Raw genomic sequence first — 72089 nt, forward strand, 5'->3', positions numbered from 1 at the left:
TTGGCTTAGGATCTTGAAATTTTAATTTCTTTGTGGCAGGCAGCCATTATTAACCCTAATGCAATTTGTTCATAAAAGTGTCTAATTCTGTGAGTCTTCCATTATTCCCGTATCCATCCCACATAGATCACTAATGTATTTCTAATTGTGTGGAAAGTATAACAGTAAATGGTTTTAATTGTACAGAAATTCATTTTACATCATTTTGTTAAGACACTTATTCCATAAAACCATGTACTGAAAGTTTAGATATTTTTTTCAGATTCCCATAAATAATTCTGAGTAATGGTACAAGGAATATATTTATAAGGCAACCCAAATATTCTAAAAATAGATTGTGATGATGGTTGCACAACTCCATAAATTTACTAAGAATAAATTAAATATGTATTTAACACAAGTTAATGTTATGATACTCAAAATATAAATGTAAAGGATTTTTTTAAAGTCATCCAGGCAGGAGCCAGTGTTGAGGTGCAGCGGGTTAAGCTGCCACTTAAGATGCTGACACCCTATAGGAGCGCTAGTTTCAATACAGTCAGCTTCACTTGCAATACAGCTCACTTTCAGTGTGCTTGGCAAAGAAGTTACAGCCCAAGGGCTGGAGTCCCTCTTACCCATGTGGGACACCCAGGAGTTTCTGGCCCTGGCTTAAGCCTGGTTTAGAGAATGAGCCAGCACATGGAAGATATTCTCAGATTCTCTCTCTCTCTCTCTCTCTCTCTCTCTCTCTCTCCCCTTTTGACTCTTTCTCTCTCTTCTTTGTCTTTTTTCCTTCCCTTCTCCACTCCCAAACATCACTCTTAACCTTAAATGAATGTCTTTTTTTAAAAAAATCAACAATTTTTACAGACTTTGGTTCATTTACTTCAAGGAGTCTTACACTCATATCCATAAAGCAAAATATGAACTAAATAATACAGCCTTCCTTTAGTTAAGCTAAGGATAAGATTCCTTGGCCTAGGAAGAAATCTTGCCATAGTACCTATATAGTGAACTTGGGCATACTTTCTGTTCATGAGTCCCCAGAAGTGGGGAAGATAACAGTAAGTAAAATAGCTAAATAAAGTCCATAGAATATAGAATACAGGCCTGGCACAGCAGCCTGGTAACTAAAGTCCTTGCGTTGCAAGCGCCAGGATCCCACATGGATGCTGGTTCATGTCTCAGTGATTCCACTTCCCATCCAGCTCCCTGCTTGTGACCTGGGAAAGCAGTCAAGGACGGCCCAAAGCCTTGGGACCCTGTACCCACATGGAAGACCCGGAGGAAGCTCCCGGCTTTGGATTACTTCAGCTCCAGCCATTGTGGCCACTTGAGGAGTGGTAGGTCTTCCTCTCTGTCTCTCCTTCCCATCCCTCGCCAAAAAAACCCTCCACAATGAGGAAATTAGAAATGGAAGTGACACATTATAGTGGAAGGTTTATTTCCATAAATCAGCTGCCTTTCAAATACTTTTGAATTTTATGCCACACAGGCAATGATCAATTTTGTAGTAGTAGCACTAGTCATAACAATTGACTAACATTACTGAATGTTTAGTATGTGTCAGTGCTTCATGCCCTTACATAATTTAATACTTTCAGCCAAACCATGAAATGGATATTATTGTCCTCAGTCTGTGGAACCAGAAACTGGGAGAGGTTAAATGATTTGTTCAAGTTTTCCCAGCTAAGAAGCAATGGGATTTATACCTTAAGTGCTCTATACATTATTGAAATAATTCAAAACAGAATCCACATATACAGAGTAGAAAAAGAAAGAAAAGGAAACTATCAGCCACACTTTTAGCATTGTAACAAACATCTGGAAGAAACTACTTCTAAAGGAAGTTTTATTGAAGCTTATACTTTTGGAGGTTCGTAGTCCAAGACTGGTTGGATCCATTGACTTGGCATCTGATGAGGGTGGTACTGAGCAGAATGAGAGCAGAGGAAGGATCACATGGGGTCCAAACAACAGGAGACTGGGAGCATGCTCACCTACATTGTCTCTTAGAAAGCCAGAATGCTTTATCCATAAGATTCTACTCCAGGAATCTAGTTATATCCAATTACATCACAAAGTTCCTACCTTCAGACAGCATAATTAGATTAGGTTCCCATCTGTTCAACACAGTTAACATAAAACTTTAGGGTTTAAAGAGGAGTTAAAGAGCCAAATTATGCTCATAATGTAGCACTGACTGATGTAATTGAGTATCTAGGTAGCAGGTCCAACACCATACGTGCTCATAAGTAGGTTTCTGTTTAACCCTCAGTATAACCCTTTAAGACCATTAGTATTACCTTATTTACAAATTAGTAAAAGTCACATCCTTTCAACAGGTGTTTACTGAATTCACGGGTTCCAGGTAGTTTACTTGGTGCTTGGGCCACAAGAGTTAACAAATAAGGCATGTTGCCTGTTTTTGTAGAATTCATATTTTAGGGAGAGGGGGAAGAAAGCGAACACATTCTATGAAGAAAAGTAAAATGAAAAGGGAGGAGTCTTGCTCCTTCCCTCAAAAAAAAAATAGCCATTCTCCTGAATTTACTTTCACTATTCATATTTTATTGAATTTACACACATACACACATGCTATATCCTTTGGCTTTTGCTGTGTTTTAAATATAAGCATATATACAACAGTTATCTTCATGCTTACAACAGGAGCAGCATTTTTCTTCAAATATTTCCAATCTGAGACTGAGAATAAAGGGTAGTTTCAAGGGACATGGGCTTCTGATTTTGAAAATTAAAAATTCCCAGAGGAACAAACTGAAAATATAAAATCTCTTAAGGCATTAGCTCAGAAATTTCATATCATTAGTTTGGCCTGTATATTCTATTGGACAAAGAAAAATCACATAGCCAAGACATCAATGAACTGAGAAATTATTCCTCAAAAAGAAGTGGTTGGAAGAAGCGTGAAAACTTTTTGAACGAAAACCTAATCTGTAAAGTTATGTAGTATGGTTTACATAGGTGTTCAGACGTATATTGGAGGGACATTCCTTGAAGTCATTTTTGAAACTTATCATTCACTCAAGATAATTTTAGATGTGTTTACATATGAAAGTCCAAGTCATTAATGTTAACTTCCATTGACTAAATGTATTAAATTTCTTTTTCTATTCCCCCAGTGATAGATAGTTGACATTTTCTATTCCAGACATCAAGGACATTGAAAATCATTATTGTGTATGTCTTGTACACCTATTGTACTAGTTTCTCCCCACAGCATTTTCATGGAGATGAAATTACTGAAACTTCATGTGTAACTAGGCCTTCGACTTTATTAAATATTGAGAAATTCTTCCACAAAGAATTGGATCAATTTATATTCTCACCAACGGAAATGATAGTTTCTATTTTTCACCAACAGTTGTTGTAATAAAACTTGGATTTCTTTTTACTAATTTAATGCAGATGAAAACATGTGTTATTTGGTTTGTATTTCCCTGAGCTCTAGGCAGTTAACATCTGCTGTTTCTCTTCAGTAAATTATTCTGTTGTGTCATTTACCTATGTCAATTTTATGAGTCAATTATGTATTCCTTATTTACTTGAAGTGATTTAAATATTTTGTATATTAATCGCCAGTTGAGTCATAATGTACACATATATGCTCCCTGAATGAGGCTTGCTCTTGTGCTTAGGATAATGTTCATTGATGATATTAAAATTGGCATATGAATGCTTTTTGACCACAACAAATGCATCACTGGTTTGCTAGGAATATTGTTTGTTATAAGCTGTACTCAAGGATCCAGTTTATCTTCCACTAGAATATTACCTGTATCCACTCAGATGGGAAACCTAAGCTCTGGAAGGTATCGCACTGGTAAATACTAATACTCGAGTTGGGAAGTGGCATTCATCACTGCTGCTCACAATCCAGTGGCCAGAATTAATCATATGACCACTTCCAACACAATGAAACAGTAAAAGCCAATCAAATATTTTCAGATGTTACATTTTTATGTGGTCCAGCAAATCATCCTTTTGATTGCTACTTTTCCTTAATGTCTTTTCTGAGAAACTGTTTTCCACCCTAAAGTCATAAAACTAGTTTCCTATTTTCAGGACAAGTGTTTGGCATCATGATTAAACTGCACCTTGGGAATACCACATCCCATGTCAAAGTGCCAATCTCAGGCCCTGTTGCTGCACATCTGCTCCTCCTTCCTGTTTATGCACACCTTGTGAGGCAGCAAGTGATGGTTCAAGTACTTGGGTCCCTGCCACTTACACACAAGTCCCAGACTGGGTTCCTTTCTCCTGGCCTCAACCTCGCTTAGCCCAGGCAGCTGCGGACAGTGGCTGGTGAACCAATGGATAGTAACCCAATGTACTAAAAATCTCTCTCTCTTCCTTTCCCTATCTCTATCTTTATATATTTCTATCTCTATCCCTTGTCTTTCTTTGCCTCTCAAATATTAACAGGAAATAGCACCTAAAACATTTTCTTGTATTGTCTTTCAAAGACAATGTATAAGAATGAAGCTAACATTAAATGATTTTATTTGATTATTATTTTAAGTCATTCTCTATACTCCTGTGGAACAATAATCTTTCTATTTTTTACTTGTTGTGCATTATGATTAGTGGTGCATTAAGCCTGTAGTCATAGGTAAATTGAAATTACGCTATTGCAAACACTGAAAAAAAAAACAAAGGAAGAAGGGGATATTGAAGGAAAGAGTAGAGTAAGTATGGTTATCATCTTAGAATTGTATGTATGTATGAAATACATGAAACCCTGTCTTTATATTAATAAAAATATTTTGAAATTGTAAAGTTTAGTTTTTCACGTTTACATCTTAAATTCATCCAAAATTGGGATTTTTCAAGTGAAATATAATTGTATTTCCAAAACAGATAATATATTCCAAATACTATCTGTAAATCCCTCACTTTATAATTTATAATGATGTTGCTAGCAGGTATCTAATTTCCTTATAATTATGGGTCTGTTTCTCAACTGTCAGTTCTGTTCTGGTCATATATTTGTTTATCTCTGTATCCATATCACAGCTGTTCATCATAATAGCTTCGATTCTGAACACAAATATGGAGTCTTGATTCTGAATACAAATATGAAGATCAGCATGTAAAGTTATACTAAAAAGCATATTGTAACTGCATTGAATTTTCAAATTAATTTGCAGAAAGCTAACACATTTTAAGATATCAAATCTTTTTATGAAACCCGTTTATCTCCCTTTTGTATTTTCCCATGCCCTTCAATAATGTTTTGTAAGTTTCCCTACATCTTTTGTCAGATTTAATCTTTGGTATCTTGTGATTTGAGTTGTCATTTTGGATTGGGACATTTTTCTCTGACTTTTTTTCTGACTCAATTTAGAATGTTTCTAAAGTTGTATTATTTAGTATGATGTTTGCTGAAAGTTTGATAAATATCCATTATTAGGATAGAGTGCTTTTTTTTATTCCAAGTACTATTTTTTTACCATTATTGTCTTAAGTTTGTAGTAATAAAGAGTTAATAGAAGCTGTCTGATCAGAAAATATTTTGAAAGTAAACTTGATAGGGCTTGCACATGGATTGGAAGTAGAAGCCCATGGAATGAAAGACATCAGAGATTACTCCCAGCTTTTTGGCAGGAGCAGCTAGCTAAAGGAATGAGCGAGAAACAAGTAATTTCCTTTGGCACAGGTTACATTTAAGCAACCTCCTCATGCTTAAATCAGAGTATCAACAACATGTAGATGAGATCACCTGGAGACAGTCTGTATATCAAAAAGCAACAATGTGCCCTGGAACATTTCAACATTAGGAGCTTGGATAGAGGCAGAGCAGCCAGAATAGGAAGAGAGAGGCAATCCAATGAGGTAGGAGGAAAATCCAGTGATTCAGTGTCATTTACGTTGTAAAATCACTAAGATGATCACAAGGAGCTGGTTTAGGGAAGATTTGGATCTTGGTTGTGCATACGCACATTGTTTCAAGGCTGCTAGACATCCAAGGAAAGATGTGGACTAAATAGTTGGACATATGATCCTGGAGTTCAAAATAATTTGGCCTAGAGATAATAATTTGGGACTCAGTGGTTTTAAGTTAGTGGCTGGGTGCCCATTAAAACTACATGGGGACATTAAATTGAAGTATGTCCATGCCGTAAACTAGCCCATTTCAGTTAGAACTTCTGAAAGTGAACATTGACATTATCAATGTTTTTGCTCTCTAGCTGAGCCCTGTTTGTGATCAGTGCTGAAAACCACTGGCATTTATCAATTCTTTTTGAAACGTTCATGCAAATGTATTTCCTCACGGTCTTGCTGCAAGGTAAGTTCTGATTCAATAGGTTTAGGTGGGGCCCAAGATTCAAAATGTCTATTGCACTAATGTGATACTTTTAGACCATAGTCCATACTGAATAACATGGGTATAGATAATATTCAAGGCATGAGATAAGGTGAACTCACTGAGAGAGTGGGAATACACAGAAAAAAGGTGCAAAGATAGTAATTGTTTTTCTCTGTCAATGGTTGAGAACTTTTAAATCATGCAGCAAGACCATTACTAAATTTAGTAAGGATTAAGACTCCATTGGACACATAAGGGACAGTTCAGTAAGATAGGAAAAATGGGGCCCGGTGCGATGGTGTAGTGGTTAAAGTCCTCACCTTGCATAAGCCAGGATCCCATATGGGCACCGGTTCTAATCCTGGCAGCCCCGCTTCCCATCCAGCTCCCTGCTTGTAGCCTGGCCTGGGAAAGCAGTAAAGGATGGCCCAAAGCCTTGGGACCCTGCACCCACATGGGAGACTTGGAAGAGCTCTTGGCTCCTGGCTTCGGATTGGCCAGCTCCAGCCATTGCACTCACTTTGGGAGTGAACCATCGGACAGAAGATTTTCCTGTCTCTCTGTCCTCCTCTCTGTATACCTATTTTCCAATAAAAATAAATAAATCTTTTTAAAAAGATAGGAAAATGGACTATTTCTGCAAGGGGCAATTACATTGATAAGCTGTGAACTCTAGACTGGGTAAGCAGGAAGGAATCACAAAGATGATAAAGTGGGGTTATCAGAAAACATGAACTGAATGGGTAAGATAACACATTTTATTTAAGCAATGAGAGACTTTAAATCCAGGATTTTGGTGATGGTGTTTATTGGTGATATCAAGAATGAGAGCAGCAGAGCTTACGTGGAGGCAAATTGCCATTGGAGTCAAGACAGTTAAAACAAAACTAAAAACGAAATAATAATAATAAAAAAACACAGGAGTCAAAAAATTGCAATAGTGGTTTATATTCTGTTGAAGTTTGAAGGACGATAGAAATCAGAATATGGAAGCAGAAGAAGTTCTGCTGAAGTCTTCAATGAATGAGTGACATTTAGGAGCTTAGCAGATGAGACCAACAATGAAGATAGGATTGGTATAGTCCAGTGGCTGCCAGGGATGTCAACTCAGTTAAACTGGGATGGGACAAAGCATTGGTATTTAAAACAAATGAGTAGATTTTAATGTGGCCTAGACTAAAAATCACTGTGTTAGAGTAAGTTTGGTAATCAATCAAACTGAAATGAATGGTGCAATGGCACGACTAATTTATTCATAGCTGTTTGGGGTTGTGCAGGCCAACAGTAAATGCTATCTTACAAAGTTCATAAAGCCAGAGGAGTTAATTAGCTTGCCAGGGAACACACAACTGAGAACTGTTTGACCTGGGATTCAATCTGAATCTGTCTGACTGCAAAGCCTGAGGTATCTTCACTTTGCACAAAAGATATTGATAGCTTGGAAAGAACATCAAAGTACATCCAGTGAGATCTTTATATGCTGCAGTGAGAGGAGTCACTATTTCTTTGCAGTGATTTTGATGTTTACCTCTGTTTACCCTTTTCTCTGTTCCTTGAATTTTCTTCTGCTTTTGTTTCCCGTCTATAATTGCTACTACCTCTTCAAGAGAGCAGAGGTACTACATGAAAGGATGCTGCCCTTGGGGATGCTGGCTGGCCTCAGTACCCCTCTCTCCCATGCAGTATTTTCTAGGGTCCTGCTGTCTACACAGAGAGGAAGGAGCAAGACTCAGCACTGCAGTCAAAACCATGTCATCTCTCCCTACTTCTGACTCCTCACATATCAGCAGCTCGGTCTAATGAAACTCTAAATCATTTGTGTGCACACACTGCAACTGTTTATTTGCTATTAGCTTTGAGGACTCAGTGGGGGGTTTGATGCATCCAGAGATGAGATCAGTCCTGGGAGAGCCTAATCTCATAAGTAGAAGAAAAGAAAATTGAAGCTAAAATATATATATACCTTCTCTGCATCTGAGGGATAGGCCAGCGATAAATATCCTTCAACTGCAGCCCCCCACCAGCTCTGGAAATGTTCTTAAACCAAGGACACAGAGCAGTAGCAATGACTCCTCAAAAGATGCCATGCCTCCTGTCTATTGAGATTGATTGTGAGTTCTAGAAATAGCACACCTTGCCCCTCAAGCCACGAAGCAGAGTGCCTTCCATCTTTTACAAAATACCTTCACTATTAGTTTTTCTTGAAACCTTCATTTTCCCAATCACCAGGCTGCCTTGGGACCAAATGCAATCCTAAAACCTCTCATATTTGTATTTCTGCCGAGAGGGACTAGCAGACTCTGAAGAACGCATCCCCATCGCATCCTGCAGGGGCTGGCCCTTTTCCCTGTACTGCTTGTGTGATGGTTCATAAAGAGCCTACTGACCAGAAGTTTCCCTACCAGAGTCTGGCCTCATCCAGCCAATACCTGAACTTCTCCCCTAACCTTGTAGAAGCCAGGACTCCCTTTCTGAGAGTCCAGAACCTTAAAAGAGCATACTACCTGGGAATCAGCAGCAGCTGTGAGTGGAGGCAGCTATTCCACCAGAACAGGGATAACAAGGAGTGATGTTAGAAACAGACCCAAAGAACCTAACACTTTCCATTCCAAATGTACAAATTTCAGTCTTCCAGACACAAAGACCTACCTGTTGGGAAGACATTGCCCATCTGACATTGTTTTCAGAAAGTAATATCCTGCTAAATGGACTTCCAAGAAATAATGTACTCAACTGTGGGCCCAGATGAATAGCTTCCCCCCTCCTCAAGATCGGAGTGATTCCAGGGTCAGGCAGCACCCAAGGGTAGCCACTTGGTCTGCATGCAGGGGTGCAGAGCATGCCCGGCTCCCACGCCCACACAGGACAAACTTCAGAGATTCTGATGTCCTCAACCTAACTCATCGGGTCTCCCAGCTGACTGGGCTCTCTTTGCCTTCTGCACAACAGACAGGAGAGGCAGACTTCACTTCCAAAGTCTGCTCCAGACCACAAGGAAAAAACTAGCCTAGTCTGTTATCTATGCAAGCACAGGCTTGGCAGTTAAATAAATCAGACAGAGGCAGGTAGGAATTTAAATTCAAATTTAATTTGACTACAGGCCCCTGAAGGCCTGTCCCTCCAGCTGGGAGGGAGGGAGGGAAAAAAAAAGCACCTCTTAAATCTGGTCCTCCTTTCCCTTTTCCATGCATTAAAGGAAGAAACATTACAACCCTCACCTACAACTAACTGCTAGAATCAGACAGCCATTTTACATGGTTCTTTCAGATTAATCTCCTCCTCCACAATCGCCTCTGAAGGGTACAACTACTTTATAGCATGCTCCCAAATATGGACCATGGAAAACAGCAAAGCAGTACTTCCTAGGAAACAGTGTAGAAGGTGATGGGAAAATCAGAAGCTAAGATCACTTGTAGAGCTGCTACTTTTGTCTTGCCCACCCAATCCCCAAGGCCCATTCTCTGCCTTGCTCTGCATGTTCTGTACCAATGGAGGGTGAGCTCAATGGGCTTTAGCGTCAGGCTTCCTTGCCAGCTGGAGTCTGGCTTGTTCTCACTCATGGCAGGCACTGCTAGGAAATCAGAGAACAGGAAGATTCCCCCGTCTCCTCCTTACTGTGTGGTATTTGGGCAGAGTCTACATTGTGCTACCTACCACCAAGGCTAGTACCAGGAAGCCCCTCTTTCCAAAGTGGTGGTTCTTGCTGGCTTCTAATAACACTTTTCCTTGCCTCTGTCCCTCCAGTATTATGGGATATAATTGCTCCCTGTGATTCATAGTCTTTGTGTGTTACCATTGTTTATGTAGTTTCCCTTAATTCTTCAAACACCACCACCAAATCTTCCCTTCATGATGCTCCTCTGCACTAAATTTAACTATATCATTTACCATGGTTTGGAGATGGTTTGAATGGGTCCCCTAAGAGTTCATGTTTTTGAAGCTTGGTCCCCAGTGTGGTGAGATGCAAGGTAATGAAACCCTTAAGTAGAGCCTATGATGGCTCAAGCATTTGATTCCCTGCCACACATGTAAGGGACCCAGACTGAGTTCCAGGCTCTTGACTTCAGCTTGTTCTCACCCTGGTTATTATGAACATTCTCTCTCTCTCTCTCTCTCTCTCTCCTTTAAATTAAGTAAAAATGTACAAAAAAGAAGATATGGAGCCTAATTAGAAGTTAGAAAACTGGCCCCTCTGTTGCTCTAATTGTGTCACCATATGGTCTCTCCTCTCACACCTGTCCACAGTGGTCCTTGCCACAGCCAAGCTGATGCTAATGCGATGTTCTCAAACCTTCAAAATGGTGACTTAAGTAAACTGCTTTTGCTTATAAGTACCAGCCTCAGATATTGCATTCTATAACAGGACTTCAAAAAGTTCATGGAAGTTGACTGAAAAAAAATGTGTTTACTTTGGTATTAAAAAATTTTGAAATCCATACAGTTTTTCCATAACATGAACTTTCTGAAGACCCCTTGCAGTAACATAATACAGACTAATTATCCGTCTGTTTCCTGCCAAGACACTGACTTTACACTTCTGACTTCTACAAATTATATCCCATACAGTTCCAAAAGGTTTCAAAGTCTGAAAAGGAAGATAATCTAGCCAATTTCCTTCTCTGAAGACAGTAATCCTCCTTTCCTGAGATACTTGACTTGTTATCCATGCACTTGGCTCTCCTAAATTAAAGATGCATCATTGTGTTTATGTAATGCTACAAAAATGAAGTTTGAACTGCTTCCATCTTGTTTTAGCTGTTCCTAGTGAGCTTTTTTAAGGAAAAAGCATTACTGCAAACCCAATTATAAAGCCGCCTTCCCATGATATGTATTCAATTTACCCTAACTTTAAATGTTTTATCCAGTTCCACGAGTGAGCTGATACTTGGCATGATTCCAAGCACCAGTTTCCTGTTATCTGTTTTTTTTTTAAATATTTACTTTCCTTATGAAAGACAAAGTTAGAAAGAAGTGGAAAAGGAGCAGGAGAGGGAGAAAGGCAGAGAGAGAGAGAAAAAAATCTTTCATCTTCTGGTTCACTACCCAAATACCCATAACAACCAATGCCAGGAGCTGGGAACTCTATCCTGGTCTCCCATTTGGGTAGCAGGAACCCAAGTATTTGGGCTGTCTTCTACTGATTTCCCAGGTGCATTAGCAGGGAGCTGAATCAGAGGTGGAACAACCAGGACTTGAACTGGCACTCATATAGGATGTCTCAGGTAGTGACTTAACCTATTGTGTCACAATGCTGGCTCACTCCAGTTTCTGTTCTGTATTCCAAATCTTGGTGATAGGAACCACTCATAGACCAGTATGATCATCCCACAGTGTTGGCGTATACATGCCCATTAAACCTTCCTGTGGAATCCACTTCTAATACAAATCTCTCAAATTTGCCCGTGTACTTCAGCCACAGTCACTACCTGACTTTAGGACTTGATCCTTTTCAACTCAGTTATTAAAATGTCTGTAGTCTCTCCTTATTCTCTTTCATTTTTCTTATTTTATCAAAGTTGGCTTTGAAAAAAAAATGTATTCATGTAACGTCAGTGGCCATCCCTTAAGGTAATATTCAAGCTCCTTATACAGGCATGGAAAGTCCTGCAAAACCTGGTTACTGCTTCCTATTTTCTACCTACTTATTTTTCTTTCTTGGGTTGACTGCATGCATTCACTTGCACCCCTTCCCTGCTGCACCCTTTACCTTCCCTGACCTAATTCCCCTGGTAACCTCTCAGACCCATGTCAGATATAATATTTCCTAGGAAGCTCTTCCATGAACCCTTTCACCCACAAGATGGTTTAGTGGCCTCTCTGTGATTCTTTGTCCCACCTCCTTCACTTTCCTAGCACTTAATATGCTGGCAATTGTTTGTTGATGTATCGATGTATTGATACATTAACAAATGCCTCAACACTATCCCTATTCTCACCTTAAAGTGAGAAACTTCCTTCATCCTTTTATCCCCAGTTATTAGCACAGAACGTGGCATATAGTTAGCTGCTCAGGAGCTATCTCCAGGAAGCTGTAGTACACTTGATCCACTTTTGGTGCAGCTTCCTGCTAATGCACCTGGGAAAGCAACAGAAGACGGGGTAAATGCTTGAGTTACTACCACTTTTATGGAAGATCTGGATCTCATGTGGAAGTTCCAACCCCAGCTATTGTGGGCATTTATTGAGTGAACCAGGAGATGAATGATCTCTCTTGATTCCCCTCACCCCCCGTAACTTCCTTTCAAATAAGTAAGTAATTTTTAAGTAAAGCCATATTTCCAGAATGGTGTTACTAAATGACTGAATGAACTTTGAATGAATTGGGCGTTTGTATTTACTTCCCTGTGTAAGATCAATATAATAACCTGCCCCTTTGAGCATGACGTATGATACATGAAAGCTTTTTTTCCAGTCCTTTCCCTCTAGGTAGGGCTGTACCAAAACTACACTGGCATAATTAAGAATAGAAACATATCAGCTGGCCTTTCGAGTCATAGGCCTGCCCCAGTCCCTAAAGCTGTACTTATGGACCAATGTAATTGGCCTAAATTAAGAAAGAGAGAAGACTATTTCTGCCCTAGAAGACACCAATTTCTTATACACTATCCATCAGCTTTGAGCACTGACGAGATGGAGGCCAGCCCTAGAAATACATCAGCCTTAGGTGACATCAGGGCTGTGTTCTCTACTGTCTAACCCATCCCAGATGGAAGAGGGAACATTTGATGAGTGGTTTTGAAACAGAGACACTTGTATCATGCTAGGGATGACTATGGGGACAAAAAGGTCACTGCAGACTTCCTACTTTACAAAATGAGCTATGATAGAACATCCAATAAGAATCTGGCAAAAATAGCCTTGTCATCATCACTGTGAATTTATACTTACTGAGTTCCCACAAAATGTTAATCTTCACATAACTCTCATTGAACACCTTTTTATATCTATAAGGAACTAGAGAATAATCACCATTACATTTTTATGTCATTTCTCCAAGCCAAAAATCACAAAGAGCTTCTATGGATATTCTAAAGCATGCTGAGGCAAAGACCTCATACTGTATGAAAGCATCCTTGACTAATGTTTTCCCCACTGCGAGTCAGCCTCCCAGCCAAACTTCTCCCCAAATGGGAAGGAAAAATAACAGGTGAAAAAGGAAAGAGTCAAGATATAGACATGAGAAAGTTACAAACATTTGCACAGTGGAACTCCAGGAATCCCAGGAATATTTGGGCAGGCCAACACACATCTACAAGAAGTTCAGGTGAATGGAGAGGTAGGAACCAGTCTTGTCTGTCTCCTGCTCCCTCCATGCAGAACTGCTCTAATCCAGACTTTAACCTTTGGCCTAAGTAATGGAGAAGAGCCATAGAACTCTATAAGGTACTTGCTTTTACAGTCACTTTCCAGGAAGAGGATCTTTTCCTCATATTTTATGGCAGATGGGGGAGGGGCTTTGGAACTATGGGTTTAGTGGATATTCACAAGTTGGGTAAACATTAAAGATATCCATTGTTCTAGATGAATTTTGTAAATGGTCCCACTTGCTTAAAGGAAAGTGAAAATAAATAATAGATTAAAAAGCATAAAAACACTAGGCTACCCTATTGGCAGGTGGGTGACAACTGGTCTAAGCATCTCTTTTCAGGGCCTCCTTCCCTCCCCACTCCCTACCCTTTTCAATCTTCTTTCAAAGCTCAAGGTTTGAGGCAGTGGTCAAGCTCCAGGGCATAAGAATTGGTGTTCCGCATGATGCTTTGCACTAACACAACAGGCTTGGGGTTTCTTCCTGCAAAGCAGGACAGCCAGGTGCAAATTAACATGGCTGCAGCGGCTCCACCTCCAGCACAGTAATAGGCCCAGCCCAGCCGACAGGTACCTGTGGAAGCAGGGAGAGACATGAGCGTTAGATTGTCTTCTCATACCATCTCTTGGATAATGACTATGGAAATGATCCCTTAAAATGTAGTTTTCATACATCCTCTTTGGGTAGCATGCTTAGAGTGAGATTAAGAAAGACTGAATGCCATTGGGCTTCTTGATTTCTTCCCTGACTGCTAAGCCTTGCTTTAGCAAGAAGGCATTAGAGTTTATTTTTCCTGACAAAGGTGGCAGCATGGCAATGCCAATGACAATATGATAACAATTTGATCAGGAGTCAAGCATTATGCTAAGCTCTTTACATGTATAGTTTATTGATCATCACAGTAATTCTATGAAGTAAAGAGTATTAAATCTCTGTTTTACAAAAGATGAGACAACAACAGCACGGGTTAATTATGAAAAATCACGAAACTAGAAAGTGGTAGGATAATGTTGTAAGGCTTAGTTCACAGTGACTATACAGCTCCACAATTTTAATGACACTAATAAGCTAGTATAAATGTAGCTGATTTAAAGAACCATGTTGTGCATCAACATTAGATTCGAATGTTAAAACTCAGCTTCTTTCTCCCTTCTTATTTGTCTCCACCCTAACCTACCGTTTAACACCCATGAAGAAAAATACACACTGGAATCAAATCCAAAGCTTCTAAGTTTCACTGCAAAGGGTAATGGAAAGCTTCTATCAGAGTCCTGAATAGAATCTAACAGAAGCAGATTCCTTTGTTTGAAGGAAATGTGTTTTTTCAGCAATCCCTCAGAATATGCCAATTCCCAGAGAAAGAGGAGCTATTATTTTAGAAACTCTTAAGAGTATCTAAGTGCTCAAATAACATGCTTGCCACAACTCTAGAAATTGTAGCAGATGTTCCAGTGCAGAAAATTTCAAAGATGTCCTGAGAAGAGAGGTAGGGAGCGATCGTCACCTACCTCTTGGTCCTGAAGAAGCTAATCCTGGTTACAGCCAGGAAATTTGTTTTTTCTTAAGACTAGATCCAGCCAACTATTCAATTATTTCTGTTCACATTGTGTCCAGTGAATTTTAATTTTTTTTCTCTTCCATCTCAGCAGCTGTTGTGTCACAGAAAGAGTACACAATGATCCTAAGTGAGGTCACTTTGCTTTTTCATCCAGGCCAGTCTAATTGTTTTCCCTGTTTTCTGCCTCAGAAATTTTTATCCTGTGACCAAGTCTTCACTCATGCTGTCTCCCTTGCCAGAAGCATCTTTTCACTCTTATTTACTAATTCATATCTTCTGAATAGCAGTATTCAGAACTCGGCACTTGCCAGGAGCCTTCCTTGATGTACTCTAGTAGGCCAAAGACACCTCACCTAAATAGCCCTTCAAGGATTCATCTGTGCACCCCATCCATAGCAGAATGTATCTGACACAGCATTCCCAGGGAGGTATTTACTTTGCATTTGCTTTATCCATGCTTTCACTCTTTCAATATTTCTGGCTCAACAATACAGATATTTATTTCTTTGTTTGATAATCCCTTCACATTCTGTGTTCACAATAAATACAAGTTCAGAACTTGAAGGTGCAGACACTTCCATTTTCAACCTTCAATCCCCAAAACTATGGCTTAAATTTTGATTAGATTTGGAGCAGAGGTCAACTTTTTTTCTCTTTTTAAAGAAGATTTATTGAAAGTCATAGTTATGGGGGGGGGAGAGGCAGAGAGAGAGGAAGAGAGAAAGAAAAACAGAAAGTGAGAGAGACCCTTCCTATTCATCGGGTCACTCCCTAGATAGCCACAGAAACCAGGTCTGTGCCAGACTAAAGCCGAGAGACAGGGGCTTTTATCGAGATCATCCATGTGGGTTGCAGGGTACCAAACACTTGGTATATATTCTGTTGCTTTTCCAAGACCATTACCATGGAGCTGAATTGGAAGGACATGGCCAGGCACCTATGTGGGACACTGGCATTGCAGGAGGTGGCTTTACCTGGGAATACCATACACCAGCTCCCAGAACAATAATTTATAACAATAATTGTGACACTAAGTTTGATTTCCTCTGATGTTTTCTCAGGATTAGATGAAGGTTGCATTATGCATTCAAGGCAGAATTGTTGCATAAGTGAGGCTATGTCCTCACAGTACATCTCATTAGGAGGCACATGATAACTGTTTTTATTATAGGTGATGTTAATTTTGTTCACTTAGTGCATGTATGTCTACTAAATTTCTTTACTGCCAAGTTATTATTGGCATAAAGTTAATAATTGCTCTCTGGAAAAAATGCTTTAAGATTATATAAATATTCTAGTCCTCATTAATTTTAATTCACTAAAAATGGAATTAAATTGCAATCCCAGCTAACATAATATTCAGTGTTTCTGAAATATGCCACCGTCCTTTCCACAATAAAGTCTATGACATGTTCTATCCCCCCCGCCTAAATGCTTCATTTGACACATATATTGCCGACCATTCTCTTCAATTAGTCAATGTTCAGTTATTCTTCAGCCCTCAGCTCAGTCATTAATTGCTCAGCTAAGTCTTCCCTTACCTCTTTAGAGCAAATTCCCTCCTCAGAGGCTTCCATGGTACCAATGTATGCTTCTTTCCCTATTTGAATGGATGGATGGATCTTAGTCCCTCCTCTGACAAGTGTTATTTGTTCAGTAACATTAATACTTTACTAACAGACCAAGGCAATGATTTGGCTTTATGAAGCCCTGTGTCTCCATTCAAAATTATAGCAGAAGCCAGGCTATAGCAGCTATAAAAACAAAACAAATGACAAAGAGGGAAGCAGGGAGGGAGGGAAGGAGAGAGAGATTGCTGTAAAGGGGAAGTTTCTTTACATGGCAATGATATAATCATCTCCAAAGTTGTATCAAAGCAAAATAATGGTGGACTTTTAGAAGAGTAAAGAAAGCCATAGAACTGCATAGATCTGTATCTTCTTGCTGCACCTCCGCCTAGACACACACGTTCACACACACTCACTCAAAATAGATTTTTGTGAAAAGCATTGGAATTCACAAAGTGAAAATTTTGGAGATAGGCAAATCTTCAATATCTGCCATTGTAGGAATGCTGCAAAGTTTATTACACTCACTTTGTAGACTGAACTACATGGCTCAGCTAACAGCCCTAGTAATTATCAGAAGCAAAGAATCAGGAAAGCATCCAAGCTGAATCTTTTTGCTCCCAACCCAATGTTCTGCCCTCTATTGTTTTTCTTCTCTTCTTCCTAAATTCCATTTTCCTGTTACAGGGTCCCTTGATCTGTTAGCCCTGAGAGGAGGTCTCTAGATCAATCTGGAATTGTCTCATCAGTACTTATCTTTCAATACCTCCAACCAAAATCCCCTGTGCTCTGCTAAGTACACAAGAGCCACTTCTGAAGTGGTCCACTGTGAAACAACTCCCTCCTCCCCAGCATATAGTCAACCTAGTGTAGACAAGGCACCAGGAGTCTCACTGTGTTTCTTCAGTTGCCTCTCAGCCTATACCCTCCTTAGAAGGACCAGGATATTTCTATTAGATACATTCACACTAGGACTGGAGAAATTCTTGCCTATCTAAATGAAAGGAGCAAATGCATTGCATGCATTCCTCCAAAGCCTTAGGCAGCAAAGAAAGCCAATAAAGTAGGCTTCTCTGGAGTAAAGTGTTGGCTACCAAGACTTAAGTAAGCCTTACTGAAGTCAGAACCAGGTATCCCAAGGCTGGTCAAGAACATACAGGGACATGTTCCTATCGCCATTCTAAGTGCATTCTGAACTTCCTCATACACGGGCTCCTGTTAGGCTGCTGAGAAGCATCTATGCCTTAGGCTTCTGTCTTGTAAGAATCTGAAGATGAACAAGGAATTATATCTTCTGTGATCCCTTCCCTACAACTACACCTGTTATTTGCTTCACAGAACACAAAGGTTGTATCAATGACATTGAAATAAAGGTGAAAAAGAAGCAGATATTTAGGAACTGTCTCCACTTTGAGATCTATCATCAGTACTCAGCTGTGTCACAGAAGGCTTGTATGACAGTCTGATGGCTGACAGAGGAACTGTCTATGAAAGGATGCAAAAAATAAGGAGCAGTGGCAGTGACCTTGCTCCTATCCCGCTAATCACTGTTTAGTGAAGTCTCAAGGACCACCACCAGCCCCTAAATTATTTTCTTCAACGTAAGTTTGATCCTTATACTCATTTGGCAAATATTTACTGAGTACCTACTATATTCCAGGAATTTTGAATACACAATCTGATTATAACAGCAGTCATTATTATTTCCATTTTCAGTTCAGGGAAGCCAGTTTCCAAATGGTAAATGACTTACCAAACATGTGTCAGAGTAGTTTTGTATGCCAGCCTAACTCAGAGCTTATGGTCATCCACTTCAACAATGCCAGGAAGATGAAACCACTAATAAACATTATTATGGCCCAAGTTTGATGGCAAAGTACTTTCATCAAATCATTTCACCTTTCTGGACCTCAATTTCCTTTTATTTAAGTGGAAATAATTTTATTGGCAAGACTTTAGAAGACCCCTTCCAATTAAAAATGTTCATCGTGAGTGCTATAAGTACTTCAAGAATCATAGAAATATGTTATAGGAACATCAAAACTGTTCGCAGCTGAGAGAACTCAGACTCAGGTTGGGATGTATAGAGGGGATGCTCTTTCAACTTGGCTTCATCAGTGGAAAGTAGGCATTCTAGTCAGAGGAAGCTGGTGTAAGAAAAGTTGTGACAAGAATGAAAAAGCGCAGGATGTGTTTCAGAAACAATGTATCATACAAAATTGTTTCAATAAATGAGCTATAATTGGAAAAGACTAAGTTGAATCTATTATCAGTAGGAGCCAAGCAATGTTCTGTGCTTCTCACAAGCAGTGAGGATAAATGGGAAGTTTCTGAGCAGATGACAATACAATAGAGTAAGATTCAACTTTGGTCCTACTGCTACTTCATGCTTTTAAAAAAGTCTTCATTTGTTTGTAGGGGACCTGGGGGCACTGTTGTATGTACTCAGTGTCCACAGTAACTTATCCTGCCCATTCCCAAGTTTTGAAAGCAACAAATATTGCCAGGGGTGGGGGTAGTGGTGTTGCTTCCTGAGACTGAGAACCACTGTGCTAGAGGAAGATTTGGTAAGATTAACCTGTAAAAGAATGCAAGTAGATGGAAGCCAGTTAACTAGAGGTCACAGAATGGCGATAGACCCCAGTGAGAAAGGATGATCTGGGTCAAAACATCCATATATTTGAGGTTGAGCAACCCTCACCTAAGCATCTAGGCATACAGCAGATTTTCACATTTCAGTCAAAGTGAATCTTAATGACAGAGCACAATGGTCCTTCAAGAATGGCCTTGCATGATTCCTTTTGGACCTGGAAAGTGACTAGAATTGAGACATAATCAACCTGGAGCATGCTGATATCTTAGCCCTGGTAAACTGGGGAAGGTCAAGGAGAGATATCTCCCAAGGTGTTAAGGAGAAACTGCTGAATTCTTGGGAGTCTTTGGATGAATCTTTTATTCCTACCAGCTCTCAACTGTCTCCATGTTAAAATGGAGGCCAACAACTAAGTAGTTGTCTAAAGATGAAACACTAAGACCAAATGAGTGTTTTAAGTCTCTTGAAAAAGCAGCCAGGCTCGTTGCAGCCTGGCATTAACACTGAATGTACTGATTCTGAGCCTGCACACTTGAATTGTCCAGGGCCCTGTGCTCCCCAAACATACTGTAATGAATTACCTGAGCTCACACCTAGACTTTCTGTATATCCACACATTTGTGTCTGTGAAGAGATTTGGGTTGGCAGGGTAAAAAGGAGGGAAGACTGCCAATTTGCTGCATGCAAAGCTTCTGGATGAGCCTTAAGATAAACCTCTTCCTTTTGGTGCTTTTCTGCTTTATTTCTAACACCCTATCTCTGAGTCACTCTATTCCATGTTGAATTTGCTGTGACAGGATCTCTCATAAAAGTTATTAAATCATCACTCAGCAGTAGGCCTGACATTCAAATCAAGACACGTTGCTTTTATTCCAAGTTGCAAATCAAGTTGGTTTATAGTTTGACTCCTTTTCCTTTTACCCAGCTTTCAGTTATTATAGCTCTACTGTTTAGGGAAGAAAAAAAATTTTACTGGCTTCTGCTTAGACTGACCAGTCTTCCTTGATCCTTGGGCCCATATCCTTCAGGGGTATGGTATCCATCATGTGTCTCTGAGTCCTAATGAGGTACTGGGGAGAGGCAGCCCCAAAGCAGTACTTGTGGTGAGGCCCAACATTGATGCAGACATCCAAGTTAGGAGACAGAGTAGGACAGATTCTGCAAGAGAGGTTCCTCCAAGGTATGCATTCATAATGCCAGCTTGGAAGCCAGCAATGCTAGGGTCAGTGGAAAGAAGCCCTGAGTGTTGGTGTGGTAAGGAACAGACTAAGCTGCAGGTAGAAAACAATCATGAAATAGCTTGAACCTTTGGGGTGAAACAAGAAGGGATAAAGTTATTTGGGGGATGTGAATTGTCCAGAAATATAAAGAGAGCTGTATTTCTTTACAAAATCATATACAAATTTTTGAAAATCTTTGAATCAAACGATTGGGTAGTGCTTCATACATAGTTAAAAGGGAACAAATTTGACATCTGTATATTTATCTATTTACTTATTTATCTATTTATTTTTCATTTCATTATGCTTCAGTAACCAGGAAATTTGAAAGACACCATATTACTGTCTCTACTAGGTTCAGCAAACACACATGAAAAAATATTTTTTCTAAAGATTTATTTCATTTTTATTGGAAAGTCAGATACACATAGAGGAGGAGAGAAAATGAAGGCACGTGAGGAAAAGCAAAGTCCTCATTATGACAGATGCCGACTTTCTCTCACATAACATTTCTGCCATACAAATTTAGTCCTTCTAATGAAATAGTCCCTGCCACTACTTGGTGTTTGCTTCTATCCTCTCCTCCTTTTATGTCACCCTCTCTCTCTTTTTTTTAAAGATTTATTTATTTTTTATTAGAAAGTCAAATTTATAGAGACAAGGAGAGACAGAGAGAAAGATCTTCTGCCTGCTTGTTCATTCCCCAAGTGATCACAACAGCCAGAGCTGAGCCAATCCGAAGCCAGGAGCCAGGAGCTTCCTCTGGGTCTCCCATGTGGGTGCAGGGTCCCAAGGCTTGGGACCATCCTTTACTGCTTTCCCAGGCCACAGGTAGGAAACTGGAAGGGATGTGGAGCCCATATGGGACTTGAACGGGTTGCTCATATGGGATCCTAGTGCATATAAGGTGAGAATTTAGCCACTAGGCTATCACACCAGGCCCCTGCATTTCTTTGAAGTGTATGTATGTATGTATGTATGTATGTATGTATTTAAAAGCAAAAGAGTGAGAATCTTTCAACTGCTAGTTCACTACCTAAATGCCCACAACAGCCAAAGCCAGGAACTGGGGACTCTATTGTGATCTGTCAGTTGGGTAGCAGGGACCCATGTACTTAAGCTGTCATTTCTTGCCACTCAGGCTACGCACTAGCAGGAAATTGGGTCAGAAGTAGAGGTGCCCTTGAACCTAGACATTCCAATATGGGACAATATGGGATGCCTTCCAAAGAGACAACTTAACCTTTTGTGCTATAACACCGTCTCAACCTTTATTTCTTATTCATACCATCTCTCACATAGCTATATTGAGTTTTAGCTACTCTGTTCACCTTTTTCTTCAATGGAGGCTACGACACTTCAGATCAATTTAAATTATGCTTTCGGGTATCTTTCCAGATTGTCTCCAACCTACCCTTGATGAAACTTTCATGCCCCCATCAAATATCCTTAGAGCAGCTTCTCAGAACAACTTTGCTTATTCACCGTAAAGAGAAAGGACATAAACCAACTAACGAACATTGGAACTCGTTTATTCAACATAAGTTTTCTAGGACACTTGGCCTTTAAGAACTTGGCCGCTTTCCTTTAACATCTGCTCAATAGCCCTCTGCTTGTATCCACTTGTGCTTTCTCAATTAATTAAAGTCAGTAACTGGAATAGCAATAGCTAATATTGGTCAAATGCTTCCATGTGCCTGGCATGTAGTCAGCTCTTTAAATACGCTGTTCTCACATAGGTAACATAACAAACCAGATGAGTGAAATTGAACCAGAGACAAAAGGACAAGCAGATGGGCTGTTACTGTGGCAAGAGCTACAAGGACACATACAGATGAGGGGTATCAAGTTCAGGTTAAAGCGGGCAGGGAGTTTCCAAGGAATAAGAAATTATCCAGGTAAGGGAAAGGAGAAATGCATTCCTAGCAGAGAGGAAAATACGCAAAGTTTCAAAGGAGTGAAGGAACATGATATTTTCAGGTAGCTGGGCAAAAGAAGCAGATAAAATGGTGATGAAAATGATAGCCAAGGTCCCTGAAGGACTTGCTAGGGAGTCTATACTGAAGGCGATGGGGAGCTACTGCTTAAAAAGCAGACTGACATCAGATTTGCATTTTAGGTATATCACTTTGACCACAGAATTGGAGAGAGACTGAGTGGGTAGTGTGTAGCATCTTTGAGAATACAGCAAGAGAAAAAGTTAAGAGAATTCTCAGTAACTCAGACAAGAGTTTGTATTAATGGGAAGCAGATAGATTCTAGAGTTCTCATTGTGTGCCTTAGCATCACACAAATCTTGGAATCAAATAATGTTTATTCCTGACAATGAAAAATATCTGGAATTGGCATTATGATTGTTATCACATTTGTTATCACATCTCCACAAAATACACTACAAGCTTCGTGAAGACTATCTGCTTCAATTCTTTCCATTTTTGCAGTGCCTTATTTGTGATGTTTTTTATAATGAATGTTCAGAAAATTCTTATTGAGTTACTATTATGCATCTTTGACATAACATTTAAGAATGTTACGCCAGACCTAGCAAATTGACCTACCTTAGGAGTCCGGGCCAAGTTCTGTTTTCATCCATTGACTTAGCCCTGTACCAGCAATGCCATCACTATCAGAAAATGAATATACACTGGGTATATTTGGATCCCTGAATAATAACGGATGCCTCAAATAATACCATCTAATACAGATAAAGCACTTTATCATTTACAAGGTACTTTTTTCATTCAATATCTCATTTAATCCTCTTTCATTTTGATTTATGCGTTCATCACATCCCAGCAAGAGGCAGGAATATTGTTCTGAGGAAAGAAGAGTGCAGCCAGGTGAAGTGTCTGCCTAGGCCCATATGACTTCAGTAAATCACTGAAGTATAATAAGATAAAGTATCTGGAATGAGAATCAGACAGAAAACTGAACCATGAACTGTCACAAACTGAATGTCTGGAGCAATTCATTTACTTTGCTTTTATTTGAAAATCAAAGAGACAGATAGATGCAGGTATCTTTCATCCACTGGTTCACTTTTAAAATGTCCTCAACCGCAGGGGCTGGGGCGGGCTAGTCAAGAGCCAGAAACTCCATCCAGGTCTCTCATGTGGGTGGCAGGGACACAACAACTTGAGCCATTATCTGCTACCTCCCAGGATGTGCATTAGCAGAAAGCTGGAATGAGGAGCTGATTCAGGACTCCAATCCAGGCATTCAGATATGAGATGTGGGCTTCCCAAATAACATAATCACTGTGGCAAATGTTCACTCCCGGAGCAAGTCATTTATTTAAACTTTCTGAGTAGCAGATTGTCTGTTAGTAAACAGACATGGCACTTCCAGCTTCACAGAGCAGCTGTGAAGGTCCAATGAGAATATGCATATTTGGATAGAGCACTTAATATAGGGCTTGGAATGATTAATGCTACTCAGCTCATGTTGGTTCAGCTAAGCACTCTATCAACTGGTCCACTTGTTCTCAGACATGTTTGGGACAGCCTCTGTGGCCCTGCTCCAGATCTATGCAATTAATATCTCCAGGGTGGGGATACAATTACAGCCTAAACTGCACTTGCAGTCCTCGGTCATTTTACTTAACAGATACATTGATATTTTTTTCATAATTTCTCATAATCTGCATGGACATGTGTGGGGCTTGGTGACCATAGTTTGAAAAAGACACATGATGTGGCTGCTATTGGGGCACAATAGTTAAACCACCACTTGTGATCCTCTATCCTCTATCCTCTGATGTCCTGACTCCTTCGGGTTCTAATCCAGCTCCCTGCTGATACACCTGGGAAGCCAGGGGCTGAAGCCCAAGTACTTTAGGTCCCTGCCATTTATACAGGAGACAAGAATGGAACTCGTGTCTCTTAGAAGAGTGCTCCTAGAATCAAAGGAGTTGTCCTTGATTCTCCTGGTTTTTAAAAGCCTTTGAAACCCGTTTCATGTCACTGAAGAAGCTGGGATGAGTATAACCCATAATAATAACAATAAGACAAATAATAGGTATTATCAAGTGTAGGCCCTCTCATAAAGCTGCTAGGCCCAACATCTCGTTTCATCCCCCAAGAGACATATGAGGTGCCTACTACATTATTAGTATCCCCAATTTAAAATGGGTTCATTTTAAACAAAAGTTTAGGATATAGTAACATTCTACAATAGATAAGGAAAGCAAATAATAAAGGTTTAGGGGGGAGAGGAAGCCAGTTCTGAGGTTTAAGAAAGGAATTTCAGCGGAATAAATGGAAGTGAGAACATTAAATGTTCTTCCTGAGGACTAAGAAACAGGGAGTGAATTTGCCAGGCTTTACTGCCATCGTGTGGTAAACTCATGTAGTGACAACTGATTCAAAACTGCTTTGGTTATTTCAATCATACAGGGCCCTTTACAAGACATTGGTGAAATAAGGCCAGTAGAAAGTGAGAGGTCTATCCTTTAGGCCACTGGAAGAGCTTTGTCTCTTCTGGAGTTTCCAAACTGAGGTCAGCTTAACAGCTCCAGGCTCATCATCCTTTTCTCATGCTCTTTCAAGAAAGGTAGAAATGTTTATAAGCACCATAATTATTTTTTTTTATATTGAAAATGTAAGGTCCTGGCACAATGGCTCAGTGCCTTGCATATGCCAGGATCCCATGTAAGCACTTGTTCATGTCCCGGCTGCTGCTCCACACCCATCCAGCTCCCTGCTTGTGGCCTGGGAAAGTAGTAGAGGATGGCCCAAAGCCTTGGGACCCTGTACCTACATGGAAGACCCAGAAGAGGCTCCTCAGTTCAGATCGGCTCAGCTTCATCCATTGAAACCACTTGGGAAGTGAACCAGGAGATGGAAGGTCTTTCTCTCACCTCTCCTTGACTCTGTAAATTTGACTTTCCAATAAAAATAAATAAATCTTTTAAAAAGATGCAAATAGAATAGCATCCCATCAGAAGTATAAAGGCTCATTAATTTCAACACTGAACTATTTTGAATAGAAGATGGTCAATGGCTAGCTTTCTATGTTTTTTATTCCTTATTCCAACAGAACATTGTTTTCACAAAGCCCAGTCACATGTGCTTTTGCATTTCATGACCAAAACAATTACTGTGGATAATTTCATCTTCACTTAAGTCATAAGGAAGTAAGTTTAAAGAAATGAAAAGACTTGTCTTCATGCACAAAATAAGACAGCAACAGAGCTGACCTACATCTATTCTTTCCTTTCAATATATCATTTTGAAAGTGCCAAAGGTATGGCAAGCACTGGAGATACGCAGCTCAATTAAGTTGCTATCTGACTCATTCATGTCCTTTCTCCTCCAGGTCATGCCACATTTAACGGGATGAAGATTCTCTTCCCCTGGAGCAATACCTGAGCCATGAATTTTCCAACACTGGCTGCAACTACTACTGCCTCAAGGCATAAATTGCTTTAGTTAGTCTGCAACTCCCTGTCACCAAGGATGAGTGATTCTGAAAAGGCTCTGCTGGGGCCTGGCCAGGTAACCTAGTGCCTAAAGTCCTTACCTCGTACATGTCAAGATCCCATATGGCTGCCGGTTCTAATCCCGGCGGCCCCGCTTCCCATCCAGCTCCATGCTTGTGGCCTGGGAAAGCAGTCAAGGATGGCCTAGAGCTTTAGGACCCTGCACCCACGTGGGAGACCCATAAGAGGCTCCTGGCTTTGGGTCAGCACAGCATCCGGCATCGGCTGTTGTGCCTGCTTGGGGAGTGAATTGGCAAACTGAAGATCTTCTCTGTCTCTCTTCCTCTCTGCATATCTGACTTTCCAATAAAAATCTTTTTTTAAAAAAGGCTCTGCTTTGCTTTTTAGGTCTCAATTAAAAATGAAACATTCCTGAGCTTTAGGAGGCATGCCTGAAATAAATTGGTTTATTCTTTTATTGTGTATACGTAATATGTACAACATGCTGTTTCAATACCTATGTAGAGAAATTATTACTTCAGTAAATTGACGTATCCCTCTCCTAACATTGTATGTGCTTGTCTGAGTTAACAGCACCTGAAATCTACTGTTTTATGTTTTAAGAATGAAATAGGCAAGTGGGAAATTAGATCAAAGACCTCACCATAAAGCTGTGTTGAGTTGCCACAGGGTTCCAGGTCCATTTCTGGAGTTTCCAATTACTCATCCAGTCCGATACTCTATGTAAAAACATGGAAGTCAAGGTTCATGGAGGGAAAGTTATGTGCCCCAAAATGCTTGAGGCAATTTAAATTCAGGTGTCCTGATCCCAGGTCCAAGGCAGTGAATTACCACACTCGGCTGTCCCTCCATATTTATGAAGATGTGTTAAGCTGCATTATGGTTTGGTGGACGCAAGTAAACAGATTTTCTGCAAAGAAGAAAACTGACAGAAAGGAAAGGTAGCAGGAAATGCCTGGAAACTGAACCCGTGAAGGTCAAAGTCCAGGTCACTATAAAAGGCTTGGAACTGACAAGAATAAGAGGAAATGATGGGAAAGCAAAGGAAATGAGCCTGACGAAGAGGAAACATAGGGAACATTCACAGGGATTTGGGGAACCTTTTTTTAAAAATAAAGATCTATTTATTTTTATTGGAAAGTCAAATATACAGAGAGGAGGAGAGGTAGAGAGGAAGCTCTTCTGTCCACTCATTCAGTCCCCAAGTGGCCACAACATTGATCCAAAGCCAGGAGCCCTGAGCCCCTTCCAGGTCCCAAGGCCCTGGGCCGTCCTTGATTGCTTCCCCAGGCCACGAGCAGGGAACTGGATGGGAAGTGGAACTGCTGGGACACGAATTGGCACCCATATGGAACCCTGGAGCATGCAAGATAAGGACTTTATCCACTAGGCTACTATGCAGGACCCTCAGGGAACCTGTTACATGCCTTGGCCAAGTTTAACAATTTGCTCACCCCCTCCCACAAGGTCATGCCCTCCAAAGAGGCTACTACACAAGTTTATAATATGCTATGCGATGTTTTCATATACATAAAATCTCACATCATGTAACGTTTGGGCACAAATATATCTACTCGAACAATTATCCTTCTGTGAAAACATTGAAATGTCTCCTCCAACTTTCTGAAAATAGTACATCGTCGTTGGCTGTAGTCACCCTACCATTCAAATATTGCCCCAAAACTTCATTCCTGGATGTACCTGTTACTCAGCTGATAGTAATCAAGCTTTCTCCATCCATGTCTCCTCTCTACTCTCCCCAGCCTTTGTTACTTCCCATTCAACTCTCAACTACGATGAGGTCACTTTTCTTTAGATTCCCCATGTCAGTCAGTCTGCGTATTCTGTATGTATCCACAGCTTCATTTAATCATCTCCACAACCATATGGAGAGAAATAATACTATCAACGTCCATCAAGGGATATACACAGAAGTCAAGTTCCACGTCTTTGTTTGTATAACTAGTAAGACACGGGGCTCAAATCAGAGCGCAGACTATCCTCCCCATTATCCTTCAAGACGTGTGTGTGTGTGTGTGTGTGTGTGTGTGTGTGTGTGTGTAATTGCTTTCTGCTGAAATAGATCCCTGGAAACACTTTCATTTTGCAATTGATCATCATAGTGATCATGATACCGGGAAGCAACTATTATCAACACAAAACACTGAACTAAGTAAATCTATGGCATGCATGACCACATCGAATCTTCACAATAACCCCATGAAGTGGCAACAGGCTCACAAAGTGCCGACTAATTTGCCCAATGTAGCAGAACTTGAAGACATAGTTATGCAAAGACCCATCCGTACCACTAGGTAGTCTGTATCCGGCGCTCTTCCCATGGGTTCTGCTCTTTCGCTGACTCCTGCTGCTTTTGATGCCAATTAGAACCCTTGTGAAGGATAGCTGGGAAGTGGAGTTAAATACATCATTTTAGCACTGGCCTTCATATGGATTCATTTGTGTGGGATCAAGCCCACAGAATCTTCATTCAGCGCCTAGAGTCCAATTAACAACCACCAAAGCACCTTTCTTAGCTTAAATCTTTCATTTACTTAATAAAACTAAGGTGTGGGAAAGGCAATACACTTGGCACCACTGTTGCTGGGAGACTGCCTGAATTTCCCTTTCTTACTTGAATGGGTAATATATTCAACAGACAGATACTGGATTGCCAAGGAGCATCATGTACAGGGTAAATAGGAGTCAGAAAGCTGATCCCAGGACAGTGGTTGTGTGGCCTTGAGGTCTCAGTAGTTGTAAAGAAGCTGTTGGTGGATCTGTCAGGTACCTCCCATCAAAGGTTTCAACCCAAGCAAGCCTAGTGTGGGTTTTTGTTGGTTTTCTGCTTCAAATATTTGATTCTTAGTATGTTTAAATTTTAAAAAAGATGGAAAAGGTCAATTTCCTTAACTGTTCAACTGAAGATTCGGGGGGGGAGGGGGCAGAATGTATAGATACTCAAGGCCAGAGAGACATCGCAGGCAGCCTGCATACAATGTTAGGACACATAAAACACAAAAATCCTGTATAGATCTTTCTTTGGTTGCTTTTAACAGAAAAATTTTGGAAGCTTTGTTAGGGCACATGAAAGCTAGAGTCATTTTTCAATGCTCTAGATGTATCCATTCTACTGAAGAACTTTTCTAGAATCTTATTAGATCCCGATATTGTTTAATGGTTTTATATACTTACTTTGTTCAAAGATTGGGGCTGAGAGTGCATTTGGGGAGAAAGGATAGAGTACTGGGTATTTCATAAAATGTCATACTTTTGTTTCTAAACACAATAGAACTAAAATGTATCTTAAAGTTCAAATGCTCAAGTGACTCAAGATGTACCTTCCCGGGCCCGGCGTGGTGGTCTAGCAGCTAAAGTCCTCGCCTTGAGCGCGCCAGGGATCCCATATGGGCGCTGGTTCTAATCCCGGCAGCTCCACTTCCCATCCAGCTCCCTGCTTGTGGCCTGGGAAAGCAGTCGAGGACGGCCCAAAGCCTTGGGACCCTGCACCCGCGTGGGAGACCCGGAAGAGGTTCCTGGTTCCCGACTTCGGATCGGCACAGCACTGGCCGTTGCGGTCACTTGGGGAGTGAATCATCGGACGGAAGATCTTCCTCTCTGTCTCTCCTCTCTGTATATCTGACTTTGTAATAAAAATAAATAAATCTTTAAAAAAAAAAAAGAAAAAAGATGTACCTTCCCGGGTGCTGAGTGTTGAGGTGGGCAGGTCATTATAGTGGGTGCAGGAGAGTGAAGTCACAGTGAGTTTAGGTGTCGTTCACTGTTCTGTCTTTAATTAGGTCTGTGAGGTTACACAAATCTCTTTTACTATATATCCAACATTCCTCATTATAAAAACTGGCATTTCACTGTCAGCTGCGCATAAGCTTTTGAAGATCAGATTAACTTATAGTCTTGAGAACATGTTGTGAATGTGATTCACTTATAGATAATACAGAACTTCCTTTATGATGAAATCCTATTCATAACACAAGAGTTTGATAACCTTGCTGGAAAATGGCTCCGTCACCCTAGAACAAGCTTTCAGTGGAGCCCATTTGGCTGTTGTCTTTCTAGAGGCCATTGGATATGAAGGATTTCCTTAGTAGTTTGTGGATTGAAGAAGGTTTTGAAACTCTTGGCAAAGCTCAAACATGTCTACTAGAAAACCACTTGAGGTCTTTGTTCCATGTTCTTTATAACAGAAGAAAGATGACTCCTCAGTGTACTTTCAACATCCTAAGGACCTTGCTTTTCTGCATCAATCACTCTTTGCCACAACATCATTTCTAACAGCATTCAAGCATCAGGTCATCAAAAAGTAAAATAAATAAATAAATAAATAACCTTTCTTCATCTCACATTGCCGTCCAACTATTGCTCTTCTTCACAGCAAAATTCTGTGAAAGAATGGCCTGTGCACTGCCTTCGTTTTCCTCATTTTGCAGCATCTTTAACATATATACACTCAAAACTACTCTTCTAGGTCACCCTGAGCCACTCCAGTGCTCACTTCTCTGGCTTTCATCCTAGCAGACTGTAACTGCATGAAACTCAGTAGACTACACCATGCGTTCTGACATAATCCTTCTGGCTTTGTGTGACTTCACCTTCTTGAATTTTTTTTATGCCCATCTGGCTACTCCTTCTGAGTCTCCTTTGTTTAACAGTATAGCAGCTAAGAACCAGGTGTTTCAAATGGTGTTATCCAATATGGTAGCCACTAGTCACATAGTATTACACTTACATTAAGACATATGAATAAAATCAGATACTTACTTTTAATAAAATCAAAATGAATAAGTTAGTCCCTCAGTTCTGCTAACCACGTCTCAATTACCAGCTGCCTCCCATGGTGTGCATTAGAAGGAAGCTGGAATTGGAAGCCAGAGCCTGGACTTGAACCCGGGGACTCCAATAAGGGATGAGTGCCTTCCAAGTGTCTTAACCACTATGCCAAACACCTGGCCCCGGGGAATGAATTTTATCCTGCTCACGGTGGGAAGTCATTACAGGGTTATCATTAGAGAGCTAGGAATCTGATTCATAATCAAGGAATATTTTTTGGCGGTGTTGTGGAAAATAGTTATGGGGTGACTGTGAGAGTGGAAGAAGGAGGTCAGATGGGAGGCTAGAGCCCTAGTCAGGGAACAGAAGCGATAGGAGGCAGAGGGGCATTGGATCTTGGGAGACTGATTCCAAATATATTTTAATGGAAGAATCTATTTTCCAAGGTGTGAGTAAAGAAAGTGATGCCAAGAAAGACTAGAGGAGAAGCACTCTCACTGGGATTGGGGAGAGAGGGAAGGAAACTCACTTTACATGTGTTAGTAGAGCGTCTGGTGAGAAATACAAGTAGGGGTGTCAAGCAAGCAGCCTGGAACCCAGTGAGCCGGCTGGCCTCAAGTTTACAGTGGGAGTTCTCAGCACATATATGATCCTTAACAGTATGGGAAGATATGATTCTGAAAATAAGAAAGGCAATCACATAGCACTTGGGGAGTGAACCAGCAGATGGAAGATCTTCCTCTCTGTCTCTCCTTCTCTGTGTAAATCTGCCTTTCCAATAAATATAAATTAAAGTTTTTTTTAAAGGCAGTTAAGAGATAAGGCTAAGGGTAGATTTCCAGCTTTGGGCTTTAATCTCAGTTCTAAAAACTACAAGCCCCGGGCTTCTGGACAACTTAACAACAACCTTGTCAAGAACTTTGCTCCTTCTATTATTCTCTGTCCATCTCAAATGATGCACAGCAAGAGGAAAAATAAAGATTAACTGCAAGTGAATGGAGAGGATAAAGTAGGCTTCTCACCACCTGCCACACCCTTTCTGTTTTTCCTCAGGACGATAAATGAAGAAGGCATAAAGCAGCCTCCGAGAGAGAAGCAGCCTGAACTCCTTCGATGGCATAGCTGGTGGGAGTTGGGGATGAGCTGCTGGGAAGGACTCTGACTCCATGCTAAGCCATGCCAAGGCGAACATCAGAATTCTAATCAGGGTCCTCAAGATCCAAAATTAGACTTAGAATATGAAAGTTAAGAAACTTTTCAGAAGTAACATTGTAAATTAGACACCCTTACCTTTTAATATTGTTTTAATTGAATATATTGTTCTAACTGACAAATAAAAATCAACTGATGTTTACTCTTCTTCATAATCTTTTTCATGTTTAATACAGATTAAAACAAGATTACCAAGTGGGAGAAATTTAAATATTGACAATATTCCCATACTGAGGACACTATGGAACATCAGGGGAAATGCTATTAGTTGCAGAATAAGTTGGTACATCATCTTTGGAGGGCAACTTTTGAAAATTTAAAATATACCTGTAGTGGATTTATAGACTAGTGGTTAAATTATCCAGACCTGACATCTGAGTGCCTGAATTTAGTTCTCAGCTCCTTCCCCTGACTCCAGCTTCCTGCTAATACAGAACCTGGGAGGCAGCAGTGATGTGTGGAGTGATCGGGTTCCTGCTACCCATGTGGGACATCTGGAATTCATTCATGGCTACTGAATCTAACCCAGGCCCAGCCTTTGCCAGTTTGGCATTGTGGGCACTTAGGAAATAAACAAACTAATGAGAAATAACCTTAAAACTTTTTGAGAGAGACAGGGGAAAGGGGTCTTTCTACAGGAAGGTGGAGAGGGACAAGGAGCCTTGAGGAAGAATAACACAATCACCCAAATCACCCAGATGAGGCACACCAAACAAAGGCCCTGACCACAATGCACCTGTTTGAACATTCTATTAACTTCTCTATACAAAATGGCTTACTCAGGCTCTGACCTCTGTATGGCTATTGAGGAGTCCCTCCGTTTTGCCTCCTTAGCATATTTATGCAAAAATAAAGAAGTAAAAGGTGATTTTGCAGCTGCTCCCTGAGTGGCCCTCATCAAGTCTTAGAGGTGTTTAACCTTACGAGCATATAAATTGAGCACTCATGGAAAGCTCCTTATTTAAAAACATAAAAACTCTCAGGCATGGCTTGCTCATGGGCAACTCCTGGAAACACCCCACTCCCCCAACGCTGCAGAGCACTTTCACTTTTGTTTTCGATTCTTCTTTCACTATTGAATATTTGTGCTTGCCCATCTGCCATAAATGTTCATGGTCACAAAACAAAGAACTCAGCCTAAAGAGCTGTTGACATTACAAAAAAGGGGGGGGGGGCTTCAGTGGAAAGAAAAATCTCCCTTGCATGGGCGCTTGTCTGAGATCATTAGAAGCACGAGAGAAATGGACCATTCTGGTTTGTCTTCAGAGATTCTGAATCTACTGTGGCCCTTAACCAATGAAAACACCAGGACTCCATCGGATGTTAAAAGGGGCTGCCAGTGTTAAGACACAGAGGTTAGGCACAGCCAAGCCCCCTCTATCTTTCAGACATGAGATACTGGTGTTGTTTTGTCCCAGTTTGTTTCTTGCAGAGATCTCTTTGTATGAGACTGGGAGAAGGTTTCAAGGCAGCCAAGGATTTCTGGCCCTGGAATCACCTGAAGGTTCTTTGACTGGAACTAGACCCTGACCACCTGCTAGGGTGTCTGACTGAGATCTGCATTCTACTTGCTTCCAGCCTTTCCCATATGATGCTGCCCTGTCAGAGGTTTTGTCCTGCTATGTGCACTGCTTTTTACCTCAACATCTTATAATCTTTATTAGATGAGAACTTGGCTCTCATTTTATTTGGTTGCATGAGGTTAGAAGGAAATTATTTTGAAACTCATCTTTTCTATCTTGGAAGTCCAGATAGCAGGACTACCTGATTATCTATCTCTGTTCCATGATGGGTTCATATGTTGATGTCACTCACTAATCCTTTTAACCAAGGGGCTTTTTGTGTGTATGTGCTTTCAATTGCTAGGTCATGGAATTTATTTTATGCATCTTAGGGGAAGGCACCATCTGAGTAGGAGTTGGGGTGATGCATCCATGGGGAATCTCCACTCAGCAGAGAACCTCCCAGCAGGCACAGGATAGGCATAGACACAACTCATTCTGGCTGTGCAGCTGTAGCTGATGAAAAAGAAAGGGGGAAGATGGATACACAGATGCTTTTGCCCTGCCGATGCAAGCAGGTTTACCAAGCAGGGCACAATCGTTAAAGGGGGACTGATTAAACACGTAGGTGAGCCAAACCTTAGACAGATATTACCAGGTCAAAATACGGATCAAAAAAAAAAAAAGGGGGAACTCCAATTAGAAGGGAGGGGCAACGTTAGGGACAGGACAGAACAACTGCTCTTGCTGGTTTGACACACCAGATCATGAGTGTCCAGTCGCCCACACGCCCATGATCCATAGGATCAAGAAACCCAGGGTTTGGAAAGTTGGCCACAGAAGAGGGCATCTACTGTCAGTTTGGCCCTCCCTGATTGTGAATACAGGGATACACTCACACTGCAGGGGCTCAAGGGACACTCGGAACCCCAACAGAGGCAGAGGAAAATAACTTAGGAATGCCTTTTGCTCTTCTCATTCTGGAAAAGGGCCCCAAAATATGTGTGTTGCAGGAAGAATCAGGCAAGCCCACTGGGATTTCTTTGACTCTCAGGCCTTGAAGAAACAGCTAAAACAGTTTTAGCCATTTTTAAAAAGCCAATGTTGTAGTGTATCAGATAAAGTCACCATCTGTGCCATTTTCACTGTGCTCTGTCCCAAGTGCTCCATTGTTGATTCAGTTCCTTGCTAATGTGCCTGGGAATGCAGTGGAAAATGGCTTAAATCCTTGGGCCCCTACACCCACATGGGAGACCCAGAAGAAGCTCCTGGCTCCTGTCTTTGGCTTGACCCATCCTTCGCTGTTTTGGCCATTATAGGGGTAAGCCAGTAGATGGAAGACTTCTCTGTCTCCTCCCTTCCTCTCTTTAAGTCTATCAAATAAATAATTTTTTTTCTAAACAAAGATCACTTCAGAAAACAGCCCACAATAGCCCAGTTGCATGCAATAGATTAAATCAGGCCCAACCCAGGGAGGGAACAGCTAAAGCTAATCCTGAGGAATACATGAGACATTACATTAGCAAAACCCTGGCTATAGTCCCCAACAATACCTCTTGGCTCAGGATGGCAGCATCCTTCCATCCAGGACCTGTGAGAGGAATCTCATTGGCACTAACTCCCCCTCCCATATCTAATGTGAGTATAAATTAACAGTCCAAATTACACTCAAGCCTTAAACTCCCTAGAGGCTGGCTCCTACAGTCTTACCACATGCACCTTTTTTTTTTAAGATTTATTCATTTTCATTGAAAAGGCAGAGATGCACAGAGAAGGGGATACAATCATCTGCTGGCTCACTACTCAAGTGGCCACAACGGCCAGAGCTGAGACAATCTGAAGCCAGGATGCAGGAGCCTATTTCAGGTCTCCCACACAGGTGCAGACTCCTAAGGCTTTGAACCGTCCTCCACTTTTTTCCCAAGCCACAAGTAGGGGGCTGGACTGGAAGTGGAGCAGCTGGGACATGAATTGGCATCCACATGCGATCCTGACATGTGCAAGATGAGGATCCAGCCACTGAGCCATTGCACGGTGCCCACCATGTGTACTTTTGTATTGTGGCCCTGGGAGGAGGCTCTGAGAAGAATCCTCCTTAGGCCCTAAACTGAATTCTTTCTAAATGCCTGTTTCCAAATCTATTTGTGAGATGTACTTTGCTTACTATGAGATGTCTCTGTTGTCCATACTTGCCAGTTAATCCTTTTTGGGGGTCGCTGCAAAATTCCTCATATACTTATTCCTTTCCAATTATTCCATTTTTTCTACAACCTCAATGCAAGGACAGGTAAGGCAGTTAAACGCCCACAGTGTGGCTGCTGCTAGAAATCGCCTGTTATGGGATTACAATAGTCATAGCTTAGAAGATACCTTGTCTCTATCAGGCATAAGACAAAACCACACTCCATCCATGTTTATGTTGTCACCAGTGGCTACCCACTATCACTGTTAGGATACACATTGTTTGTCTTCCAAACTTCTCTTTCATGGTACCTTCTGGAACAATAAACTGGAACAAAGGACAACTGAAGGGCTTTGGCTAGATAGACTCCACAGAAAGGCTGGAAGGCTCCTTTTCTCGAAACACACAGCACCTGTCACTGGGCATGTATGAAAGTCTAATTTTTCTATATATCTCTTTCTGATTCTAGGCCTTCCTTTGGTCTGCTACACAGGTTGAAAGCCTTTCCCTTCTTTTTGCTGACTACCCTGTTGGAGCAATATTGAGTGTTCAGAATTACTGTGGGCAAGTAAACATTCTAAAATAACTGTCTCATACCTCAGTTTCTGAAGTCATCTATATATACTTTCTAAGTATAAACTGGGTAAATGTAAATGAGATAATGTATATAGTAAGCACTCAGGGAAAGCCTTCCATTTGAAAACATATTAAAAGTCCCTAGACATGGTCTTTTTATGGGACCCTTCCTGGTGCCACTGTCAAGAGTTTTTTCTCTTTCACTCTCAATTTCTTTCTCTTTACTTTTGGCTAGTATTTTTAAATCTTTGTGGTTGTAAGCCCAAAACTCAGCAAAGTGGGAGAGCTATACCACAATAGAGTTGTAACATTTCTAAAAATTTGGCAAAAAGAAACATCTACAACTCAAGCTCTCTCCTCTCCCTCCATCCCTCTCAAATAAATATTAAAGAGATACAATTTATAATCTAATAATTCTACTCCTAGGAATTTGTCCTACATAAATACTACTAGACTGAGACATAAATAAGGTAATTTACTGAAATACATTTTGTAAAATCCAATGACTGGAGGCAACATAAATGTGCATAAATAATGGAATTGCTAAATTATTATTTAATCATTCAATAAATATTCAATGCCTACAGCTTAGTACTGCTCGAGAAAGTACTAGAGAGATAGAAATGGACAATATAAACATAAATCTCTGCGCTTATGAAAGATTAACTATCCCTTGAATGAAAAAGTATGGCATGCCTCAAATTTAGAAGAGAAAAAAAAAAAACATTAGTAACTCTCTGAGCGATATGAGTGAGTGAACAGCTTAAAGCATAGAACAAAATAGCCAGCAAGATAGGTAGATAGATCATATGATCCCAGTTGGAAACATACCTTTCATATTTATCAAAAATTCTGGAGAATATACAAGCTTCAGAAAGGAATTTGTCCTTGGGGCTTGGATGGATGGGACTCCCGGCAGCGTGGCAGCTGCTGGGGGCATCTGAACCAGGTCGGACTCGATGCTTGAGGCCCTAGCCCCAGCCACTGATGCCAAGCAATAGGTGAATTCAAGGCTTGTGGGTGGCCACAGCACCAATCAGCACCACGTTTTACCCGATGGCAGCCCGGTGACAAGCTCTGGGCTCTTGAGGGGGTGGAGTTACTGCCTAGGGACATCCATGGATAAGGTCATTGTATGGGTACATCAGGGCCATTGTACTTGCAGCTAAGCGAGGGAACTGAGACCTGGTAGTTCGGAGCAGAGAAACCGGAACATTTGTATGGGTCAGACCATACCAGCCCACATGGGACAAGCCCTACTCAGGCTTGTTAGCATGAAACTTTGCTGACCAACACACGCCAGTCCACGCAAAAGCTAGGGCTAAGGGGCCTGTCTAGCAGGGCTAGATCCCAGTACCAGAATGAATGTCAGAACAGGGTATGGGTCACATTAGGCAGGGCCATGACCCAACCAGCACGTGAGAGAACCAGGTCCAGGAGCAGATTCTGTGGGGGATATGTGGAAATACAAGTCCCACTGGTTAGCTCAAGAGTTGGGGTGATGATGGGCTGGCTGAACTAGGTGTGAACATGGAACCTGCCACACTCACCAGCACAGGGACCAAGAACAGTCTGGGCAGGTCCAAGCTGCAGCATCTGCATGTACATCCTAAAACAGGGTTTGGGGTGGCCCAGGCCACAATATTTACCAGTAAATACAAGGCCAAGATGGAGGGGCAGATTATGCCAGGCAATAGCCTAACACCTGTTGGCATACTGAGATCTGGGTCTGGGAGTGGGCCAAATGGGGGAACGTGGGAAACTTCCCCAGTAGGTCATAGTTTCCACTGGTGAACTATGGTCCAGGCCTGTGGGTCATGTAAGCTGGACAAGGTATCTCCAACTGCTGACAAATGTGTGGGTTGGTTTTTGAAGCGTGCAGACTGGGCAGGGCCAAGCAAACCTCAGCTAACAGGCAAGTGCTAAAATCAGGTTGGAGCATAGATCATGACAAGCTAGGCTGTCACACCTACTGGTTTGCACGGTCAAGGGATGGGAGCAGATTGAGCAGGGCCAGGCTGCAGCACCTGCTAGTGAGAGTTGAGACTGGGGTCAAGCCAGGTCAGGTCATGCTGCAGAATTCAAAGGCAAAGGCCAAGACAAGTGAGAGACTATGCCAAGTTGGGTCAGAACAACCACTGGCACATGCAAGATCTGTGGCTGGGAACAGGCCTGGTTGGGGAGTAAAGGGTATACCCTGGCTGGGTTGTGGTTCCCAGGGTGAGTGTGAAGGCCAGAGTCAGGGCTGCTATCTGGTCTGGACATGGCTGCAGTGTCCCTCAGCACAAGTGGGGACTGGATCTAGGCTGCGCCAGACTGGGCTAAACTCCAACACCCACTGGTGCTCATGAGAACCAGGGTAGGTATAGAACAGGCTAGGCTAGGTTTCTACCCCTGTGTGAGCAGTGGCTGGGTAACAACCAGGCTTGGCTGGGCTGTAACACCCAACAGTGAAAACCAGAATGGATGAAGGCCAGGAGGGGTAGACTAAGTAGCCTAAGTAGGGCTGGTTCATGGACCCACCGATGGGTGTGAGATCTGGCATTAGGAGAGGCTCTGATGGAGGAGTTTGGGCAACTCCTCTGGCAGAACATAGTCCCTGCAGGTGAGTGCAAGAACCACGGTATAGAGCAGCTTAGACCAGGCCAAGGAATGGTACCCAACGGCATAAATTTGGCGCAGATCAGGGGCGAACCAGGCTGGGCCAGTTCATATGACGCATTGGCAAATCCGAGCACCAGAATGGAGTATAGGTTGGGTCAGGTTGGGTCGCAACACAACCCAGTTCACATGAGGGCTGGTACTGGGGGTTGATTAGGCTAATCTAGGCTGTAGCTCCCACCAGGATGAGCTGGAATTGGGAGTGGGCTGGGCCTGGCCAGGCTACAGCATCCATTGGCAAATGCTGAGGTGAGGCTGGTCATGCTAGACTGGGTCGCAGCACCCAAACAGTGCCCGTGAAACCAAGGAATGGGGATAGCTGGTAGGAGGCTGTGAGGGGCTCCCCTGCTGGACCACCATACCCACTGGATAGTGTGAATTGGCATGGGGCAGACCAGGCTGGGCAGGGCTACAACACCTGTTGGCCTCATGTGAGCTGGAGTAGGGAAATGCCAGGCTGGGCAGACCGTTCCTTCTTGTGTGTGCATAAGTCAGAGTGGGTGTGGGTTGGTTGGGCTCTGCCGCAGCATCAGCTGGCAGATGCTGGCATGGCAGGGGGTGGCAAATTCTGTCAAGGTAAACTACAGAACAACCTGGAAAGTGCAAGATCTGGGAGTAGGAGTGGACCCAGTAGGGAAACAGTGGGCACCTCACTCTTGGGTTACCATTCTGACTGGTGGGCATGACAACCAGGACTGCGGCATGTGCGACTAGACAGAGTGGCACCCACCAGCACAAGTATGGGCTGGATAGTGGGGTTAGTTGGGTTGAACTAGGCTTCAATGCCCATTGACATGTATAAAAGCTGAATGGGATGTGAGACAGATTGGGCCAGTCTTTTATACATACTAGCAAGCACGAGAAAAACAGGGCAGGGGTGGGCCTGATGGGAGTTATTGTGGGTTGCTCCTACTAGGCAGCCTCTCCCACTGGCGTACATGAATGCCAAGTGTGTGACGGGCAGGATTGAGTTGAGCAGCAACATCCATCGGTTTGTGTAAAAGACAGGGCTGGAGGCAGAACTGACCCAGCAATTGCAACAATAAGCGTGTGCATAAACTGATTGGGGCGACAGACTATGTTGTGCCCTGTATTGATTGGCAGGCACACAAAAGAATCAGATCTGTGATCACCTCAGATGAAGTTTCTTTGGGGATACCCCCAACTGAATTGCTGGACTCAGAACCTCAATCATGGAGAGAATTGCAGGTTCTGTGATCTGATCGTGGAGTGCATGTGTCAGAGCTGGTCCTCCTCATTGGATTAGAGAGAGCAGTAGACAGCATATCCAGGTGGAGAACATGGCAGTACATTGGAGTCTGCAGTGGACACCTGGTACCATAACAGAAAATGGAGGACAGAGCAAATCAATCAACTACCCCAGTCAAGTGTTGGCACTGAATATCTGGGCAAATGGACTAAGTCAACCAGTGGATTCGGGAGATATTTCATCGTGCTTGGACTGGTGAAATTGGCAGTAATTCAGAACTGTTGAACTATTGAAATCTTTTGAGCAGGACCCTCAGAGCATGTCCCGCATCGGGGACCCTGGGGTGGTTTCAGGTGGCTGGACCCTGGGTGCAGAGGCATTTGGGAGGCTGGGTGTGACTTCTCTCCTTGTCTCCCCCCTTCCCCCAAATACAGGAAGGAAAAAAAGAGAATGTGGAAATGGTGATCTCACCCACCTTCCTGACCCTTATCACCATAATCAACTATGTAAAAATGATCAAAAAATAAAAATTGAAGAAAAAACGTCTGAAAAATAAAAAATAATCCTTTGGTGAATGGTGTGACACAGTGTGGAAAAATGATTGGCTTTGGATTTCAAATTTTACTATATGCACTGTTTTATTTTGTTACATATGAATTACTTCTGATTAAAAACAATACTATGAAGAGACTTTAAAATGTTCATGGAAAAATGGAACTAAAATGTAAGTTTATGGGACCCATGTTGGGGTACAGCAGGTTAAACTGCAGGTAGGATGCCCCCATCTCATTTCATATCACTGGTTCAAGTCCCTGCTGTTCCAAAATCTTTTCCAAGGAATTTCCCCTTGACTTTGTTGTGCCATGATAGACATGGGGAAGATTTTGAAATCTTCCAATGAAAGTCTAAGCCATTGTCAGTGAAAGCTGGCAATCCGAAGGTGATGGAGAGCTGTTCCAGTCTGTTAAACACATTCACAGAAGCTGGAATCTGTGCATAACTTTTTCATGGTGTACATTTTATATGAACGTTTTAAAGACCCTGTCTGTGCAAGGGTTTCAAAATTTTCTTGCACCCAAGTAAATTTACCTTCTAATTCCATTTGCCACAAACGTTCTGAAATTCAATTTAGTAGTTGTTGCCATTAGGAACAATTTCCAATATTTGACCTAAGTTCCTCATGGTGTGTATAAACTAAAATATCACTTGCTATATCCTCAGTACAAACTGATAAGAAATGCTCTCTCATTCTCTCTCTCTCTTCCTTCCTTCCTACTTTTCTTTCTCTCTCTCATTCTCTCTCTTTCTTTCTTTTCTTTAAATAGTGCCTAAATGGAACTACTAATAGCAACTGGGACTGATTCATAAGATGACAAATCTTTAGTCTCCATGTGTTTTAAATCCTCTGTAGATATGGCTGTCACAAAGTGGTCAAAGAAGTGCACAACCTTTGTGGAGAGATAATTGAAAGATTGGAAATTATGCCCCATCCTTGTGAGTTAGCATGGCCAGATGAGTGTGACCAAATCACCACTTTCCACAAGCTACCAGGGTGAAAGAGATATTCAAGTACCTCCATAAGATAAAGCACTTTGGAAAATAGGCATCCCCAAAAACCATCACTGCCACCTTGTGCAGGCCACCTTACCCAAGTGAAATTGATTGGAGACATTCCCGCATGTTTGCATTACCTCCGGGCTATTCCATCCCAAGGGGTATAATGCACAGCCGGAGCTTATCAGCAGTCCTAGAAAGAAAAGCATACACACAGGTAGAAAAAAACTATAGAACAAACATCACCCTAACATTGGCTCTGGGTTAATTAAACTCAAATGCTGTCTCCTCTACTCAAGGCTTATGCTTCCAGGTTGACCCTAAATGTCTATAATGCTGCCAACTTAACAGAATCTCTTTGCCATACTACAGGTGATGAGGTACCATAGACAGCATAGGGGATAACTCATGAAAAAAAGGCAACGCTGGAAATTAGGACAGATCAACATGTTTTTTAAAGCCAAAACTATTTCTAACAATGACTTGGAAGGCTAATTTGGCTTTTCTAATCTCTTCTACTTTTGGACTAACTCTGTTATTAAAGAATAACAATGTAGAGCCAACTACTGTTTCCTAAAACTGAGATTTCCTAAGTATCAAGCACATTGTTACTAGCTGAAAGTAGGCTTTGAGTGCTGTAACTCGCTGCTAACTGCCAAGCTTACATGAAGTACATAAATTGACTTGACTTCTCCTGGCCATCAGGGCATCACATTCTGTCTCTGAGAAAACTGCTCTAGCTCTATGCCAAGCAGATCCTGCTTTGTAACCTTCTTGGTACCTTCTGTGATGTGTATAGTCCTTAACCCCCTTTTGTTCAGGTCATTTAGTCACTTCAGAAAAACTGCTTGACTTGAGTGATAATTGTCCTCTTTCAAACACAAATAGAAACCCGCCTGCTTGCTGATGCTGCCTGCTAATGCCAATGGCTTGGATGACTCTGCCCTGCCTCTGGCCTTAACAAATTGGACCAAAGTTTGACATCTGACACAAAAACAATCAATTCATTGGCTGGCCCCAAGTAGGTAACACTGTAACCTGGCATGAAAAAATGAGTTAGGTCAGTTACTTGTTTCTGAAAAATTTTAATTAAAAAAAAATTAGGGGCCACTGTGCATTAAGTTGCTACCTGCAATGCTTGCATCCCAGATCAGAGCACTGGTTTGAGTCCTAGCTGTTCAGCTACCAATCCAGCTCCCTGCTAATATGCCTAGCAAAGCGGCAGAAGACGCCAAAATACATGGACTCCTGCCATCCTGGTGGGAGACCCGGATGAAACTCTAGAAGCCTGAACCCATCCCTGCCATTGCAGCCATTTGAGGAAGCAACCAGTGAATGGAAGATTTCTATCATCTATCATATGTCTCCCTATCAATCATCTACCTGTCATCTATCTATAATCATCAGCCTTCTATCATTTTTCTCTCTCCTTGCCTCTGCCTTATAAATTAAATAAGTCTAAAAAAAAAACCCATAAAGATACTGAGCTAGTTAGCAGTACAGTTACAACAAAACACTGACAGGTAGAGTCAATTCTGTGTCAAGCTGAAATCAGGTTCAATTTAAAATTGCTAGTCAGAGTGGGCACTCTGTGTAGTGGCTAAGACATTGTTTGGGACACTTCTATCCCAGGTCGGAGCTCCTGCATTCAAGACTTGGAACCACTCTCAATGTCAGCTTCTTGCTAACACAGACTCTAGGTGGCAGCAAATGATGACTCAAGTTGTTTGGTCACCGCCCCACTCATGTGAGAGAGTCAGATGTAGTTCCTAGCTTCTGGATTCAGCCTGATCAAGTCCTGGCTGTGGCAAGTATTTGGGGAGTGAAGACAGAGATGAAATCTCTCACACACACATACATACATACTTCTCTCTCTCTCTCACACACACACACACACATCTTTCTTTCCCTGTCTGTATAGCTTTCAAATAAACAGAAGGAAAGCAAATAAATAGAAATGTTTGAAATGAATTTATGAGTGGATAACAATTCTCAGAAGGCTGTACAAATGGATTGATAGAGGGAGAGAACAAAGAGGAGCATGTGACACAGACATGCTATGACGAAACCTCCACACTTTCCCTGAAAGAGCTAAGGATAAGAGGAGCCAGTCCTTCCAGATGACTTCCCAAGCCCACTTTCTTTCTATTATAATAAACTCCCTTTTGAGAATCTGCTATTTGAAAGCAGAAGAAATCTAGTTATCAAAACACTATGGATACCGGGGTGCCACGCCAAAGGTTATGGGATGTGGCTAAAGAAAGTGACCAAGAACTGGCACAGAGCAGGAGCTTGGTCAGCGACGAGTGAATGGCATGTTTATAGTCTCTGGAGCTCTAGGGCTAAACTGGACAGGCAGGCTGCCCCAGGACTGCAGGCTTTCCCTTCACTTCGCATTTCTCGTCAAGGAAGAGTCCATGCAGACTCTTAGAAGTTAATAAGGTCACTTTGCCTTCAGATGAATCATAGAGGAAGATTTCAAAGGAGTCTTTAGGCTTGTCTGACACATGACATCCCTGCTTTTCTCAATAGTCAATGAGGCCACAGGACAAGAGAAGGGCACTAATAGAAAGAAGGGTTTAAATAGGAGAATAGAAAAAGGTTTTTAGAAACTAAAAGAGTGACCAATTAAGGCTAGAAATTCCTTTCAGTGGAATGCTTAACATTCAAAGGCATCCTTATCTGTCTCATGATCTTAATGGAAATGAAATTATTCAAAGACTTTTCTAGGCTGTGGAATTTATGTGGTGGCCATAGAACAATATGTGCTCGTATTTTCCTCCCAAGCTGGAATCCTGTGATATGACAAGTTAGCACAGAGGATGCTTAATAATTCAGGACAAAATGAAATGAAACAGCCTTCTTCTGTGGCCACTATTTACCCTTTGAATGAAGAGTTCATGAAAACAGATTTTAACCCCACAGATGAGGAAGAAAAGAGCACACATTTACAAAAGCACACCAGCGTTACATTCCAACCATTACATAAGCTTCCCCTTGACTGGCATGAACTCTGACCCCTCCAGCTGGAGCCAGTGCTGGCCAAGTGATTTTCATGGCACAGCAGAGAAAACCTTTCCCCTTTGTTTTCAATCCCCCTGTTCCTAGACTTTGCTGTGCAGAAGAACTCAAGGCAGGAAGCCATTCCTTGCCTTGGCCAATCAGCAGGCTAAGTAATATGTTACTCCTATCTGTTCCCAGGGCAGCCTGTACTCGCAGTGTGACTCAAATGGTCTGTCATATATCTATCTTTACAACAGTTCACCATCTGCTCCTGCCACTAGAAGCTGTGTTGTTGGAAGGCAAGGGCTATCTGTATCTTCTGCTCCATATGTTTGGTAGCTAGAACAAAAAGAAGAACTCGATAAACATGTCTGCTTCAGAACACACTATGCCCATACAGAGAACATCGTTTGCCCACACAGCCCAAGAAGAAAGGTTTCTGAAAGGACTTCCTTGGCAGGCTTAGGAGATCATCCTAGACACCTGATACAGTCACAGAGCCTTAGGGAGGAAAAGGCCTTTGGAGCTTACATATTCTGATCCTTCCCTGTTACAGAATTGGATGCTGAAACCCAGGAGCAAAAGTGATTTGCCCAAGGTCACATAGTCAACCACTGGACTCTTTCTCACTGATCACACAAATCACTGACCCTTAGATTCTATGCTATTCGAGATCCAAGTGTCCAGGGAGGATTGCTTAATGGCAACAATCTTTCTAACAGGCACTTGGAATTTTGCGAGTATTAGATCTGGAAGAGACGGCACATACGTAATGGATGGAGAGGACAGGTGCTGTTGTCAGTCTAGACCCAAGTTCAAATTCCAACTGAGCTCTGGAGGCTGTGTGACTTTGGGTAGGTTACTTAATCTCTCTGTGCCTCAGACACTTGATCTTCAAAAGGGAAACCAAAGGGTGCTGGATCATACAGAACATGCTCCCTCCAAAAAAAGATTTACTAATATTAAGCTGTGCTACCTTTACTTACACCTCCCCTCTCAGGTTGCAGCTAGATTCTCCATGTTAATTTCTTCTTTATTTCTTTGTCTGGGGAGGGGAGGGTAGGAATATTTAGAAAGTCAGCAGGTGCATAGAGTTTGACCCAAAAGCTCCCTGGTTAGAGCTGTTATCTTGCAACTATGCAGGGGCACCTGGCCAGAGACCAGCAAACTTTGGGAGGTGTCATGGGTTCTGCTTCTCTCCCTCAGCCCTGCTATGAGACAGGTGAGCATATTAGCCTGTAAACATACTTCACAGAGATGTTTGTCTTGTAATTCCATTATGCTTGATCATAGCCAGAGAAATATGCCTTTAGGAACACATTAATAATAAAAAATGAAGACATAGGCAATTTATTCTCAATTATGTTTGTTCCCATCAATTGTTCTCATCACCCTGGGCTTGTGAAGATACACTTCAAATAGCAACAGAGAAATCATGTCTTAAGGTCAGATCCTTAAAAGTGTGGGTTTTGGAGTTTCAGCTACAGGTATTTGATGTGATAAATACAGCCCAGAAATATGCTTCTTAAGACCTATTTATTTATTTGTTTATTTGAATATTGGAGGCATAGAAAAAGAGAGGGAGGAGAGAGAAGGAAAGAGATTTTTTTAAATCTACTGGTTCACACCCAAAATGTCCACAATAGCCAATCTCAGGTTGACATCAGGAGCTAGGAAACTCCACCTAGATCTCCCAGGTGAGTGGCAGGGGCTAAAGGACTTGAGCCATCTTCTGCTGCCTCCTGGGGTTTGCATTAGTAGGAAGCATCCCAAACAGCTGCTGGATCTAACATACCACATACCCACCCCACGCCTCTGCTAATTTCATTTTTCCGTAAGCTCTTCAAAGTGCTCTCATGTCAGCCATACCCTGGTTCATGTTTCTACCATGTGCCACTGCTAACTCCTAGGTTTACTGACCTCCACCCACATATGCCCTTTGGGGAAGTGTTCACCAACTGTATATGATCAGGAGAGTGCTTTGCTAGTCTCACCTGCCTCCGAGCAGGGACAGAAAACTCTTAATCCTCTGCTACAATGTGCAAATGTCCAATGGGCTGCCATTTTGTTTCCCTTCCTCAACTGACTCCCTCTATAATAATTCCTATGCAAAAAAAAAAAGGTGCCAATTGTTCTCTCCTACCCTGTTTGATATGGTTTTAATTTGCTGTGCTAACCAAACAGAGATCTGATGCTACTTAGTTTTAGCACTTGTAGCAACTTCGACATCAAAATAAATTCTGTGGTGTTAAAATTTCATATAGAACTTAAAGCCCTTACCGCAGCTGCTTTCCTATGCTCCCTATAACTATTTCCCTCTATACCAACAGCTCTCTAACATTCTCTTGACCACACATATTCAGTTCACTAGGTACCCAAGTGATGTGTGTAGGCAATCACCCACTCAGGGGTGTTATCAACCTGCTTGCTGTCCCCCATTCACAAGTGCACCTGCTGAATGAGCAGACATCTTGTTAAATACCCTACGCCCATCTGCAAGTTCCCTGTCTTTGCATGGCTGCAATCCTCCTTTGCAAAATATTTATTTAGTTTATTTGAATTTATGTCAATGAGCAGTAGCCTAGTCTGGGATAAATTGTTATTAATTTGTTTAGTTGATTGTTCTTACAGCAACTTCAACTCAAACATATCTCAGCAGAAAAATCTGTAAGCCTGTCCAACAATATTTCAGCTTTCCTTTCCTAAGGAACTCACATACCCCGTTCATTAATCCACACATTTTCTCAGAATTAGGGGATAGTTTGCATCTACAACAGATGTCAAAAGTAGGTTGATGGAAGCTCAAGATAGAGACTGCACTCAATCTGGTCTTTGAAGGATGGATAGATATTTCCAGACAGAAAAGAAAGAAAAGGGAATTCCAGAAAGAAAACCATTGTGAAGAAAAGTGAAAACAGTTTCTCAAAGTCTGATATGTACTAGTTTTGTGCTGGGAAATGCAAATAACAAATCCAAGGTGGCAGTTACCTTTACAGTGGGGATAAGGGAGTGTAATCAGCATATGCGGAGGGATTCAGCGGAATTGGTAACATTCTGTTGTTAGGCTGCATGCATGGTGCATACAACTGAAGGATTCCATAATACATTTTCAAAAATAAGTCAGCCTGTGCAGATTAGCAGGCCTCAGGTCTGACTCCTTAGCACTGGGGATTCTGTGTTAACAGCAACCCAGGCAATTCTTCTGTTAATGGGCTGTGGATCATTCTGGAAAACATTATGTTATGTTGTTGTTTCTTATAAAAGAAAATCAAAAAAGAGCAAGTTATAAAGGTTTTGTAAGATTCAGAAGCCAGAAACCCCTCAGCCATACCAGTTTGCTCCCTGAATCTTTGTTAAGAGGTTAATTTCCTTAAAGGCCATTTTAATTTTTTAGGGAGATTTTATTTAAAATTTTATTTGTTTGTTTAGGAAGGAGAAAAATCTTTTCCCATCTGTTTGTCACTCCTCAAATGGCTGTAACAGACCAGGGCTCCATCTGGGTGTCCAACCTGTGTGGCAGTGGCCAAGTACCTTGGCCATCCTCCACTGCTTTGTCAGACACATTAGCAATGAGCTGGGTTGGAATTGAAGCAACTAGGACTCAAACTGGCACTCTGATTTGGGATGCCAGCATTACAGGTGGTGGCTTAATCCACTATGCCACAACGCCATCTCCTAAATGCTATTTTTTATAATCGTTACTCAGCCTGGTTAGGAAAAATGACATGATTTCTGGTAAAACTTTGGAGGACTTTTCAGGAGATGCATGTGGTTGTTTTAATCAACACATAATTAACACGTACAAAGTTACAGTTAAACAAAGGGAGTAAGTTTTCTGGTGTTGTCTCGCAGAGTGAGATGACTGTACTTAACAATAATGCATTGTCTATTTGAAAATAGCTGGATTTTTCATGTTCTTACCACAAAGAAATGATAAACGTTTAAAGTGATGGGTATGTCAATTGCTGCGATTTACTTATAAGACACTGCATTTATGGATGGAAAGATAATGGTTTTGTCCTTGAACCAAGTTCTTAGCGATCTGTCTCCAGTGGCAACCACAGTTCTACCAGCAGCTTACGTGGAGGGCACATGGGCCTTTCATGTCTGGGTGTGTTGAATTCAACCACTGGGGGAAAAACAAATGTCCAAAATGGTGGTGCCTTTTTGGGTTGGGGAACATGAACATAACATGCATATCAGAGTCACTAGTGATAAAAAAGCAAAACAAGACAAAAGGGCTGCTTTCTACCTGTGGCTGCTCATGTAAAAATACAAAAGGTGATTGGGGCGTTGGTGGGGGGGGGGTTCACCTTGTTTTAAACACTGCAGGTGATTTTGATACATTTGCTGCTCTAGCATGATTCTTGGCCTCCCTCGAGTAACCCGATCCAGGATCTTACATTTTTTTCCCCTGCCAAAAAGTTCCTTATATTTACTTCTCACCTATTTCTTCTCTGTTTAGCTCTCACTGAAGATGAGGATTATTCACAAGTATCTTGCACATGTATACACAAGGGAATGTAAATAATGGCCATGTTCTCAGGGCCCAGGGGCCAGCTGTTTGGAAACCTCAGCATCCCCAGGGTTGAAATAATCTCCTGACCAGATGTTTCCTCACCGGTTGGAGCAGGGCACTAGGTCCCAGTGGAAGGCTCCCTAGACCAGAGGCTTGTCCAGCTGGATCAGCTGCAGGTGGAGCAAATGGGCCCCGAGAGTCCCATCAGGTCACCTTGCTGAGTATGACTCAGGCCAACAGCTCTTTATTTCTTCCTGTCTCTCCCACTTCCCACCACTCATCTCTGTGGGCAGCCGCCAGACCAGCAAACAAGCTCAGGCCAGGGGAGGAGGTGGTTCTTAATGGATACTCCATCTCTTCAGTGGTTTGGGGTCTGGCAGAGATAATCCAGACCTGAAACAAATTGGCTCCTCCCCTGATGTATTTCGCTTAATGCACTGGCTGCCGAGAAGCAGCCAGGCCTGGAGCAGTAAAATCAATTCCCCTCAGCTGAAAAACAGGCTTATACTTAACCCCCACAGCTCTTTGTTTTGCCTCTTTCATCCAAAGAGTTTGAAATATCCAGGCTTGGTTCTCTGCCACAGGCAAAGCCTATCTCTGAGGATCAGCCCCAAGATCTCCAAGCATCCGTTGGTTATGAGCATTGCCAAGGGGAATCCTAGGAAATGTGGTGTTTGCAAGAAATCTTCACCCTTCCTTTAGAGCTGATAGAACCTTGGCAGCCAGCAGTCTCTAAGAGGGAGAAATGTGAGGCTCTTGGTTGTGTGCTGTCACAGTGGAGAAACACTCATGGCCCAGCCATCTCTCCCAGTGTGTTTCTCTTGCCCAAGGATAAACATGGTAGCACACCCTGGGTCTGGAACTTTTCTATCATTACTGTCCAAAGGCTCTTAATTCTTGAATTCTATTTTTATTAAAATATTTTATTAGCAGTAACTATACATATTTATGGGTGCAGTGTAATATTTCTTTTTTCTTTGTGCTTCTAGAAACATTTTAAAGATTTAAGGTTTAAGTGTTTTAACATTTTTCCATTCAATGCAAATGTATATACCATATACATACACATATATGCTATTTTTTCCTTCAGAACAAGTGTATTAACATTATAAAAATGTGGGATTCACAATTATCATGAAGTGAGGGGAAAAGGGTGGCATACGGTCAGGTAGATGACATGAATCCGTGAGGAAAGTATTTATGACTATCTATATATCAAATAATGTGACATCCACACAATTTTTATACTCTTTACATATTAACTTCCATATGTAAGTGAAAGCATGATATTTATCTTTTCATATCTGGCTTATTTCATTTAGCATAATGATATCTACTTCTATCCATTATGTTGCAAATGTCAAGATTTCATTCTTATTTTATAGCCAAATGCTACTCCATCAGGTGTAACACCACATTTTCTTCCCAGGAATCACTTGACAGATATCTGGGTTGATTCTGTATCTCTGCCATTGTGAATTGAGTTGCTATAAACATGTGAGTACAGGTATCTCTATTAAATGCTGACTTCACTTCCTTTGGATATATTCCCAGAAGTAGGACATTTATCCTTTGGGTTTGTGTGTGTGTGTGTGTGTGTTTTAATGAATCTCCATACCGTTTTCTATAATGGCTATGCTAATTTGCATTTTCATCAACAGTGTATAAGAGTGCCCTTTCTTCCACATCCTTGTTAGCATTTGTTATTTTTTGATTTTTGGATAATAGCCATTCTAACTGGAGTGAGATAATATCTCATTATGGTTTTATTTGCATTTCTGTTAGAGCTTGTGACCCTGAACATATTTTTCATGCATCTATTAGTCATTTGTATTTATTCCTTAAAAATATCTGTTCACATCCTTTCATAATTTCTTTTAGATTTATGAAAAGAGAGAAGGAGAGAGAGAGAGACCTTCCATCCAGTGGTGCACGACTCAAATGGCAACAATGACCTTGGTTAGTCCAGGACAAAACTAGGAGCCATGAACTTCATCCAGGCCTTCTGCATGGCTGGCAAGGGCCCAGGAACTTGAAACATCCTCAGTTGCTTTCCCAGGAGCATTAGCAGGGCACTGGATTGGAAGCAGAGCAACCAGTGCTCAACGAGGTGCTCTGATATGGGATGCCAGCATAACTGGTGGCAGCTTAGCTCGCTGTACCATAACACCACCCCCTTTTCTTTACAGGATTGGTTAGCTGTTGCTGAATTTCCTGAGCTACTTACGTGTTCTTGAACTTTAAAGACTCCTGAGTAAACATGAATACTGTAACTGTGGTCCTATGACCAAAACACATTGGCAGAATTATGTGATACAAAAATGGTATTGCAGTTTGACTTCCTTTTTATGACACCAACCACTCAGTGACAGTTCTGTTCCACTCACTCTATCAGTGTTCAAATCTCCAAATATCTTTCTACATCCCTTCTCAATGATTTTCTGTAAGTACCGTGACTTAGGAGATGATGCCACCTAAAGAGCATCACACAGAAACTAAGAGACTTTTGTCAATGTCAGTAAAGCCCCAGAGGGGATGTTAGGTAGTATTGAAGGTCACTGTTAAGGCGTGGAGTCTGATGGAGACTGTTGCTACAGACCTGATTTCTGCCAGTTAACCTCTCTTCATTTTGCGCTGGGAACTCAGAAATACAAGTGAGGTTAAGTTTTCATTCTCTTATGAGAAGAGAAAAAAACTCAGGATGCAAATAGGTCTGGCATTGAGGTTTGAAAATAAAAGGTAAGGATGTAAACTAACCTAGGACTTATCTCTTCAACTTATCCCAGCTTATATTAGATATTACCCTAATCATACATTCACTCTTTCTACACTTACTGAGCACTTGCTCTGTGCAGGCACTGCGCTAGGCTCTGGGGACCCTATCTCCTGCCAGCCAAGTGTCATTTTGTGCAATGATGTGCCTGTAGAAGTGCTGAATTTACTGTAGCATACTCACAGATGCAGGTTAAAAGTTAGCCTAAGACCCACTGGTGATTGCCACACAGCTCCATGAGGGAGATAAAATCATTGAATTTGGTCCCATGTTTCTAAAATGGAAATGAGAAGTTACCTAATTTTACTCTTCAATGTGATCAAAAAGCTATCCATTGCTAAAGAGTAGGAAAATTCAGAGATGAGGGAAGCTGTGATGGTAACTCAGATTTTAAAATTTTACTGTGTGAAGAAGAACCAGAAAGCATAACTTTAACTGGCACAACCAAAAGAATCTGGTAATTTTAATAAGCAGTCTGAGAAACCATGATACTTTAGCTCAGGATTTCTGCAACATGCCACTATTGATAGTTTGGACATCCTTGCTGGAATCAGGTGCATTGTAGGATGTTTAGTAGCATTACTTGCCTATACCCACTGGATGTCAGTAGCACTCTCCGTAACCAGTGATAACCAACAATGTCTCCAGACTTTGCCAAGTGTCCTCTGGGGGAGAGACTGAAAATCAGCCCCCACTGAGAAGTGCTACCTAAGCTCATCACTGATGTCTCACCCCAAGACCTCCTCAATGAAGTAGTTGCAAAGAAAAAATCAGATTTGGGCTACATTGCCAGGGGACAAATCCAAGGGAAATGAAGCATGGAGAAATCACACTGCCACAAAGCAACTCAGTGAAAGAACAATAAGTGGAATCTAAGTTTCTTGGCTCTAGTCGCCCACACTGTGCCGCGAATGGACGATAGCCAGTTGTATAATGATTCTAAAACCTGTGAGTAACAACCATTTTCAGCAATGGGTTCTACCTGTACTTTTTCTGACTGCCCCATCCAGGTATACAAAAGAGCTGAAACATTCATATACATATTTTTCCCTCTGTCTCAAATTGTTTTTTTTTTTTAACTTCCCACTTCAAAATAAACTCCCATTGCCTTTCTGAGTTTGCCATTTTTGTCTTTGGTTCATTTCTTGCCGCTCCATAACACTGCCAACATCCCAGTATCTCTTCAGGAAAGTTAGGGGGAACCTGAATGGAGGAAGTGACAGGTAAGTTGGATTAGGGCCTTCAGAAATCAGGGTGAACTGTTCTTTACCACCAAGTAGGGCTAGCCTTAAGTGTAACCCAAACAAGCTGTCCCCAACATTCTGTCTGATATCTAGCATTTCATTGTTAGAGATGTATTTAGTTGGTAAGGACTGTGAGCAGTCAGTACTCGTGTGCATGTGTTTAGGAGATCGCTGTTATCTGAGATAACCAACAGAAACCAAAACTCTTAAATTGGGGCAGCAATATGATTGTATGTGTTGCTCTCCCTGGAAATGCAGATCTGAACAATATGATTAAGTGAAAATCCTGAAGTCAGAGAAAGATGATGAAAATAGAGGCTAAGCAACAGCTATCAACTCTAGGGGCTGGTGCTGGTGCTGTTGCTCAACAGGCTAATCCTCTACCTTCAAGCACCAGCATTCCATATGGGTGCCAGTTTGTGTCCCAGCTGCTCCACTTCTGATCCAGTTCCATGCTTATGGTCTGGGAAGGCAGTAGAAAGTGGCCCAAATCCTTGGGACCCTGCATGCTCATAAGAGACCTAGAAGAAGCTCTTCCCTTCAGATTGGCTTAACTTCAGCAGTTGTAGCCATTTGTGGAGTAAACCAGTGGCTGGAAGATGTTTCCCTCTCTGTGACTCTTTGTGTAAATATGACTTTACAATACAAATAAACCTTAAAAGGGGGAGATACAAACTCTACTTGCTTTCCAAATTTCCATAAATAAAACAGTAATGCAGATGGGGAAGTCCTACACTACCTATTACAAAGGGGTCCCCACGCATAGCTTTAGAGGTAGACAAACTAGAGAAGATGAGAATGATTTCTCCACAAAGACACACTCTGCCTTCTCCGTACCTCAAATTCCCCAAGCCTTCCCAGTCTCAGGGACACAGTCTTACCTCCCACAAACTGTGCTGCTCCCATGCAACGACCCATCATTCTGGAGATGAGTTCCTCCATGCAGCAACCCAGGACAGCAGCCAGTGCCACCAGGAGTAGCAGAGCACAGCCGGCACCTGTTACCACTGTGCACATCTGCCAGGCCAGGCTTGGGATGGCACTGAAGCTGGCATAACGCCCACACTCTTCCACCATGATCAGACTGTGCCCTTCTCCCCGCACAGGGTAGTTGCATCTCCGGAATGTGCTGAAAGACACTTGCTTCCCCAGCTGAGAGCCAAAGAGCCAGTAAGGCAGGAAGTAACTGGTAGAACTGACCACAGCAGTCACAAGAGACAGGAAGGCCCAGAGGGTCCCCACCAGGGTCAGGCTGCTCCTCATGTTCTCAGCTTTCTCTGGAGGAATGGGGATCCAAATGGGGTCACGGCACCAAATGCAGAAAGTTACCATGTAGGCTCCACCAGTCTATTCCCTCCTCATTGGCCAATCCTGGGATTCATTGATGTGCCAGTTCGTTCTTGCTTCCAGAGAAGATTATTTGGATCCCTGGGGAACTCTGCATTCCAGTATTTTCCCCATATTCCCTTCCTTCTGCCCAATTCAGAGTTTTGTGGTATCTAGGCTGCAAGAAAAGAACCACAGAACTGAATTACTTACTGTTATAATAGTGCAAATGCAGCCTGATCAAACACACCGTAACTCTTGACATGCAACATAGAACATGTAGCAGAAAGGGAGAGAACAAGGGTGCAAGGGCCCTCGTGCTGCCAGCTGAATGACCTTGTTGGCCTGCAGGCCAGGAAGCAGGTGATGTGTCAGTGGGTCACGAATAAAGTTGTTTCCAGAGAGTGAAGAATGAAGGAAGAAAGTTCGCAGGCCTGCCAGTAACTATGAGAGAACTTCCAAAATATTCATAGAAAAAATGGAATTAAAATTTTATTTTGATGCAATCAATGTAAAATCTATGCACAGGTTGTTTTTCTCCTCATAAAACATACTTTCTGTGAACTTTTTGAAGACCTCTTGTTTAAAGAGTCAAAGAAGAACAGAACATTCCATGGAGTTACATAATGTTCCCATTTGACTTAGGCAGAATATGTGCTCATGCAAGCTTTGCGCTGGAACATAGCAGCCAAATTGAAATGGGTGGGATGAAAGATGGGCAGCCCAGTTCTATCATACCCTATAACTATTATTGAGAGAGCTCGGTTCATTTATTTTTTCCACCATCAACCTGGAAGGCAACTTTCCAACTATTGGGATTTAACTCTAGATTAGCTGCTAAGAAAAATGGTCATGGCCTTTGCAGAATCCAGTCAAGAAAGCTTTTCATCTCCCTGAAATACATCAGGATCAGGGACTTGGTGCCTTGCAGCAGGAACATACAGCTGTAAAGACTTGTCAAAGTTCCTTTTCAAAAAATAATCTCCAAGCACTGAAAGTCTTTCCAGATCTAGTCTCTTCGGCCCAGCTCATAAATGGCTTTCACAGACCCTTCTGTCAAAAATCAATCAACCACTTCCCTCCTGACTCCATTAATCTGCCATTGCTTTCTGGCGTGCCTCTCCATTCAGGCAGCTAGAGACCACACTGCAGCTTGATGACAGAACTGTGAATATCTCCAGCAGACAGATGGTGGAGTACATTTTGGAAACTTCTCCATGATTCATCACCATCATTTATGTTATAGGTGGTGGCTTCAGGGAGGGATGCGGTAACTGGTTATTTGGGGTCTCCATATTGCCAATTTGGGACATTGACAGTAGGCAAGCTCCAGACATACTCAGGGTCTCAGCATCCCAATGACTTCACAGTTATCATCAAATCATGCCTGGCACAGATTAGGCACTGCAATCTATGCTTTTTTTTTTTTTTTGATGAAATTTTTTCATAGAATCATCCAATTTCCAGACTGGAAGGAACCTTAATGAATCATCTAATGTAGCCTACTTCTTTTACAAATAGCAGTTTGCTTCAGTAAAAGTGGCAGTGATTTCCCCCGAGCTCCAATTCTAAGTTAGCAAGCAAGCAGCAACACTGGGGCCAGAAACCCGATCTGCAGCTTCCTAAAGCAGTACTCTTCTAACCACACAATGCTAACAACCCCCACTCTCCCCACCCATCACTTCACAGATGGGAATATGAAGAGGAAATGATTTACCCAAGAGTAAAACGCTAGTGAGATACAATGGCCAGACCAGAGCACAGTTATTTGATTCTTAGTATAATGCTCTTTTTTCACTCCACCACAATTCCCCCCTCTTGGTCCATATGTATTTTTGTGCTTTGTGCTTTGGGCAGGAAGGGAGTGGAGACTGTAAATTGCAGGTGCTTACTTTGGAATGTTAGGGTTTGGGAAGAAAGTGCCCTGAGCTGGGCCCCTGGGATTGAGGCTTTGTGCCTGAGAGTGGGGAAAATGAGAGAAAAATGTGATGAGGGACTGAAGGGGGGAGGAGGGATGAGAGGAGGGGAGATGGAATGAGTTTTGAGTGATGGCTGTTAGAAAGCAGGTATGCTTGGCCACAATGAGGTAATGCCTTTGCTTGTTATGTGAGTGTTGGTAAGATTACCAAAAGAGCCCTCTGTGCTGGACTCATTTCCTGATGAAGAAGCCCAGGCCAAGGGAGGAGAGGAAACAAGCTGATAAACAGCTGCCGGCTGCATCATCACAATTCCTTCACAATCTATCATTTCTTGAACTCTGCCCAGAAATGTCCTTAGGGTAGTAAGAAAGGTACTAACCTCCATTTGCAAATGCAAAAAAGTGAGAATCAGGAAGCCGAAGGAACTAAAGGCCGAAACCATTTTTTCCCTCTCCTTTATCTGTACCCTATCCCACAATATTAGCCTGTCCCGATACTATTATAATAGAAGGCCTCCCTGCTTTCCCACTCAGAATTTCAAAACAAATGTTTCAGAATGAAGAAAGAACTCCAACAACGGGAATGTAGGGGAAATATGAGGAAGGTCAGTATCCGCAGATGTAGGGCTTAAACTAGCAAAATAAGAGTGTTAACTGTTTCAAGTTCACACAACTAAGTCTGCATGTCCCTCAGGGACGTCATAACCCTGAGATCTAAAGTCTCAGTATGACAGCCAATAGGGAGGAACACAGAACCCATACCAGGGAGTAGTACCAGTCTGCAGCAGAAGTAAGGGGAGAGGCTTTGCTAGAAAGTTGTCTTCAACTGGGACAAATAAAGCTCTTCCTACAACACTACAAAACATTGCTGCCATGATCTCATTTCTAAAGTGGCATTCTGAAACCAAGATTGAGGAAGACAAAAATCTCAAAATTCAGTTGGAATGTTGTGCTTTAAGAAAACTCACCCTTCAGAGTTGAGGTTAAGTACTTTCAACTTTAGTGGAAATGCATTGCCTTGCTTTCATTTAGGAAAAGGGTGGCCCAACTCTGTCAGTTTGCTTGGGGCTCAGGGGTTTCCTGGGGTGTGGAAAACTTGACGATAAAACCAGAACAATCCCAAAACACCTTGGGTGAGGTGTTCATCCTCTTTAGAACTAGAGATACTGAGAGTCAGTCATATTTAACTAGCAGGTCGAGAATCACTGCCACAGATAATTATGTCTTGTTCTCGCTCTGGGACTCAATAGAAGATGTCAAAAAGTTCATGGAAAAAAATGGCTGAAAAACTTATTTTGATACAAAAAATTGTGAAACTGATGCATAACTTTTTCATCATGTAAATTTTCCATGAATCTTTTGAAGGCCCTTTGTAATATCAAATTGAAAGTGATCATGGAATTACACATGGGCTTTGCAAGACAAAGCCCATACACGTTGAATATCCAGCTTCCTGAATTGTAGACTTGATGTTATACAGTCAAGGAAGAGACCTCACAGTTTAACTTGCTCCATATTTTCTGACTACAGGAGTCTTAGTTTAGTTTTTCCCACTCTTGGATAGGGAGGCATAGGAGTGTATGGAGTCTAGTGTGCACAGCAGTGCATGCTAAATGTGCTAGACAGCAAAGAGTATTCTAGCAAATGCATTTGGTTGCATCTCCTGAAATGGAGTAATCTCCTTTACGGTAGTCCTCTAAAGAAATCTCAGTTTGTTTCCAGAAACTGGCTAACTCTCTTTGGATTCACGCCAATAAAAACCACAAACAATGCTGTACTGCGTTCTGTCTTGGTTTCTTCTGTACGTTTCATGTATTGCAATAGCATTCACTGTCTCTCCTTCAATGTCTAGCCACACATCCACTCAGGATTTAAGAACCAAGAACTGACTCTGGCAGCCCTGCTGAATGATACAGCAGCCAGGCATTAATTAATATGACTGTAGTTGAATCTCTATTTTGTTTAAATGTTGTGTTGTCTCTCATCATTCAGTTTCTCTGCTAAATGGATTGTGTGTCTGTTTCTGAAAGTGGCTGTATGAAGCACAATGTTGCCAGAAAGTTGTGATAACTAGTGTGGTTAAATATGAGATCCAGTGACTGTGCTTCTTACAGTTTGACGTTCGTTAATCTTTAGAGATGTGTTACATTCTAGCACAGCCTCTTGGGTAGAAGTCCTCTCAACCTTTCTGACACAGGAAACTCACCTAAGCCCTGTATGTCAGGTAGTTATCTCTACTACTTTTTACAGGACCCTAGAGAAAAGGGAAGACACAGTTTTCCTCAGTAGCTTAACAACTCTCATTGTCAATAAATCATTTGTTATGGCCCTTTATAAATCTTTTCTTTTGCAACCTGAAGCCAGTTCCTTTTGTTGGGTCTTTATAGGGAATGGAGAACAGCTGACCACCATCCTCTGGATGAGAGTTCTTCATCAATTCAGACGGCTCTTAGGTCACCTTTACCCTTCTATCCCCAAACTGAGCCCTCTCTCTCCCTGTTATAGCTGTTCTCCAAGCTTTTAATCATTTGTTCTCACTTTTCCACTTTCTCAGTACCGACTTCTCTGTGGACACTAACAGTATCAAAGAGACTAACTCTGCCCTTAACTCCTGCCTTGGATTAGAAAAACAATCCAGTTTCTCCCTCTAATGCATCTCCTCCACAGTGCACACAGAAAAGGACACGCAAATACTTTTGTTCCTATTTGACCTTGAAGTTTAACTTTAGAGAAAAAAATGCACCACCTAAGGAAAGGGTATCCATATGGGATGCTGGCTTAAAAAGCTAATCTTTCACCTGCAGTGCTGGTTCCTGCCGTTCCAGTTCTGGCTGCTCTACAACCCCATACAGCTCCCTGCCTATGGCCTGGGAAAGCAGCTGAGGATGGCTCAAGTATTTGGGCCCTTGCACTCAAGTGGGAGAGCCAGAAGAAGCTCCTGTCTCCCAGCTTTGGATTGAATCATCTTGTCTGTAACTTTTGCGGCCATTTGGGAACTGAACCAAAAGATGCAAGATCTCTCTCTCTCTCCCTCGTTCACTCTCTCACTCTCTCTCACTCTCTCACTCTCGTTGTCTCTGTCTCTCCTCTCTGTAAATCTGCCTATCAGATTAAAAAAGTCTTTAAAAATAAAAATACATAAATAATTATTTTAAAAGACACCTCTTTCTCAACATTGATGTTTCCCTACTAGGATATGAGTAAGAAAAGCAGGCCCACAGGAAACTTTGTAAAGCTTGTGACAAATCGAATTAAAAGATAAGTTTATAAAACTGAATTGACAATGAGGTGATCACAGAAGATGGTTAAGAAATCGCATTTGTTTTTAACATATTGGTTACTCAATACTATAACTATTAATTACACAACGAAGTTAATTGTTGCTGAGGGTATGTTGGAGCCTTTAATTGATCGGGTTGATAATCTGATGGTTCTGCCCTCGGACCGGACAGGGTCTCCCCAAGAAGCGGAGGAACTAGATTGGACTATAAGATGTTGGACTCTATGTTTAGTTTATGCTTGCAAAGAGGGAATTTCAACAGTACTTGATCAGTGGATATGCAACAAGGTGGAATATTCCACATGGGGGGAGGGCGGGGGGAGGGGTGGGGTGATTCCCAGTTCCAACGAAACTGTATCACATAATACAATGTAATCAATGAATAAAAAAATAAAATAATAATAATAATAAAGATAAGCTTATTTGTAATGTAAAACACTTAAAATCTTGCATATGCGTGCTCTTCAAAAGGTTTATGGAAATGCACAATATCAAAAAAAAAAAAACTATACAGGTATTTAAAAATCTTTTGCACCCAAAAACCTTACCTTTTAGTTTCATTCTCCATGAACATTTGAAGTTTTCATAGGTTTTTCATGAATAAATAGATGTCTCATCCACAGAAGTGCCTTTGACCAATATGACTCCTTGTATCAAATTAAATATATAAGCAACCTGAACATTCTAGATCTTTCTGTTTCAGATAGAAAATCAGAAGAAATTTGTCACGTTCCAAATATTTCTCTTCTTATTTTCTGCCACCAGAAACTTCCTCCTCTTTGGAGTATTTCCCTGATGAGAGTTCCTGTGGATTTTCTTGTATCTGAAATCATCTTCTTATGCATTCCCATTTGTAGCTCAGTAGCTCTAATGAGACTTCACTTGTGACCTAAGTTGTTTTTTGTTTGTTTGTTTGTTTGTTTGTTTGCCAAATCTTCAGCTTTCAGGTTTGCTGAATCCTTTCTATGCTTTTGTTTTCATTCCCTCCCCTTTTAGCCTAAGATTGAAAGACTAATAAAATGGGCTGTGTTAGCTTAGTCTATCAGTTTCTTGGCGTCCCTCCATGCTCAGTTGGATATTCTCATAAGCAGGTAAGTCATTAAAAGGCAGGAAAGCCAGACGGTAATTGAAGAGGGAGCACTAACTGAGCAGTCAAAAATATAGAAAATCCACGCTAAATAGAATTGCCATGAGGAGACCAGAGAGAACTCATATTTAAAAAAAAAAATCTATATTAGATCCACCGTTTTGCAGAGTTCACAGATGCAAAAATGGAAACTTGATTTTCCTGAATTTCACATGAACTTCTCACTCCTACCCACACTGAGCTCCTCATCTGTCACATATCTTACCAATTAGAAATCTCCAGTTCCAACTGCCTGGACAGGTTCCACCTCCTCCCATGATTAATTGGTCATCTAGCAGTCCTGTCTTACACCTTCAATGGATTGGAAATTACCACATACCTTAGTAAGACACTGGAAGTGCTATAACCAACTGGTAAGCCATTCTTCCACATTCCTCTAAGTTCCTAGCCCCAGACCTGTCACTTGTGCCCTATAGTCCTTGTCCTTACCTGGAAATAAAATGCCACCACAGCTGACTGCCTACATGGAGTGAATCTGGTCCACGTGTCAATAAGGGGCTCTGAATGGTTTTCCGATCAGTTCAGAGGAGTTGGGAAGCAGCATGACCTAGCAAACGTGTCCTTCCAAATGTGGGATCTAGTCACCTTCATCAGGATCACTTTCAATGTTTGTTCAGATTGCAGGTTCTGACCCTTTCCCCTTCCAGACTCTGCGAACACAAGTGTATAGAAATTTTTTTTTTATTGTTTTAGTTGATTCTGGATGAAAACATGATTGAGGAATACTATTTTGCTGGAAAAGAGTTCAAATATTAGAACCATATCTAAGACAGGAACCTGAGGTCTACCCCCTTAAATGTGATGTGAACTTGAGAAAAAAAAAATCACTTCAGACCTTGGAGTTTCAGCTCCATTTGTAATATGGAAATGACAGAGCATCAAGTTCAAGTGGAGCAACATGTGTGGCGTACCTAACATCAGAGTAGATGTCAAGCCTCACTCATTCACTGGAGAAAACCCTATTTTCACATAAATAATAGAGGAGACGAAGTCATGTAAGAGAGAACATCATTCATCTGCCGTCACTCCCCACAGCCTTTCTACAGGTGATTTCTCCTCACTCCTTGGCTTCTTTCTGTTTTCAGTTTTCCAACATGAAATAGAACCAATTGGCTGAGAGTTGTTTGCAAGGATGGGTTTATAAAACGGTTCTAAGTTTTTCTGAATATCATCATACTAAGTTACACAGAAAGGACTCCTATTTACTGAATAAATGCAATATTTTCTTTCTCTGCCTGATTTCCATATTTGCATTTCAGTTTATGCTCTTCAACCCATTTTAGTCTTGGTACTTTCGAAAAACCAACCAATCACATGGGCAAAGTGGATACATTGCTGCTTGTATAGACAAGCTAGAACAAAATTCCCTGCCCCTTGCAGAGACTTGCACTTCCTCTCCTCAGGTTACCATCTCCCCTGGGGAAAACAATTAGCACTTAACCCTTGGGTCCTGAAACCTGGTCAATATACCCTGGAAATCAGCCCTGGGTCCTTTTAGTCTCTGTGCAAACAACCGTGAGGAAGTAAAAATGCACCAGGCTGCCCTTGGGAAGAAAACAGCTCTGAGCTGTGAGATGAAAGGGCAGGAAGCAGGCGAAAGGAAAGGGGAGAGGAAGACTGAACAAGGGGAAAGCAAAGCACTCTCTTAGCCAGCTGCTTGAATTGCATTTGGTCCAAGTTGCTTATTTACCTTCTGACGATGAAGGCTGACTGACTGGTCCCCTCTCTCCGGACAACTTCTCACAGCCTGTCAGTCGGGGATGGGAATCCCAGCTGCTCTTTGCAGAGATGACTGAAAACCTTGCTTTACCTTTGGGAGAGAGGGGCGGAGTCCAACTTAAGGGGAATTAACTCCAAACACGCTGGAGGCTTCAAACTCAGCCTCAGATACGCAGGCACTTGGGGTGGAAAGTAGCTTAGCGGGTACTGAGTTCCTCACTTCCAACCTCACAGGTGCCAGGCAAATCCTGTGTTAATTTGTATAGGTGTGCGTGTGCAGGTATGGTTGAACTTGGATAACATGTCCATCTCAGCTCCTCGCCTGCTTCCGGAGCGCCTGATGAAGGAAGAAGGTTCTCCCTAACCTTCCTCCAGAGCCCTGAATAATGTCCACCATATGGATACATATGGTGGCATATCGGTAGCAGACTCAAACAGCTGAAAATGACCGAGAGAGCACATGTCTAAGCAGTGCAGAGCAACAATTCCTCTCCTCTACCCCTCAACCTGATTTCCACTCAAGTGGGAAAGATGCTCCAACTGAGCGATCATTGATTCCAAGAGCTAGCAAGCTTACATTTAATCAGTTTGAAATCACGTGTTGAAAGTGCTAATGCCTCGTATGTAATACCAGTACTACTAAACGTCAGTGACTGATTCATCCCAAATCATCAATAAAAACTTTTCACTTTAGGGTAAACGGCTGACAGACAGGCCTGGGGATGAGTGGAGCTCTGCCTGCTTTGATTGCATGCTCTTCCTTCCCGCTTAGAATGTCACTGTCATTCTGTGTTTATTTGGGGAAACGTACCACTTCCTAGCTTATACCAGTTTTTGTTTTTTGCAAATTTGTTTCATTTCTCTTGCTAGTTACCTTGAGAACAGAAAACTGGGCTGAACAAATCAAAACAAGCTGGGGAGGACTGGTAAGTGGCTTAACTGAACAGAGCTACTGGGTTGATTCAAAGTATACGTGTTTCTGTCTGTTTCTGTCGCAGTCCAGTTGCCCTCCCAGAATGCTTAAAAAGCTCATGAGGCCTGTTTGCCAGAATTTTCTGGCAATAATTCAAAATATGAAGGGACTTCCAAAGTTGAAGTAAACGGTCTTGAAAGTTTATTTAATGCAAAAAAATTTAAATCCATGCAAAGTTCTATGAAATTTGTGAAGACCCTTCGTATTCGAGTAAATAAACAACAGTTTAACATGCTCATTGGACCTTGATTTTATAATGAAGTTACTAATGCGTTGCTGTCTGTAGTATATACAAGCATGCATCCTGTCTTACCACATCATTTGTCTATCTGGCTACTTTCAACTAGTAGTTTTTAAAACCTGTTTTTCTGTCGTAGCACACTGATAAACTGTATTTTTATCGTAATGGTTTACTGAGGCATTTTCTGGGAGAAGGACAGATGACCGCTTGGGCAGAATGTCATACTTCTGACAATGTAAGCTCTCCAGATAATTTTTACATTCTCCCATGTGTTGTTTCTTTAAAAATCACTGCCTAGGGGCCTGCATGGTAGCTGCCTAATCCTCAGCCCTCTGGTGCTGGCATCCCATATGGGCGCCAGCTGCTCCACTTCCCATCCAGCCTTCTGCTTTTATGGCCTGGGAAAGCAGCACAGGATGGCCCCTGCCCTTGGGACCCTGCACCCACGTGGGAGGCCTGGAAGAACCTCCTGGCTCTCAGCTTCAGCTCGGCTCAGCTCTGGCCATTTGGGGAGTCAAACAGCAGATGGAATGCCTTATCTCTATCTCTCCTTCTCTCTCTGTAAAATCTACCTTTCAAATAAAAATGAGTAATTTTTTAAAAGAATCACTGTCTCAAATAGATGGCTTTATAAGGAGAAATACTAAGTCCTCCTGCATTAAAGTAAGTCAACTTTAACAGATATGCAAGAATAACTGTGTATAAAATTATGGCTGAAATATATGACGTATGGGAAGTAGTTGAGTCCTTTCTGTGCATCAGCAAATACTGCATTTTGCTTAGTGGCTACACTAGTCACTTAGGGAATCTCTCACTATGCGGATCTCTGAAAACAATGCATTTTTTTAAAGATTTATTTATTTTTATTGGCAAGTCAGATATACAGAGAGGAGGAGAGACAGAGAGGAAGATCTTCTGTCTGCTAACTCACTACCCTCAGTGGCCACAATGGCCCGAGGTGAGCCAATCCGAATCCAGGAACGCAGAACCTCTTCTGGGTCTTCCACATGGGTGCAGGGGCCCAAGGTCCAGAGTCATCTTCTCCTGCTTTCCCAGGCCACAAGCAGGGAGCTGGATGGGAAGCGGGCCACCAGGACACCATGAACCAGTGCCCATATGGAATCCCGGTGAGTGCAAGGCAAGGACTTTAGTCATTAGGCTGCCGCGCAGGGCCCAAAACAATGCATTTTTATTTTTTTCTGTTTTCATCTTTTCTATGTGCTTCTGGCTACCTTAAGTGAAATAAATGTGAACACAAGTGTACACTAAATAATAGTTTAATTTATTGGGAAAATTTTTATTTTCAATTATTAATACTCCTTATCTCAGAGGAAAAAAACACTTGCATCTTACGGCTCATTTTTTAAATTGAAATTGCTATTCATGAGCTGGAATTTAATCCAGCTGTTAAAAATCCCACATCCCTCATTGGAGTGCCTGAGTTCAATTCTCAGTTTTGGGACCTGACTAATGTAGAACTTGGGAGGTAAGGGTGATGACTCAAGTGATTAGGGTCTTGCTGCCTATATGGATATCTAGTTTTGAGTCCCTTTTGTCCCAGCTTCCAGCAATGGGGGGCATTTAGGGAGTGAACATTTGGAAATGCACCTCTCTCTGCCTCAAATAAAAAATGTTTAAAAATTAATTTTTTTGCTCAGCTATGCTTCCATAAAGCCACATGAGAATCATTATTAATGTATTTTCTTCTTGCAGTGTATTTAGAGAATGGGAAGATGCATAGTATTTCTTTTTTTGTTGTTGGTTCATTGATTACATCACAATATGTTGTTGTATGACATACAGGTTGTTAGAGGTTGAAATAATACATTTTACAGGTACCATTTTTCAGATTGACTGCATTTCAACTTAAATTAAGGTAAACATGTGGTATCTAACCTTTTGGGATTGACTCATTTCCCTTAGCATAATGGTTTCCAGTTGGGCCCATTTGGCCACAAAAAACTGCATTTCATTTTTTTAATAGCTGAGTAGTATTCCGTGGAGTAAATAAACCATAGCTTTCTTATCCACCACCTAACACCAGTAAGAATGGCTCATATACAAAAAAACACCAACAACACTTGCTGGCGAGGATGTGGGGAAAAGGGAACCCTTCTCCACTGCTGGTGGGAATGCAGATTGGTGCAGCCTCTATGGAAATCAGTATGGAGAACACTTGAACAGCTCAAAATCTGCATAGTATTTCTAAACATGCTAGAAGTGGCATTGGCCAGGAAACAAAAGAATACCAAAATTCTTCCATTGATCATTGTAAAATAATAGTCTACAAAGATAAGACATGAGTGACATGCTATTCTGTTTGTAACCCCGTCTGCATCCTCGAATCTGTCAAGCACTGATCTATACAATAGCATTCCCAAAAAATATCAACACTACCATAATATTTTGGTGTCTATACAAGGGGACAACAAGCCAGAGCCTATGGCTGCCAAATCAAGTTAGCCCTTTTTTTGTAAAGCTCTATTGGTACCCAGCCACCATTTATCCACTCATGTATCATCTACAACTCCTTTCATGCTAGAAAGGCAGGGTTGAGATAAAGATTTTATGGTCCACAAAGCTGAAAATGTTTACTAGTTGTTACTTTACAGAAAATGATATTGATTTCTGGTTTAGAACTACATCAATAGGTTGTAATAGATGTGGTCATCTTTCAGAGGAAGAGATTAAGAAGAAAACGTGGAATAAATAGAACTGTTACCTACTTTCAGCTTTGCTAAGGTACAGTCAGCCCTCCCCAGTTTTTTAAAATCTTATTCTATGAGTTAACAACACACTGGTGTCCAGTATAAGTATTTTGACAGTTGTGTAAAAATGTACTTCTCTATTAACTAGCCTGGAAGTCTATGTTCTGTTCACTTTCCCACACATTTTAAGCTGTTTCTTTTTGGGAAGCTACTTCTTTCTTCTTTTTTCAGTAAAGTTTCTTTGTGCTAGAGGTGTTTTTTTCTGTTTTAGTCTTCCAGAAAGAGGTCCATTGCTTTCGATTTTGAGACTCTTGCATGTAAGTGTTTGAAAGTTTAAAATCACACAGGTTCTATGAGCTAGCACTCCTGCAGGCTGAATTTGGAAGATACTCTTTGAGTATATTATAATTTTCAGTTTTAGGCTGATGAGATGATATGGCTTAGATGTTGAATGTTCCTCAGAGGCTTAGCAATTTTTCTATTAGGAGGTGGGGCCTAGTGCAAGTCCTCACACCATTGAGAACATGTGAAAGAGAAACAGAAATCTCTTAAATGCTGTTTAATCTCCCCAAGTGTCCAAAACAGCTTGAGCTGGGTCAGGTCAAGGCCAGAGGCCTAGAACTTGCATTTGAATTTCACTTGCGGGTGACAGGTATTCAAATACTTTAGCTTGATCTGCTAACTCTCAGGGTGCATACTAGTAGGAAACTGGAATTTGGAAGGGAGCTAGGCCTCAAACCGAAGCACTCTAATATGGGACTTGGGGGAGGCATACTCAGTGATGTGCTAACCACTGCCAAATGCCTACTGTGGGAGTTCCAGTGAAATGCTGTTGCAGATGATATATAAGCCGGCTGTAAGCTCAACATGGTAATAACATAAATTGGTTGGATAAATGGTGTTTGTGACAAGATGAGGTAGACCCTAGGTTGCCATCTCCAAAGTTAGGCCTCTTAAGACCAAACAACTTCAGACATATGTCTATGAAAACAGATGAAGCAGGAAAGTCTTTCTGTTTTAAATCATTAAATTCAATTATATTTTTGGTTCACATTTTTCCAAGAACTGTTGTGTACAGATTTGATCAGTAGCAAACCAAGCTCAAAGCCACCTTGATCTAATCCTAACCTTTACCCTCATCAGTCTTGGACACTGCACCAGGGTTTGGGGCCTGGCCAAATTCAGAACAAATGGAAATCACTGAGTGGTACAAAATGTTACTGATCTGTCTTTGAAGATTGTCTTCATGTAAAATACAGAAATTTATAGTTTTTGACTTCTAGGCTGTCAGTGTTTCTGAAATCTTCTTTTGCTCAGTTACTGTCTTACATTTATAATTGCTAATTTCATTTTTCATTAGTCTTTCAGCCCATGAATTCAGGATACCCCAGTGTTGAGCAAGTATGGAATTGACTTTCCTAGGAATATAAAGTCCACTGTCTTGTGTTCTGCTTAATCAAGGTTCGAGGCTTGAGTAGAATTCTCCTGGAAGGCAATGTCCTAGACAGTGTTCCAGATAACTGAAGGAACAAATGGCCTCTCCGTTCTCTCCGGGGCATTTTCCTTTGTCATTCTTCCTCTGTTCACTTCTCTCACCACAAAGCTATCGGTGTATTTTGTAGCCTTTCTAACATAAACACTCCTGCCTTCTCAGTCAGCTACAACATGTGGTAGAGTAGTTTCTGGGAGTATAATTCAAGTGTCCAAACCTGTTTGATTCACAGCTAAGAGAACAGTTTAACTGGGTTCTAGAAAATTCAGTGAGACAAGGGATGCAACCTTCCAGGACCAAGAAATCATTTTTCTTGTCTCTACCTCCTGATGCAAGTAAAGGAGATTTGTCAGTTTGAAGACCTCACTCAAAAAGATATGGGTTTCTATTCAGTTGGTTGCTGCAGAATTACTGCACTTTTCTATATTTTCTGTATTTGTAATCAGTCAATTGTTTCAGACAACCCTGGCCACTACACCATAGCAAGACACAAAGAAGTTGACATAGTGAATGTGACTTCCACTGTTTCAGTGCTTGCTTATAGGCTGAAGGAAAAGTGAGGGTTACAGGATAATAATAATAATAATAATAGATGTAGAGCTTCAGGAAATAAACTACAGCCTTTTTCCATAGGGGTAATCTGATAGGACCAGTGGCCTGCCAGTGGAGACGGCACCACCAGCCAGAATACTTGCCCACAAAATCCCATGAAGCAGCAGCTGCTGGAAGCGAAGACCACACAATGTGAAAAGCTCCTACTGTATGAATTTTAGCTTTGTTCTCTAGGTAAATATTTGGATGTTGTTTTAAGACCACCCCAGGGTATTTGCCTAGTGATCTTCAATATAAACCATGTTTTCAGTAATGACTGAAACAACTGACAGCCAAAACTTTATTCTTTCACCTCTTCCTGGGATATAACTACTTTCTGGAAGCATCACAGGCACATCAGTAAATCCTAAAACATCATTTATGTAAGCCCATCCACGAGACTGTCACCAATAATAATATTTCCTAGGAATTGTAGATCAACTTAGTCTAATTTTGTGAGCAAAACTTGTCCTTCAATAATAATTTTTAAAAATATTTTCCTTGGGCTAGGTACGATAGCCTAATGGCTAAAGTCCTCGCCTTGTATGCCAGGAATCCTATATGAGCACCAACTCTAATCCTGGCGGCCCCGCTTCCCATCCAGTTCCCTGCTTGCAGCCTGGGAAAGCAGTTGAGGATGGCCCAAAGCCTTGGGATCCTGCACCTGCATGGGAGACTCAAAAAAAAGGCTCTGGGCTCCTGGCTTCAGATTGGCTCAGCTTCAGCCATTGCGGCTGCTTGGGGAGTGAATCAACGGATAGAAGGTCTTCCTCTCTGTCTCTCCTCCTCTCTATATATCTGACTTTCCAATAAAAGTAAAATAATTTTTTTAAATAATAAAAAACAAAACAAAAAAGTTTTTCCCCTAACTTTCAATACTAAAGCATATTCTCATAGTAATTTGATGAAATAGGCTTTACTCTCATTTTCAGAGTAGGAAACACAAGACTTAGGAAATTTATATGTGAGTGGGTATTTAGCCTAGCAGTTAAGACCCCTGCATCTCACAGTGGAGGATCTGTGTTTGATTCTTGCCTATTGCTCTTGACTGCAGCTTCCTTACGTAGACCCTGGCAGGCAGCAGTGATGTCTGTGTCTGACTCTCCATCTCTTTATCTGCTGCTCAAATAGATGTAATATTAAAAATACAAAAAACTGAATGTCACAGAGCTCTTTGGTCCATTAAAAGTGATGGATTTAGAAGACTTGAAGGCAAACGGCAGGGACCAAAGAGTGTGAGGGAAGGGGAGGATATGATTTTAGTCCTAAAGTTCTGTTTGTTTGAGAATGGGTAGATATCTAGCTTTCATCGTGGTGGCAATGAAGGTACAGAATGGTGTCCATGCTTTTCCATGACCCTTCTTCTTGATCAGTCCACGCGTGAATTCAGCTTCGCTTTCCAGTTTGAAGCATCCGCGTAATATCCCAGGGAAGTATAATAGAGATGATTAAACGTGTGCAGAGCCCAGGGGAAAGCTCTGGGCTGGAAGTTCCCATGTGGAATGTATTGGTGCCAAAAGTAAATACTATGACCAAAGTGTTTGTCAAATATGAAACCCAAAAGCAGCACCATCCTGAGACTCAGCTACACATAACGAAGTGTATATGCCAGGATGTGTGAAGAAGAAAACGATTGACCTGTTCTCTCCCCATCGTCCTACTTCCCACACACCACAGCCTCTCAAGCACAGGAACTGGCTCAGCAATGATGGAGGGATGTGGGGATAGAGAATTAAGAGTGGCAAAGTGGTTAAAAACCCGTCCAGTTCTAAGTGCTTCATCGATCAGCCATTGAGTGGAGGTAACCAAAATTGAGCTGCGACCAAAAAAAAAAAAAAGTCTTGCTTAAATTGCAACTGTATTTCCAGTTTGTTTTACAAACCTTTTTCATTTTTAATGAGTTCTAAAGAGCCACTCAGCAGCTGATGCTCGCTGGGCTTACTGGGCAAGCAGCCAATGTCTCTGGGACCACCTGATTTTCTTCCTGAATTTAGACAAACTTCAAGGAATGACAGGGAGGCTGAAAGCAGGTTCAAGTACCTTGAATGCGGCCTTGAACAACTCCAAACCATGTGTCTTTTATGCCTTTCCCTTCCCTTTTGTGGGATACCACAAGTTAAATTAATGCTGTGGGAATTGCTCTGCAGATCAAAGATTCTCAGTTTGACCTTGGGACATAGCTTTCACCTTTTGGGAGATTAACTTTTCCATCTAGGGAAAAGTTTTGGAAAATTAGTAATCACCCCCATGCTCTGTGGGGGCAAAAGAATCTATTACGTTATAAAATGACTGCAGAACACTGTTGTTATTATTTCTATTTTGAGACCACTACATTCATTCCATAACGATTTGTGGACCAAATAGTATGTATCAGACACTGGAGATAAAGTGATAAAACAATACTGATGAGGTACCTATTCCCAGAGAGCACATATTCTAGAATGGAACAAAAGTCAATAAAGCAAGTGAACAATTAATTAAAAAGAATGATAATGTCTAAAGCAGAAATAAAGTTTGATCATAGGACATATTGTGATGGGAACCGGGCGACTTTAGATTAGATGGAGTTTACAAGAGAATGAAGAGACATTAAATATGAGACCTGAAAGATCAAAAGGAGGCATCCATACAATGTAGCTGAATTATGAAAGTTCTAGACAACAGGAACAGAAAGACTTCTAATCATTAAAATGGATAAAATGTTTAAGGAGTAAGAAGCAAGGACATGCATTTGCCACAGCACTGAAGTCCCTGCTTAGGATGCCCACATCCCTCACCAGGGTGCCCAGATTGAGGCTGAGACCTGCTTACCATGCTTCCTGCTAATGCACACATAGAGAAGCAGCAGGTGACGGTTCAAGTAACTGGGTCCATGCCACATAGGAGACCCAAAGGAGTTCCCATCCCACAGTTTCAGAGCCTTGACTGTTGAAGGCATTGGAGGAGCAAACCAATAGATGGAAGATCTCTGTCTGTCTCTCTTTCTGTTCCTGCCTTGCAAATAAAGTGAAAATAAATATTTTTTTAATTAAAGAATTTGAAGGAGGTTAAGGATGACAAGATATATACATGTAAAATAATTAAGTTGGGCTTTTTACCTCACTTCAGGTCATCTGCAGTAATCAGTTCAAAATTGATCCAAATCCTTAATGCCATGAAATTCATGGGATATATAGGTATAAACCTCCATGGTCTTGGATTAGGTCATGTGCTTCAGATATGACACCAAAAACACAAGCAACAAAAGAAAACAAGCTAAACTGGAGTTCAAAATTTAAAACTTCTGCATTGAAAAGCACTCTTAGAGTGAAAATATAGCCCAGACAACAAAAAAATATTTACAAATCATGTGTCTTACCAGGGCCTACTATCCAGAATATATACACAAAAAACTGACCCAATTTTAAAATCAGCAGAGGAATCAAATAGATATTCTCCTAAGAAGATGTATTAAAGGCCAATAAGCATGTGA

At 41.5% G+C, this 72089-nt stretch overlaps 1 protein-coding gene across 1 annotated transcript; it reads right to left on the minus strand.

Moving 5' to 3' along the window:
• Positions 1 to 14010: 14010 nt before the first annotated feature.
• LHFPL1 (LHFPL tetraspan subfamily member 1) lies at positions 14011 to 54485 on the minus strand. The gene is made up of 3 exons (XM_004590203.2): positions 54104 to 54485; positions 41778 to 41876; positions 14011 to 14192 (listed from the first exon to the last, which is right to left on the minus strand). The coding sequence occupies exons 1-3, from the start codon at positions 54483 to 54485 to the stop codon at positions 14011 to 14013; spliced, it is 663 nt and encodes a 220-aa protein (XP_004590260.1).
• Positions 54486 to 72089: the final 17604 nt, after the last annotated feature.

This window comes from Ochotona princeps, chromosome X, assembly GCF_030435755.1.
Source record: "Ochotona princeps isolate mOchPri1 chromosome X, mOchPri1.hap1, whole genome shotgun sequence".
Classification (NCBI taxonomy): Eukaryota; Metazoa; Chordata; class Mammalia; order Lagomorpha; family Ochotonidae; genus Ochotona; species Ochotona princeps.

What these genes read in the sequence shown, in the direction of transcription:
- LHFPL1 (XM_004590203.2), bottom strand. Translation starts at nt 54,485, where the DNA reads ATGAGGAGCAGCCTGACCCTGGTGGGGACCCTCTGGGCCTTCCTGTCT. An exon ending in AGCAGCACAGTTTGTGGGAG is followed by an intron (nt 41,877 to 54,103) that starts GTAAGACTGTGT and finishes TTTTCTTTCTAG; the next exon opens with GACTGCTGATAAGCTCCGGC. An exon ending in CTCCAATCAATTTCACTTGG is followed by an intron (nt 14,193 to 41,777) that starts GTAAGGTGGCCT and finishes CTGCTTCCACAG; the next exon opens with GTACCTGTCGGCTGGGCTGG.